This window comes from Panthera onca, chromosome A3 (genome assembly GCF_046562875.1).
Source record: "Panthera onca isolate mPanOnc1 chromosome A3, mPanOnc1 haplotype 2, whole genome shotgun sequence".
Lineage (NCBI taxonomy): Eukaryota > Metazoa > Chordata > Mammalia > Carnivora > Felidae > Panthera > Panthera onca.
The window spans coordinates 50,610,754-50,672,217 of NC_138341.1; the positions used below are offsets into that span (position 1 = coordinate 50,610,754).

At 50.4% G+C, this 61,464-nt stretch overlaps 3 protein-coding genes and 1 long non-coding RNA gene across 5 annotated transcripts; 2 read left to right on the forward strand and 2 right to left on the reverse strand.

The window, feature by feature from the left end:
* The first annotated feature begins 5,460 nt into the window (after window positions 1–5,460).
* On the forward strand, window positions 5,461–8,444 carry EGR4 (early growth response 4). 2 transcript variants are annotated; one of them, XM_060657665.3, is made up of 2 exons: window positions 5,461–5,983; window positions 6,385–8,443. In XM_060657665.3, the coding sequence occupies exons 1-2, from the start codon at window positions 5,542–5,544 to the stop codon at window positions 7,701–7,703; spliced, it is 1,761 nt and encodes a 586-aa protein (XP_060513648.1). In that variant the 5' UTR covers window positions 5,461–5,541; the 3' UTR covers window positions 7,704–8,443. The 2 variants fall into 2 exon arrangements, with proteins under 2 accessions (XP_060513648.1, XP_060513657.1); XM_060657674.3 differs by having other exon boundaries at window positions 5,784–5,983; window positions 6,388–8,444.
* Window positions 8,445–14,270: 5,826 nt separating this feature from the next.
* Window positions 14,271–38,402, forward strand: FBXO41 (F-box protein 41). The gene is made up of 13 exons (XM_060657685.3): window positions 14,271–14,776; window positions 28,075–29,105; window positions 30,576–30,801; window positions 31,298–31,371; window positions 31,642–32,000; window positions 32,831–33,072; window positions 33,288–33,403; window positions 33,526–33,678; window positions 33,859–33,954; window positions 35,295–35,413; window positions 35,592–35,750; window positions 37,193–37,308; window positions 37,441–38,402. The coding sequence occupies exons 2-13, from the start codon at window positions 28,213–28,215 to the stop codon at window positions 37,501–37,503; spliced, it is 2,616 nt and encodes an 871-aa protein (XP_060513668.1). The 5' UTR covers window positions 14,271–14,776; window positions 28,075–28,212; the 3' UTR covers window positions 37,504–38,402.
* Window positions 38,403–38,481: 79 nt separating this feature from the next.
* On the reverse strand, window positions 38,482–42,402 carry LOC132694434 (uncharacterized). The gene is made up of 2 exons (XR_009617308.3): window positions 41,661–42,402; window positions 38,482–39,374 (listed from the first exon to the last, which is right to left on the reverse strand). It is a non-coding gene; the product is annotated as an uncharacterized LOC132694434 (long non-coding RNA).
* Window positions 42,403–43,270: 868 nt separating this feature from the next.
* Window positions 43,271–60,728, reverse strand: CCT7 (chaperonin containing TCP1 subunit 7). Its single transcript, XM_060657697.3, has 12 exons — window positions 60,596–60,728; window positions 55,164–55,317; window positions 54,430–54,536; window positions 52,361–52,486; window positions 51,036–51,088; window positions 50,511–50,682; window positions 47,508–47,672; window positions 46,475–46,663; window positions 45,753–45,850; window positions 45,239–45,371; window positions 44,576–44,782; window positions 43,271–43,642 (listed from the first exon to the last, which is right to left on the reverse strand). Exons 1-12 carry the CDS (start codon window positions 60,599–60,601, stop codon window positions 43,421–43,423), a joined length of 1,632 nt encoding a protein of 543 aa, XP_060513680.1. The 5' UTR covers window positions 60,602–60,728; the 3' UTR covers window positions 43,271–43,420.
* Window positions 60,729–61,464: the final 736 nt, after the last annotated feature.

Genomic DNA, 61,464 nt, shown 5'->3' on the forward strand with positions numbered 1-61,464 from the left:
GAATTCTACTCCTTGGACTCTAGCCTATAGTTTTACTGTAGGTTCAGATGCTGGCACCATCGTTTACTAACCCCGTAAGCTTGGGCAAGCTTCTTAACCTCCCCATGCCTCGATTTCCCCTTCTATGAAATAGAGATAATAATAGTACTCAACACATTGTGAGAATTAAATGGTGAGTGTATGTAAAACTCTCAATACCTGGTGAATAGTGCCCATAGTAAGTGGTATACAAATGTTAACTAGCATACTTAGTATTATTACCTCCATCAGTGAACCAAGTACACAAAAAAGACTATGCACAGCCAGATTCATTATATAATACTGAAAAACAGAAAACAATTGAGTTAAAAACTTATGTACATCTGCATGATGGAATATGCTGGAGCAATTGTTAACAGCACTATCGATTAATCTGTATCACGATGGGGAAAAGAAAAACCATTTAAGGTACCATGTCTTGTAACTGACAAGAGTATGTATAGTGTGACACCATTGGTATAAATAATGATGATGATGGTAGTGTTACAGTTGGATAGAGGAATGTTGAATGAATATGCATGAAGAAAAGGCTATAGGAATCAACTTGAAACTATTTAAATGTATTTATCTGGGTATAGAATTGGGGAAGATATTTTCATTTTAACATGTTTATCTTGGGGTGACTGGGCGGCTCAGCTGGTTAAGAGTCTGACTCTTGGTTTTGGCTCAGGTCATGATCTCATGGTTTGTGAGTTCGAGTCCCACATCGGCTCCGTGCTGACAATGCAGAGCCTGCTTGGGATTCTCTCTCTCCTTCTCTCTTCCCCTCCCCCACTCACTCCCTCTGTGTCTTTCTTTAAAATAAATAAACTTAAACATAAAAAAATATTTTAAAAAACATGTTTATCATTTTCCAATGAGCATTAAAAATGGTAAAGACAGAAATTATAAACCAATGCCTGGCCATGGCCAGGGGAGGGGACAGAGAAGGACCCTGGCAGTGGGTCCCTTGCCTCGGGACAGATGATCAGACTGCATCCATCACAGTGGTCAGTGCAGCCTAAGGGGCGCTGCAGGGGTCTCCGGGATGGGACTTGTGTTCTGCAGAGGTGGCAGTTGGAGACATACTTCATCCCTGCTGTAGTCTCACTGGCCTTGTTCCTTGTTAGGCTGATGGCTGGATCCTGCCTCTGTCCCTGCTTTTAACTAAATCTTTTAAGAAGGGAAAAGAGAGGAAGTGGAGAGGGAAGGTGAGGAGAGAAGAAAGGAGAGGAAGGAGGGAGAGAGGAGGGGCAGAGAGGAAAGAGAAGGGTGAGAGATGCTGTGTCCCTGCATCTCCATGGCCCCAGGAAGTGGGCCGAGAAGCTGCTCCTCAGCTCTGTCAGGAGTCGCCATGGAGACTGAGTGCTGGCCTCTTCATGATTAATACTCTGAGGCAGCTGTCTTCTTGGAGTCTTTTTAAATATATACACTATTATTTGAACACAATGATATTTAGAGCAGAAAGATCAAGGTGGGGGGTGGAGGAGGGGGCAGTAGCATTACCAGAATGATGACAGGGGCTGGGCCCTTCTTAGAAGAGAGAAGAGGGAGGCTCACTCCTCCCCATTCTCCTCCTCCTCCCTCCTCCCACCCTGGATCCAGAGCTTCCAGTCTTATCCACCGCAGCATCAGTAACAGTGTCCCAGGAGCCTGCGCAGTGCCTGGCACAAGGCTGTACTCAATGAACATTTGATGAATGAATTTTTTCATTCATTAATTCATTCAGTAATTGTCTGTTCCATGCTTGTCCAGAAGGTAAACTCTGCTTCCCCAACCTTTTCCCATGGAAATCCCATGGAAATTTCCTCTCACCCTCCCCAAGGCCACACACACACACACACACACACACACACACACACTACCACCAATGACAACTTCCACACTGGTTCCCAAGGACCTTGCGTTGCTTCTCCTCAGCACATGCCTGATGTGACCCACAGTGCTCCTATCCATCCTATCCATGGCAGTCACTCCATGGAAACTTTGCAGGGATGGACACCAGCCAGATCAAGTTTGTACATCATACCCTACTTGAAAAGCTAGAGGGATGTCATCCATCTAGGCAATCCTAGAGTGAATCCTTTTGTAAAATGAATAATCTTTTCCTAAATTATCTTGTGGAGTAGGCTAGCTTGTCCATCCTATCACTGAATAGAAGTGTGGTCTTGAGCAAGTTATTTAACCTTATCTAGTCTGTTCCTTTTTTAAAAAAAAAATGTTTATTTATTTATTTTGAGAGAGAGAGAGAGAAAGAGAAAGCACACCCAGGAGAGAGTGGGGGAGGGGCAGAGAGAAAGAGAGAGAGAGAGAGAGAGAGAGAGAGAGAGAGAGAGAATCTCAAGCAGGTTCCGGACTGTCAGTGCAGAGCCCACACAGGGCTCGATCTCATGAACCATGAGATCATGACCTGAGCTGAAATCAAGAGTCAGATGCTTAACCAACTGAGCCACCCAGGCACGCCTAGTCTGTTTCTTCATCTGTGAAATAGGTCTCCAATTCCTTATTCCATAGAGCTTTGGGATGATTAAATGATATAAGATGCTCAAAGTGTGTGATTTCCCTTTTTCCCTTCCAGTTTGTGTTTTTATATTTAAAGTGGTGAATTAAAGTAGAACTCATAGGTCTAAGCTCCTCTTTCTTCTCCTCTCAAAGACCTTTATTCTATCTAGGCCCCGAATCTCTTTTAGAGCTGTTAAAATTTAGAGGTAAGAGGGGCTGAGCTGGGAAGGGCTATAAAATGCCCATTCTCTTTATAGTCCCCCCTTCTTCTCCTCAAGGAACCAAATGCAGATGCAATTACCCTCCAGAGGTAACCATCCCATATGTGAGAGTGTGTGTATGTGTGTCCACTGAAGGTGAGTGGGTCAGAGATGGGTGTGTGGGCCAGCCCACACCCAGAGTGCAAGCTGTGTTCCTCATTTCCTCTCCTATTCAGTCTTCCCTCTGCAGCCCTACTCCCAGGCCTGGCCTGTAACAAGAAGTTGGGGTGACTTGGACCCTTATCAACACAGACCTAGCCCAACAGCCCTTGGCAGAGAGCAGCAAAGGTCTGAAAACTTGCCAAAGGAGTAGGGGAATTATCCATGACTAAGAAGGAGGAGGAATGCTGTGGCAGAGGGAAGAACAACAGAAGGGACGGGGAACCTGGGGCTGGCCAATCTGGCCCGACGGGGCAGCCTGGGGAGCCCTGGACACCGGCCTAGCCAAACCCCTCCATTCCTCCTCCCTCCCAGGCAGTAAGATGCCAGAATGGATTTGAGACATGTGTGCCCTGTGTGTCTGGTGTGGGCTCACCTGGCCTTGGCAATGCATTTGGATTACAATCAATCCCCCAGTCTGAAATAGTGTATAATGGAAGTAGTGATCTGTGTGTTTCATCCTTACAGATATGTGCTGGGTTTCTGCATTTCCGACATGCAAACATGTGTGTAGCTAACACAGAATTATATCTGTGGCATTTGTTAGGACATGCTGCTCATACATGACTCTTGAAAACCTTTGTATGATTTCCAGACATGGGGAGAAGATGAGTGCAAGTGTGTCAGCATAGATTTTGCAAGTGATTATGTGATGACATATTCTGTGACCATACTTGTGGGGTCATAGTAGAGTGGGGTTGGGGCAGTTAGGGATGGAGAAGGGTCTCAGGGTCCTGGTGGACTCAAAACCAAAATCTACCTCTGGCCCTTAGTAAGCACTTAAGGAAGGAATACTGTGTGAATGAACATTGAGAAAAAATGAACGCATGAATGAATGTTTGGATGATGGACATAGGGTGAAAGGCCTGAGAATTTGGTGAGGTTGGGGCATTTTTGGCATTCTCTCAAAAATGAGAATACCAGTGGGTGCGAGAGGCTGGGAGATACACTGCAAATCATTCTGTAGCCCATCACCCCTGAATGGCTTTGTTCCTATTCCTAGGAAAGCAGAGAAAGAAGAGGGAACCCCAGCCCTGCCCTCCCCACTTCCAACTCCTAGAGTCCCAAGAACAGATGCTCTTTGTAAAGAAAAACATGCTATCCTGTGTATTGATTTAATCTCCTAATTTGGTTCCAGAAAGGAGTTAAGTGAACTATACAACAAAATAAAACCACAACTATTTAAAGAAAATAAGACAGAGGGAAAACCACAGCGGAAGACAGAAGAGATCAGGAGAGTAGGCAGGCTTCTTTGCTGGAACTGACTGACCTTCTGCAGCCAAGATTCACAGCTACCTTAAGATGAGGGTTTTTGGTTTTTTTGTTTGTTTGTTTGTTTGTTTTCCCCAGAAGAAAAAAATTCTTCTGGGGAAAAAAAAATTTTCCAATTAGTCCAGGTGCTGATTTCAGGGAAATATATCCTGTGGATTATCGGCGTATTGCTGGGAACAGCATCTTAGAGTAAAAGTCAAGGCAGAAAAAAAGTCTACAAAAGCATTTCATACCCCGTAGGTGAAGGAGGAGGGAGCAGGAATAGGCCCTACTTCTTTGGAGGACAATTTGCCAATTGTCTATCAAAATTCCACATACCCTTGACCCAGAATTACATTCATTGGAATTTATCCCACAGATATATTCGCATTTATATAGTCAAGAACGTTGGGTACAAGAAGGTTGGTAAAAACCAAAGGTTGTAAGCTTCTACGTGCTCATGGATAGGGGACAAACTGACCTCCCTCATAATGGAGTACTAAGCAGCCCTAAGAATGACGAAGCTCTTTATGTTCAGACATGGAGCAATCTCTCAACTATTATAAATGGAAAAAAATTATATTGCAAGACAGTGAGTATGCCAGCATATGCATATTTTTTTCTGAAAGAATACACAAGACACTTAGATGTTGCTACCTCAGGAGGTATATGGGGAGGGAAGAGACTTTTACTTTTCAATTTAGAATATACCCTTTTGTACTAATTGATTTTTCCTCTCATCGGTAGCAAGCGTTATGGTCCTTTTTAATTGAATTGTTATTTTTCCTAGAACAAACTAAAGGGAAAAAAAACTATTAAGAAAATGAAAAAACACACAGGTGGAAGCAAATAATGAATACTGGCAAGCATCTCTGTAGTTTACTGTGTGCCCATGCGTAGCATTTAATATGCTCTAACCTAATTACTGTTTACAGTAAATTTATGAAGTAGGTACACATAGCTCCATTTCACAGGTGAGGAAACTGACATTCAGGGAGATTAAGTGACACAGGTTGTACGTAGCAGAGAGTGCATTCAAATCCCCAACTGTGGAATCCAAAGCCCACGCAGCTTTTCCTCGCCGACCCCCGACCTCTGCCTGCAGGCGGGAAGTGCACTAACTGAACGCCGGGCCCCACGTGGCGCAGCGCCCCAGTCAGGCGTACCCGCGGCCCCGGCGCGCACGGGGCTCCACGCTCGGGGAGCGCGCGCGCACGCAGCGGCGCGGGCTCGGCGGCGGCGGCGGCGGCGACGTCACAGCCCGAGCTTTCCTTTTCGGGAGTCCCCGGCACACATCCTGTGTCCATGTTTGGGCATTTACGTCACGGCGGCAGGGCCGGGGCCTCCCGAAATGGCAGTGGCCCGGGGAGTCGGAAGCCCGGAGCCAGCGCGGCCGCTGCTATATAAGTGGGGGGGCCGCGGGTCGGGGGAGCCCGGCTGCGCTTTGGAGAGGCGAGGAGCCGCCGCCCGAGGCGGGTCCCGGCGAGCAAGGGAGCCTCGACCCCGGGACCTCTTTCCCAGAGGTGAGCGCCTGGAGCCAGGAGCCCGGCCGCCTGGGTCTGTGAGGCGCAGGGCACCCCAACTACTGGCCTCCCCGTCACCCGCGCGCCAAGCCCAGCGGGCGAGGCCCCCGGCGCCCCGCAGCCGCTGCCGCGCCATGCTCCACCTTAGCGAGTTTTCCGGCCCCGACGCGCTCCTGGTCAAGTCCACCGAGGGCTGTTGCGCGGAACCCAGTACCGACTTGTCCCGGTTGCCCGGCAGAGACGCGCCGGCGGCAGCCGGCTACCCCGGAGGTAAGGAGAACGGCCGAGGGTGCTCAGACGGCGGCGCAGCGCGGGGGCGCATGGTGCCTGAAAACGGGCAGGGACGGAAACGCTAGAGCTGTGGGGGTAGGGGTGCTAGGAGGCTCGGGGGTCCTGGGGTGCTCACCCCCATTCCCTGCCCCACTGTGCCTCCAGCGCCTCCGCAGGAACCTGTGGGTGTATCAAGGCGTCCTTTTGCCCGTGCACGTGTGTTTTGCGTGTGCATGTTTGTGTGTGCGTCTTGGGGCGTATGCGGGCTCAGGCTGGATCACAATGTGGAAAAGGCACCTTTTATGTGTCAGTGCGCCCCAAGGGCCTAGTGGGTGGGGGCTTGCAGACTCCGGAGGCGCACCCTTTGATGTGCCCGGAGCTGATTCCTGCTCCCTCCTCAGCAGGCGACTTCTTGAGCTGGGCTTTGAGCAGCTGCGGCGCCGGGGGGGACTTAGCCGATTCCTGCTTCCTGGAGGGGCCTGCACCCACGCCCCCTCCTGGCCTCAGCTACAGCGGTAGCTTCTTCATCCAAGCAGTACCCGAACACCCGCACGACCCGGAGGCACTCTTCAACCTCATGTCGGGCATCCTAGGTCTGGCACCTTTCCCCGGCCCTGAGGCGGCAGCATCTCGGTCTCCGCTGGACGCCTCTTTTCCCGCAGGCCCCGAGGCCTTGCTGCCGGGTCCAGCGGACCTTTACTCCCCGGATCTGGGCGCTGCCACCTTCCCAGAGGCGTTCTGGGAGGTCTCTCCCTCAGCAGGCGCCCCCTCACAGTGCCTGTATGAGCCTCAGCTCTCCCCACCCGACGTCAAGCCAGGCCTTCGGGCGCCTCCGGCCTCTCCAGCGCTGGACACTGCCTCGGCCTTCAAAGGCCCCTATGCTCCCTGGGAGCTACTTTCAGCTGGAGCCCCAGGGAGCTGTGGGTCACAAGGAGGTTACCAGGCGGCCCCCGACGCCCGCTTCCCCTCGATGGGGGCCAAGATTGAAGACCTGCTATCGATCAGCTGCCCGGCGGAGCTGCCAGCTGGCCCCGCCAACAGACTCTACCCCACGGGGGCTTACGACGCTTTCCCGCTGGCCCCGGGTGACTTAGGGGAGGTGGCCGAAGGCCTCCCAGGTCTCCTGACCCCTCCTAGCGGGGAGGGAGGGAGTAGCGGTGACAGTGGAGAGTTTCTGACCGCTACTCAGCCTCAGGTTTCCCCCCTAGGCCTCCGCAGCGCCGCGGCGGACTTCCCGAAACCTCTGGTGGCAGACATCCCCGGGAGCAGTGGGGTGCCTGAGCCTCCTGGGCCACCGCCGTCGGTCCCATTCCCCCCTACCAAGGCGCGGCGTAAGGGGCGCAGGGGCGGCAAGTGCAGCGCGCGCTGCTTCTGCCCGCGGCCGCATGCCAAGGCCTTTGCTTGCCCAGTGGAGAGCTGTGTGCGCAGCTTTGCGCGCTCCGACGAGCTCAACCGCCACCTGCGCATCCACACGGGCCACAAGCCCTTCCAGTGCCGCATCTGCCTACGCAACTTCAGCAGAAGCGACCACCTTACCACACACGTACGCACTCACACGGGTGAGAAGCCTTTCGCCTGCGACGTGTGCGGCCGCCGCTTCGCGCGCAGTGATGAGAAGAAACGGCACAGCAAGGTGCACCTCAAGCAGAAGGCGCGCGCCGAGGAACGGCTCAAGGGCCTTGGCTTTTACTCTTTGGGCCTCTCTTTCGCCGCCCTGTGAGGGAGAAATGGGTTTGTAGATTGGGGCGCCGCCTCCTGGCACGAAAGAGGCGACCTGGTCTGCCCCCCTCCCCTCTCCTCTTTCCGGCACGTCCCGGGGCCGGCCTCTGGTCCCCCTTCCAGTTCCCTTGAAGCGCCAGTCGTTCACGCCTCGTTCAGCACCAGCTCTGTGGACAGCTCCCGCGGTCCGGGCTCCAACTCCCGCGTTAGCCGCGCTATGAGGGAAGCCCTCTCGTGCACTGAGCGGGCACTTCCTTGGGACTTAAGACAGTGTTTTGTAACTGGCTTGGCGCACGCCCCACGCCCCCTATTAGACACCCCCCCACCAGAGGCAGGCTGGGGCAGCGCCGAGCCGGTCTCGCGCGGGATTTTGTACAGCAATGTCGTTTCCAGCAGCCATTGGATGTAACGTTTTGCTTTGGGGTTATTTCCTTTTGTTGTTGTTAATTTTTGTAAAGCAGACGCTACTCTCGAGCAGTTGACAAAACTGTTTATTTTTGCAATTAAAATTATTGTGCTAAAAGCTTACTGAATCTGCCATCCAAGCTTCTGACCCATTCCCCAACCACTCCCCCAGGAGAATATGTGCCAGAAGAGAAGGGAGATATGACGCCAATGGAATCATTATGCAGCTTCTGTCAGGCACTGTGGAACACAGTAGGCATTCAATAAATATGTACTGAATTAACAGATGGATTTAATTACAACTGACCTAAGGGCTCAAGGTGTTTCTGAAACTTGAGAGTGATTGAGAGGCTTAGGTGTTAAACATTGATCATATATTATCCTTAATCCTCACAATCCTGAAATTCCATTTCAAAGATGAGGCAGGAAAGTAGGTAACTTTCTGGGTAACCCAGCTAGGAACAAACAAGGTCAAACTCAGATCTATCTGGCTCCAGAGCCAGTGCTTTTTTACCAACCCCAGAATGGTGGCACCTCAGCTTAAGAGCACTGTTTGGGAAAGGCTTCCTGCCAAGGAGTGAAATAGGTTCCGCAACTAGAGGGAGCCCCAAGCAGTAGCGACAGCAAGAGAAGACTGCAATATGTCAGTGCTGTTTGTGAACACCCAGAGTCTTGGGTATCACAGAGGCTCCAGCCAGTGCCTGTGCCTCTGTATGAGAAGCACATGCTGTCATGGCCAAAAGGGATTCAGCGTTCAGCTAGACCATGGATGGGCAGAGCCAAGCCCAGCAAGGAGAGGGTGCTTTCCAGATTCTCACAGGCTAGTTGCTCACAAAGGATCTTTTCCAGGTGGCAGCAGCCCATTTACCATCCAGCCATGCACCTGCCACAGTCCCTTTTCCCTAGCTCTTCTTCCAGGTGAATCCTTCATGGCTTGAGGAGGGGGTTTGGAGCAAGAAGAGAGGAAAACATGATTTTGTGATGGAGAAGATGGGGAATGGATGCAACTTGCTCCCCCTTTACTCCTTGAGCTTACAACTCAAAAGCTTTTATACTCTTTCTGGCCACCTTGGGCACAACCTGGAACATTAAAAGCCTGCTCTGCCACCCTATCTCTCCTCCCCAGTAACTCCTCTCTGCTAAGGAAAGGATAGGGCCTGTCTTCAGGCTTTATTCTTTTCTCTTTTGCACTGAGCTATTCCTGAGTCAAGAATGCCTTACAGCCCTCTGATGCCAGATCAAGCCGGCTTCTGATCCTTTGGCTTCTTTGTCTCTTCACTGTCAGACGTGCTCACCCTCCACCCCACAGTCAAGTGGACCAGAGACAAAATGATCAAGTCCGAGAATTCCACCCATTTGTTTCCCCAGGTATTAAGTACTTCCACATGGTTGAATATCTTGTATCTAATAGACCAATTTGTGGTAAAGGACTCCACTCCACATTACCTCTTCTAGAAGAGTTAGCATTTTTAAAAGTAGCCTGCAGAGGGCAATGTTTAACCCTGTAGAGAGGCTCAAATGGTGGACCATCAGGTATTGTAATAGGTAAGTGGCAGATTCGCAAAGACGTAAGATGATGATTTTCATTAGCTTACTATTGAAGTGACCATACCTTTCACTTATAGGTATGGACCACCTGACTTCATTTCCCACGCAATGTAAGGAAGAGCACAGAGGCTCAGATTTCAAGTAACTGATTGCAAACCATACAACCTAAGCAAAGAGAGAAGGGCAGACAGACTGTGGGTGGGTAGTGTCTAACCACCCCACCCTTACCCCCTTCGTAGCATTCTGCCAGGTACTGTCAGCTCTATTGTGCCCCTCTCTTGTCCTCACGCACACCTAGGCCTAAATATCACGGATGAGAAAATTGAACCCCCACAGAAGTGACTTGGTAGTGGTGCTGGTATCAGAGCCCTGCCTGACTCTAGAACTCCCAGCTGAAAAGCCCCTCCTGTCACTCCCAAGAGAAATTGTTCCATTTACTGGACCTTCCTCTAGGGATTCTGAGGGAAGAGAATATTAGGCCAGGCCCACACAGAACTAGGGACTAACAGAGAGCTCTTTCCTTACTTGAGCCTCTTTTTCATCTGGCCCTCAAAATATGGGTGTTTTTCCAGACTTGGTTCCTAGCTCTCACCTTCCCTATTTCAACACTGTTTTTGGAAAGCACATTCACTTCAAGGCCTTTAGCTATCACTGCTGCATAAATGACTTCTAAGCCAGCCAGCCCTGGTCTCTACCCCAGCTGTAGCCACTTGGTTGGACTAATGAACACCTCCATATGGGTGTCCCACTGCCATTTCAAATACTGTCTGTCTAAAACCAAATCATTCTTCCATATACCCAATTTCTGCTAATGGTGACTATCATTTGTTTGGGTCCCTGGTCTCATCCAAATAACTTAACAGTTCTGTGGGATTCACCTTTGATCCCTCCTCCTGTATCCAGGCTGTCACTCGGACCTGTTGGACCTTCCTGGAGTTCTTCAGGGTCTTATCTACTCTCATTTATGGTACATATTTCCTTTTGTCTATTGTAATTTTTAGCTTGTGAGTTCATCTTCAGTGGGGATTTACCTGGGCAAAAATACTCCGTGGCCTGGCTTGAGGGTATGTTTTTCCTGAGCAGTTTTGTGTGTGCTTGTGCCATGCATCCTAAGAGTACCAACTGATGGACATCAGTCTTTATGTTAATTTTCAGCCCACGGTTCCTATATCACACAGGAGTTGTGAGTTCAAAGTCTAACCCATATTGTTATACATTCTCATAGGCAACTCCCCCAGTCAGAGCCCAGGTCAGAGCACATAAGCAATAAGCCTCCCTCCCCATATCTCCTGGGGTTAGTCATAGCATATCCCTTGCTTACATTTCTTGGTCTCATTTCTCTTCCCAGTTTTGGTCCATATAGATTTTCTTTCCTTTACTACAATCTTGGTTAAGCGTTTCAGAGGTCTGTTATGTCTTGTGAATCAGTCCACATATTCTGTAGCAGGAGGGTCTTTGGCTTATCCATTCGACAATATTGATTAACACTGAAGCCAGAACATATTGGTTCCTCTATTAAAATGTTTCCCATGTTTATCTTCTTTTTGCCTGTTGCCAGTACCTCAGTCCATGCCACTCCCTGCACATACACAAACACTGTGGCTATGACAAGCACATAGAAGCACATGATAATAACATGTAGTTGGACGGAACTTAGAAGAACAGAATTTCTGACCTCTCAATGTGTAGAGAAAGAAACTGAGGCCCAAGAGATTTAGCGATTTTCTTCAGGGCACACAGATGGTGGGAGACTGAAATGGGCCTTGAACCTGGGCCATCCAGTTCCAAGACCAGTGTATATCCCTGTATCTACTCGTTCCACAAGTATTATTGAGTGCCTACCATAGGCCAGGCCAGTGGCCCCTAACTTGTTTCCTTTCCAGTATACTTGAAGAACTCAACACAGACATTAGTAACAGTGGTCACTCTAATCCCCATTTTCACCGTGGAGAGACAGGGAAGAGTAATGAGAATCTTGATGAGGTGGGATATGGGGAAAGAGAGTGACAAAGCAACCTAGAATGCCTGCTATTTCTTCCCTCATCCCCCCACCCCCTGTGCCCTGTTTGAGACAAGCCTGCACTGTACCAAACTGCTCCCTGTGGTCTCTCTTCCTCCATTCCACATTGCACATCACTACTGATGTAATTTCCCTAAACCATTGTTCATGGTGTTTTATCCCAACTGACCACAACTTCCCCCTTCCTACAAAAAATACACTGCAGTTAAAGCCTTACATGTCTGATCCAAATTCATCTTCTACCCTCCTCTGTCATCCCTACTTTTGCTCTTTCCTCCCCCCACCCCCCACCGACCATGAATTATCCAAATCCTCCCACCCTGAGCTCCTTCAAGAGCAGAGACCATGTCTGATCCACATGTGTGGGCTCCATATCACCATGCCTACCGCCCAGCACATTCAAGGGCCTAATTATTGTGTGGATTGGTTGGCCAAAAAAAGGCCTAAAGTGCTAAAAGGGGAAAGGAAAAGAGAAGGGGGAAAAAGCAAGGAAGGAAGGTGGTTGGAGAGCATGAAGCTGAGAAAAGATCAGGAGGGAGAGTTGGGCAGAAGCAGGACTGAGGTCCTGATCCAAGTCATGGGGGTCTTATGAGTGGGACCACACTTTTGGCTGCTCTGTGCCTGTCCAGGTCTTGCTAAGCCCATGATTCTCTACCTTAGCTCTGGGCCCCCAGATATGTCTGTCACTCAGCTCTTTCTCTTTTGGTTTTTCTGGCCCACATGGAGTGGGATTCAGTTTAACATTTTTAGAACTGTGGTTCCCATAACAACCAAGCAGGAATTGTTGTCTGTGAAATGTAGCACGAGCACACATGCGCACATGCACACATGCATACACACATATGCGCATGTGCACATACACGTGCACAGCCCCCCCATATATTCAAATGCATGCACACTCACATACATCCACATGAGCATTCACTAATAGATACATTCACAACATGCAATGTACACCCACATGTATGCACATGCACACACCTGTGCATGCACACACATGCACACATGTGCATATGCACAGATATATACCTGCATGCATACATATATGCACAAAAGTGCATGCATACATACACAAGCATGTCCTGTATTATTTTTGCATATTCATACGAAACATAGAATGAGGACGAACAAACATTATGAGAACAAAGATAGAACCAGACAATATATGGACATTTTTGGTTCTCTGCAAAAGCAGGTGGATTTAGGGAATCTGTATTTTAGAAGAGGAGGGTTCAGTAAGCCTAATACAGCAAAAGGGTTGCAGGAGGGCACTGTGTTTAAGCACAGACATTGGAGTTTATTGACTTGAGTTCAAATCCTGACTGTGCCATTCGTTGGGCTCTGAATTTTAGCTCCCCTGTCTGTAAAGTAGGAATAATAATATGCACTTGATAGATTTGTTAGGACAATTGAATGATATGCATAAAAATGCTTAGTATGATGCTTGGCACTTGGCCAAGAGGAGCTGTTATCATTTAGGTCTTAGAGGAAGTGATTTCCCACTCACACTAAGAAGACTTTCTGAAGGAGGAAAAAAATTCAGCTAGGGGAAGGAAAAGTGGGGTGGGGGGGGTGGTAGTTTGACCTGATTGGCCACTATTCAGCCTGTCTTTCTTAAATTTGCCTATCCCCAAAAGCCACCAGACAAGTTTACAAATTATCTTTCCTGATACTAAATGCCCAATGCCTTTGCCAGAGCAGGAGTAGGAGGGGGTCAAGGAAAGTCCCCATCAGCCTCTATTGGAGAATCCTGGGGCTATGCTGGATTCCTGCTGGCTGTTGCAGCCAGACTGCCCCTCTTAGCCCTGGTGCTCGACCCTGCCCAAGCTCGGCTCTGTGCCTTTGCCCAAGTACTGCCCCTAGCCTGAAATTCCATCTGTCCTTCTCCTCTTCTAAAGCCCAGCTCGCCCTGGGCTTGATAGCCCCAACACCATGTCTGATTTCTCAGGCCCCACTGCAGCCCTGTGGACTTCCTCCAAGCCTGGAACAGCCAGATTGTTTCTACTTCGGCTGGATAGGCCTTAAGCCAAGGGCCAGGCCCTCCAGATGCTCCAGGCCTAGGGAGTCGGGCTTCTCTCCTAACCAAGTTCGAAGCGGGGGTGGGAGGTGGGGGGTTAGGGGGATGGGGTGGAGTGGGTGGGAAGGAACCAGGGCTACAGACCACCGCCTCTTTTTTCCTCCTCTAGGTCCGGGATGGGATTTGTGATGGGGACAGGTGCTCCTCGATGGCATCCTCAAGGGCAAAATTGGGTCCTGGGAAAGCAGCCACTCGAAGCTTTCCTGGTTCCCTAGGGATGCCCAGAGGAGATTGGCTCAAGCAATCGCCGCCGAGACCACGCATCTGGCCGGAGGTCGCCGGGTGCACAACCTAGGGCGCGGCCCACGAGGCTGCTTAGTGACCGTGGCGCATATCCTAGGAGCATTGCAGCGTACCCGCCCTCTTCCTGACCCACAGAACCGCCCCCCTACGCCCGGGATCTGCCCCGGGTGGGAGCAGGCCCAAGCCGGAGTGGTAGGGCTAGGGCGGAGCGGTTTGAATTAAAGGTGGGCAGAAGAGGTGCCTGGGGCAGGGAGAGTGCACTGGGCGGTGCCGGGAGCCTGGAAGACCGGGACCAAGGAAGGGCTCGGCCAAGCGATCCCTGCACCCCCAGGGCGGCGCCGCGGACCCCTCCCCCATCGAAGCCACCTTCAGCGGAAAACGTGGGGTCCCGGCGCAGCCGCTTCTGGCTGCATCTGCCGCTCCCCATCTCGCAGGAGAGCCCGCCCCGAAGGAGGGGCCGACTCCGCCCCACCTCCTCGCTGCCTCCCTCCCCCTTCTGTTCCTTTCCTCCGGCCGCGAGCCCCCTCCTCCTCCCACCTCCTCCTCCATCCTTCCCCCACCCGGTTTGTGTGCCCCTCCCGCTGCGACTGGCTGGGAGGCTCGGCCGCCCCCGCCCCGGGAGGGAGGCGGGGGCGCAAGCCGCGGCGGCCACCCGAGGCTGCGGAGGGGAACGAGATCCGAGGCCCCAGGGCGGCCCTGCATCTGGACACGGCACGCGGGGGCTGCCTGTGCACCCCCAGCCGAGGGCCGCGGGGCCTGGCCTCGCCGCGGGGTGGAGGAGGTAAGGGCGAGTCATGGGCGCGCTGCGGGACCGCTCCTGGAGAGAGAAGGCAGGGAGGACCCCAGCCGCTGCCTCCTCCTCCTCTTCCTTCTCCCCCACAGCCCTCGGGAGGGCCCCGAGGCTGCCGGACAGGGAGGGATTCTGGGCAGGCCAGGCCAGAGGCAAGGAAGGGGTTAATTTAAGGAATTAAAATCAGAACGTTTTGAGACCAGGCTTCCCATCCCCCCGGCTTCTCGCCAGTTGCTCCCCGCGCCAGGTTGGGGGGCGGGGGCGGGCTCCAGACCCCTCTGGGACTCTGGACCTTGGAGAGCAGGGCCAGAGGGAGGGAGGAAGGGGAGCGCCCTCAAACCCAGCCCTCTTCACCTGCTTCTGAAAAAGGGTGGGGGAGGGGCTTGGTGTTGAGGCCTGGCTGGGCACCTGTGCGGGTGTCTGAGGGTGGGAGGCTTTGGGTGTCTGTGTGCGTGCCGGCGTGCACGTGTGATAGTCAGGATGATCTGGAGGTGTGCATGTGTGTGCACGCATGTTTCTGTCTCCTCATATCCCAGTGCCTCCGCTGGTGACTACCCACAGTGATCTGGATGTGCGCGCCCCACTGCATTGCTTTGCATGTGAGTGTGTGGCACGGCGCCTGTATGCACTTGCCATGGTGTGCCTGGGAGCGGGAGTGGGGCCTGCTCTCCTTAGGTCGAGTGTGCTGTGAGGGGCCCCGATGGTTTTCCGGGTGTGGGATCCAGGTGCTGGAGCCATGTGTGTGTGACCTTGGGAGGTGTGTGCATGTTTGCAGGAGCACAAGAGGGAAGGGGAGCTTAGAACAGAAAAGGCAGTGTCAGGGCTGCCGGGAAGCAGGGGACTGGATGCATTGACCCCTGTGGGTCTTCACTAGACTATAGTGATTGCCCTGGGAGGTACACAAGTGGGGACCACAGCCCCAGGTGTGGAGAGCCACAACCCCCTCCTTCTTGGGGATTTGGAGGGATTTGGAGGGGGGGGGGGCATTCCTTTATTCTCCATTCACAGGGACACTTCCAGCTGCCTCCCCATCCTTAGAACACCTCCTCCACCTGCTGGCAGATGTCTCCTGAAAGCACTGAACTTAAGGCTTCATTTCTTTGGCCTGTAAAGCCATCTATTAACATCCAAATCCTCTTCCCCTCCTCTGCATGTGGATTTTAGAGGGAAAGAGGGAGAAAGAGCTCTTGGGCCTAGAGGGCCAAGTGAGAGGGTAGAGGAGGTGCCAGAGACATGTTGGGGGAGTCGAGGGCAGGGTGGGTGACCATCAAAAATCAAACTCTGCTAACTTCTCAATTTTGCCTGATCTGAATTTAACAGAAAAAGAGACAGAGAGGAAGTTTGGTGATGTCCACACAAATGTTTCTAGATTTAGGGATGCCTAGTATATTTTTGTTTTTGGAATATTTGTAGCTGGCAGGGGGTGGTAGTTGTTGAAAGGTAATTGCCATCCTGCCTTTGAATTCCCTGGGCTTTCCTGCCTCTATGGAAGTGCCCCCACTCCCTTCATTCAATTAACAAATATTTACTGTGAATATTGTAGAGTTGGTACAACATTCCCCTCCCAATTAGAAGTAACATATGTTGCTATACTCTTAGTACGGGTTTTGAAATCAGGTAGTACTTGATCAGGTAGACTTACAAGTCAGATCCTGACTTGTAACTGTTTCAATTATTCAGTGGTGCAACAAACCACCTCAAAATGTAGGGGCTTAAAACAATAATGCTTTATTATTTTTCATGGTCTGTGTGTTGGCCATGACTATGGCCGTGGCTGTGGGTTCACTTGGCACCTCTCAGCAGCATTCAGTTGAGGGACTGGCTGGAAAGGAACATCAAGGTGGTCTTTCATCCTTCAGGGTCTCTCTACATACGATATCTAATCATTCAGTAATTCAGCCAGAGTTTTTTTTTGTTTGTTTGTTTGTTTGTTTTTTATGGCAGCTGTATCCCTAAAGGAAATACTGTAAGAGGTTATAAGCTCTAAGGTACAATTACTTATCAAACCTCTGCTACTACATGGCCAACTTTTGAGTCAGTGTGGGAGGGCACAACATAAGGGCAAGAATCCTGGAAGCATGGTTCCAGGGAGGCCATCAGAGCAAAGTCTATTACAGTCACTTCCCGGCCTTGGGCAAGTGATTTGGCCACTCTGAGCCTCATTTTCCTCCTAAAATAGAGACAATACCACCTATGTGGCAGCACTGTCATGAAGACTAAATGAGAAGCATGGTATCTGATCAGAATAGTTAGTAGGTAAATGTTCACTGTTTAGATTATTAGACTGTAAGCATCTTGAGGGCTTGACTGTCTTATTCATCCCTGTGTCTCCCAGTGGCTGGCATGGCCCTTGTGTTTGATATCTTTTTGTCGGGTGGATAAAACAGAATGAAGCACAGAAGCCCTAAGCCTTGGAGCTCTGTTAGAGTGACAGAGGCAAGAAGACACAGCAAGTTCTTACTTCCCAGTGGGTGGGACGTAAGCCGAACCAGGGAAGCACTTGTAATTCCAGGTGATTCTTAGATGGACTTAATTATAACCAGATTCATCCAGTTCCATGATAATGAGTGATAGAAATCACTTTGGCTACATGAAATCAATCAGTTCATCCATTATTCAGTGTGATTCCTCCAAGAATGATATACTGATGTCTGCTGTGGGTGAGAAAGGTGTGAGAGTGAATCATTTGCATTGTCCTTGCCTTCCAGTGTACGAATAGGGTGGGATCTGATGTGCAAACAAGTCCAAGACCATCCAGCATGTGACACCTGTTACCGTATGTGAAGAGCTGTGGTAAGGAGTGATTCACGCTGTGATGTGATTTGAGCTGAAGGAGGGGGTCAAGGAAGGCTTCATGGAAGGGGTAGCATTTGACGTGGCCCTGCAGAATTCACCATTTGGTGCAGGGAGTCCCAGGAAGAGGGACCAGTATGAGCCAAGATTTGAGGGTGTGACAGCACATGGCACTTCTCAGTGAAACTGAGCCCTGCAGGGCTCATTAAGGATGCACATGGGAAGCAGGACACAAAAGCTAGGCTGGCAAGGCTGTCTGGTGGTCTGGTCCTGGCCAGGCTTGAGGGCAGTCAAAGCAGGGTGGACTTTACCTCCCAGAAAATGGCCTGCCCTCAGAGATTTATTTTGGAAGAGTGACACGACTGGATTGGTATTTTCAGAAAAAGCAGGAGGAGTTAGAGACTTCAGTTAGAAACAGTATCAACAGACCAGATAGAAGCGGATAATTATGGTCTGGGGGAGGGACTAGAGGAAATAAGAATCAAATATCTAGAAGGCAGTAGGACAAAAACCGGTGACTGATGAGGTCTGAAGAGGACTTTGAGAATGCAGAGGTGCCTTGGGGGTTGCATCCAGGGTGCTGAGTAAATAATGAAGATGTTGGTCAAGATGGGAAACAGGAGAAAGATGCGGGCTTGAAGGAATCATGTATTGTGAGTACACTATTAGCCACATTAAGCTCTGAGCCACCTACATTAAAATACCACCCTTTCATCGTCTCCCTCTCTACAGGCTGCTTCTAAGGAGCACTTAAAAAAAAAAAAAGATTGCTATAAATGTCAGGTCTAAGGCATGGGTTATGTATGCCTCATGCTAGTGGAAGTGATAGTAGAGATTAGAATTAGGTTATCTCTAAGAAGCATTTAAATATGTTCTGGTGTCTCTCATCTTAAAAATTTCTTCTGGAATCTCCCATGCTGCCTCTTCCCCTTCATAGTTGAGCTTCCTGTATGTACTCACTGTCTCCACCTCACTCTCCCCTCAGCCCGCATCAGCTGGGCTCATCAAAGAGGTCTTCCCTGAAGTCCCCAGTGGACCCTTGCCACCTCTGCTCTGACTTGTGTCATCAACTCCTGTTGTTTACACTGTCATTTACACTACTGCCCACTTCTTCCCTCCTTGACATCCTCTCTTCCAAAAGGTTTCCTACCAGAATTCCTATTGCTGCTTCTGGTTCTTAGAAACTTCTTGGTTCTTCTCCCTCCCCTGCTTTTCTGAGGGTCCACCTTTATTACCCTGCTCTCCTCTCTCTGCACCCTCTCCCTGGTCCTACACTCATCCACTTTTATGCTTAAGTTGCCAGACCTATATTTTTGGCTCCATATCGCAAACTGTGTATCAACGACTATCTCTATTTCCAAGGCCTTCTGGAACCTCAAACTCATGGAATTTACAACCAGGCTCGTCTCTCACCCAAACCTGCTTTCCTTCACTTTCCCTCCTACCTTAACCACAGCCCCATTTATCTACATGCTCAAAACCCAAACCTGAGCTTGATCTTTGACTCTTCCCTTTAGTATGAGCCACAATCATTCTGTCACCAAGCCTTCTTGACTCTCCTTCTATGTTGCTCCTGTATCCATCCTTGTCCTCATTGCACTCCTGCTACCTTGGCTAACAATTTCTGCCTCCAACAGCCTTCTGCTTGACCTTGGCCCTCAGTAGTCCATTTTCTAAACTGTATATCTGATTAAGTCCTTGCCCTTCCTTCATTCCACAAACACTTACCCAAGCACCTGCCCCATGCCAGGCAGTGTTGGAAGTGCTGGGGAAGTAGCAGTGATTGAGACAGAGCTTAGGGTTTAGTTCCCAGAGAGAGATGTTCTTTTTTGCCTTTGCACATCCTGTTTCCACTGCTCAGAATGCCTTCCTTCTCCTCCCCCAATCTCATAATTACACTTCCTCACCTGACTCGACTCTTCCAGTCATTTCGATGCTACTGCCTCTGGGGGTTCCCCAATTCCTCAAGCTAAGTTGAGTGTAGAATCCCATGCTAGCCTCTTGCACAGCATTTATTTTATTGCTGTATCATCTAATACCTTACTTAGTCTGTCCCAGGGAACCCCAAGCTGTTTGAAGGCAAGATCTCAAGATGTCCTCAGCATACCTAGCACAGCACCTGATAAAATTCATGGCCCAGAGCAGGTATTCAGTAAACATACACTGAATGAATTCATGTTTTAATAGAGCTCAGGAGAGAATGCCAGGCTAGAAATACAGATTTGCGAGATTATTAGGACTTTTGATTACAAGTGACAGAAATCCCACTCAAATTATTTTTTTGCAAAAAGGGATATGTACCAACTCATGTAACTGGAAAGAAGGGGGATGGGTGTGTTTGGGGTATGACTGTACCTGGGTTCTCAAAAATGTGGTGAGGACTCTTTCTAGCTTTTAGTTCAGCTGCGCTCTGAGTGTGGCCATATTTTTCCCCCGCCATGCATGGGCTTTCTCCATGTAGTAGGTGGGGGTTACACAAGGCCATAGATAGCTTTAGCATCCTAATATGTAATTCCAGAGGAATAAGAGACTCCTCAGTCTTTCATTTATATTCCCAGTGAATGGCTCTGTTGGCTCAGCTTGAGGAATGTGTCCATTCCTGGGTCGTTCATTGTGGCCAAGGAGATGGGGGCACCATGGTTGACATGATTGGCTAGGCCTGGGTCATGCAGCCCTGTCAGAACCACATGGAATGGGGAGGGCCAGCTTACCAAAGAAAGAATGAGATGTATTACCGGAAGGTGAAGAAGACTTGCTGAGCAGATAAAAATACTAATATCCACTGCAAGAATTCTCAATGATTACATGGTAGTGGAAGCCATGAAAATGCAAGATAATCTGTGTTTCTGTCAGAGTCAGTGAGAATGTAACAGTAGACAGGAGCCAGAGAAGACACACATCTTGAAATGGTTGGTCTTGTTTGAGGAGATGAGATTCACACACCTGAAAGCCTAAAAAAAAAAAAAGATCCTGTGGTTCATCCTGTAGAATCCTTCTACCTAATGCAAACCTTCAGCTGGATTTGAAAGAAAGTAGACTTGAGATAGGCATTTCAGAAAGATGGCAGGAGCATAACAGGTCCTGGGGATGGGGGCAAGGGGCAGGGCCAGGCTGAAAAAGGAGGCAGGTCTTAGGAACGCAGAGGTTGCTGATTTGAGGAGACTAGAATGCAAAGGAAAATCTCCAACTGTTCTGTCATGATACTCCTAATATAGGGCTGTGATACAATTTGAACAGGCAACACTTCTATTTTTCTTTTTCTTCCTCTTCTACCTCCCCCTGCCTCCATCACCTTCTTGCCTGCATCCAGGCAAAGCTTATGCTCATGCTGAGGGAGTACATACATCTAGGCAAAAATATTCCTAAGAATGATTCATAGTCCTTCCTCAGCTCCAGCATATGGAGGGAAACTGTGGGGCAGGCTGGCCTCAGGGGAAGAGCCACCTGGACCCAAGAAGTCCCTTCCTACTTCTACCTTGCACGTCCACACATAGGCCTGCACCCCCAGACTTTCCCCTTTGTCAGAGCCTGGCTAGCAGGGTGCTGTGTAGGAAAAGGATGCTTCAAAAGTATATGGGGAGGGGACGGAACAGGTTGGCCAGTTCTGATCTCTGAAAGTGCCCCCACTGGAGGGCTCAGCACTTAGTTGGGATGGGCAGGTACCCACGGGTGCCCTGATACCAAGCTGACCATACATCACAGAACAACCCTGTTCCTGAACAGTTGTGTGTGTGTGTGTGTGAACTGAATTCTATTTATAACATCTCTGGTCACTTTGCCAACTTCTTCAATTTTATCTATAGTTATTAATCCATTCAGGTTTTCTACTTCTTCTTGAGTCAATTTTGATAATTTATATTTTCCTAGAAAAATATTCAGTTCATCCAGATTTTCAACAATTTGGGCCAAGAATTGTACCTGGTGGCATTTTAGTAATTGAAAAAAAATCTCTGTGTCAGTGGTTATATCCCTTTTCTCATTCACAGTGTTATGTATTTGTTTTCTTTCTTTCTTTTTTGCACTTTGAATAGATTTGCCACAAGACTATTTATTTTGTTGGTCTGTTCAGAGAACTCTCTTCTGGATTTCCCTCTCAAGGCTACTTTTTTGGTGTTAATATACCTAATGATAACGGTGATGGATGATAATGATTTTGATGTTAATATACCTAAACGATGGTGATGTTAGAACAGAGACTAAGTATTTAAAAAAAATTTTTTTAATGTTTATTTATTTTTAAGAAAGAGAGAGAGAGAGAGAGAGAGCGCGCGCGCGTGAGTGGGGGAGGGGCAGAGAGAGAGAGGGAGACACAGAATCTGAAGCAGGCTCCAGGCTTTGAGCCGTCAGCACAGAGCCTGATGCAGGGCTCGAACCCGTGAACCATAAGATCATGACCTGAGCTGAAGTAGGATGCTTAACTAACTGAGCCACCCAGGCACCTGCTAAGTTGTTTTTTTTTTTTTTTTTTTTTTTTAATTTAAGTCCTTGGCTTATAGATAACTAAGTTGTTTTTGGGTAAAATAAAATTTGGATTTGCTCAAAATTATCTAGTGGTGGGGGTGGGGGAAGTACAAAGCAGGGGAGCAGGTATACAGATAAAACAGAAGCGTCATGAGTTGGTAACTGTTGAAGTTGGTTGATGGGTATATAACATAGTTTATCTTCATATTGTGTTTTTGAATATATGTGAAGATGTCCATAACAAAAAGTTGTGTCTTTTTAAAATTTTTTAATGTTTTATTTATTTTTTGAGAGAAAGACAGAGTACAAGCTGGGGAGGGGCAGAGAGAGAGGGAGTGTTTTGTTTTGTTTTGTTTTAATCCTTGTCTCACCATGCATACCGAAAATTTTTAGATGGATTTAAAACTCCATTGTATAAAAGGAAACCATACAGCCTGAAGTATGTGTATGCTACCAAGTCGTTGTCAGTTTATGGATGACTATTTGTTTAAGGCCCTTAATTAAAAACAATTTTTTTTAACATTTTTTATTTATTTTTGAGAGAGACAGAGACAGAGTGTGAGCGGGGGAGGGGCAGAGAGTGAGGGAGTCACAGAATCTGAAGCAGGCTCCAGGTTCCAAGCTGTCAGCACAGAGCCCGATGTGGGGCTTGAACTCACGAGCCGTGAGATCGTGACCTGAGCTGAAGTCAGACGCTTAACCGACAGAGCCACCCAGGCGCCCCTAAGGCCCTTAATTTTAAAAAATTGTTCTAGACTTTAAAAAAAAAGGTAATTACACAAAGTATGAAAGGAAAACATATATAACTGTTTATAAAATCTTCAGTAAGGCTGGACTTCCTAAGCATGATAACAAAATCAGAAATGCTAAGGATTTTTACTGAAGCCAACTATAAGCTTTATTATATCAGTAAAGACTGTAAACGAGCCAATTGACAGACTTGAGTAAAACATTCGTAGTATATAAATGACAAGGGATCAACATTATAAAAAGCCTTTGCAAATCAGTAAGAAAATATGAACGTTCAGTATAAAAATGAGCAAAGAATAGTACATAAGCAAGTCACCAAAGAAATATAAATGACTGCTCAATATGTGGGAAAAAAAATATCCAGCCATAATAATCAGAGAAATGCAAGCAAAACAGCCAGGCCACTTTTCGCTCTCAAATTGGCAAGAGTAAAGTGAGGCCAGGGGGCGCCTGGGTGGCTCAGTAGGTTAAACCTCTGACTCTTGATTTCTGCTCAGGTCACGATCTCGTGGTTCGTGAGTTCGAACCCCATATCGGGCTCCGCAGTGCGGAGCCTGCTTTGGATTCTCTCTCTCCCTCTCTCTCCCTCAAAATGAATAAATAAACTTAAAAAAGAGAGAGTACAGCGAGGCCAAAGGTGAAGCTGAGTTTGGCTGCAGTTGGTAGATGCTGGGAGCCATTGAAGGAGCATGAGTTCTCGGTAGACAGAGGAATCTGGTGCCTAATATGGGACGAGATAGAGCTCTGAGCTGAAGCCTGGGCCAGCAGTCTGGGTGTGAGGAAGAGCACAGGGCAGAAGAGAACTGTTGGAGAAAATGAGCAGGTCTTGATGGTTAGCAGAGAGCAAAGTCAAGATGGCCAGTGGTGTGGTATGACTGGGAGGACAGTGGCACTGTTGAAGAGAACAGGGATGGACGCTGGGGAGTGGGTGAGGGGAAGTCCAAGGTTTGCTTTTTACACTGTGGGTCACTGTGTTAATCTAGAGTTTCATTACTAGAGACTGGCCACTGACTCAGATGATTTAGGCTACAAAAAAATTTGTTGCCTCACACAATTGACAAGTCCCGGATTAAAGTTTTAGGCAGATCTGGATCTGGATGCTCAAGGGAGGTCATCAGGAGCCTTGTTGTTCTTCTTGCCCAAGGAGGATAGAAGTGGCCACAAGCAGGGGCACCTGGGTGGTTCAGTCAGTTAAGCATCCAAGTTCGGCTCAGGTCATGATCTCACAGTGTGTGGGTTTGAGCCTCGTGTCAGGCCCTGTGCTGACAGCTCAGCACAGCTTTGAATTCTGTGTGTGTCTCTCTCTCTGCCCCTTCCCCCGCTCACACTCTGTCTCTCTCTAAAAATAAATAAACATTAAAAAATTAAAAAAAAAAAAAAAAAAAAGAAGTGGCCACTAGCAGCTCCAGGCTCACATTCTACCAGCTGAGCACAGGTCCTGGAGTGGCTATATTGGCCTGAAGTTGGGCACTGTGCCCAGGATGAATAATCGCTGTGACTGATGAACAGGCTAAGGTCATATGTGCTCCCCCTGAGCCCCACCCAAAGTGGGGGCAATGGTTCTCAAGGGAAAACTGGGGGTCCATCCACAAAGCAGGGCTGGAGCTGAACCGCAAAAACAATAAATGTCCTCTACATTCCACGTCTGAACAAGATCTACACAGACCCCCCCTACTTGTACAATTTTTTAAAATGTTTCTGTTTATGATAATGCAACTATCCCTCACAAAACGTCAAACACACTTGTCCCATCTCCAGAAGGAGATGTTCCAAGTTCTCATCCACTTACCACATCTAGACCCAATTCAAGATCTTGGTGATGGGCTGTTTGGCAAGGTACTGAGCTAGCCACTCATGGTCTTTCAATTTATGGCCAGACTATGATGGAGGAAAGATCGGATAGCTGAAAGAACAAAACCCTCCCAGCTCAAGAGGGGAGATGAGGAAAAATGCTCAGTGGTCACAGACCCATAGCATGGTCCACATGCTTGACCAGTTGGCAAGGATGAGGTTCCCTGACTCATCTATTTGGCTGCTATGGTTCTGCCATCTCGAGGAGCCTTCATTGTTCTTCATGCTCTGTGCCACACACAAAAAGGGGCATTGCGGCGGGGTGGGGTGGGGGGGAGTCACCTCCCACTGACGGCAAGTTTAAGGGGTGAGGAACATTAGTAGCTGAGTAATCCCTGGCCTTTGTTTTCCAGGTTTGTGGGTTTTTCTGGCAATACAATCCCCTTAATCATTAGGAAGCTTTCAGTCAGTTTGCATTCAGTTGTCCCCAGAGCCATTAACCAAACTAGAGACCTCATTGGAAGTTGTAATTCTTGAATCAAGTCCCTGGTGATAGTGTTGGGGGAGGAGCAGGAGTTGTCTCTTAGCAACAGTTCTTGGTGCTCTGCCCATCCCAGGAGCCATGGCTCTGTTGCCTCTAGCTAGGCCTCTGCAAAGGGCAATGCAAACCCCTAGTCTAGAGTTCATTTGTCCTCTCTCACTCAAGCTGTATCCCAGTGGAAGGCTCTTTTGATGAAAGCAACGATAACCTCTGTTGAGCTGGGAGGGCACAGCAGGAGGGGCTCTTGGAGAGCCTGAGGAGTCAAGAGCCTGTGAGGGCCCAGGTTTGTCTCTGTCTGTGTGTCCAGCCTCCCTGTCTTTGCTTGAGTTGACTTTAGCTGGAAGCAGAGAACTGGCTCTTAATTATCTGACTCTCAGCCATATTGGATTACTGGCCTCAGGCAGAAAGGGCCTCTCTAGGCAAAGCGGCATTTTCTTCCTGTCTGCTTTCAGATGTGCCCCTTTCAGCCAGAGTGTGTCTCTTTCTTGTCGGACCTTACTGAGGCCATGGGAAAGGCCACACCCCATATGGTGACATTTTTCTACAGGTCCCCTAAAGTTCCAGGTAGGAACATCAGCTGAGCTTGGGAGATAGTGCAAGAGTTTAATTAGCTGCTTTGCTGCTATGTAGCAGGGTTCACCAACTTCTGAGGAGGGATCTGGTACTATCTTACTTCCCCACTTAATTCAGCTAATTCTTCCTTAGGGCCTATTCCTTTAAAACATTCAATTTCTCACTCTAATTTCTGGCTTCGGACTTCTTTCTAGTGCAAGTGCCACAGACCCAACTCCAAATGGTCAAGAAAAAAGGGGAACTGATTGGCTCACCCAACTGAACAGACCAGAATCTCAAACAGTATCTGTGAGAAACCTGTCCATCTCAGCTCTGCTTCTCTGTATTGGCTTCATTCCCAGGAGGTTCCTCCCCAAAGAGACAAAGATAGCCCTTGCAGCTCTAGCCTTCCCCATCAGCTTAGAAACCTGAATGCAAAGAGGATGCTTTTCCCCAGTAGTTCCAGAAAAGTCCTGGAGGAATGACTCATTGACTCAACTTGGGCGATCTCTGCCCATCCCAGGACTCTGTTTGGCCAGGTCTATATTACTTTCTTACCCCTGGAGTCGGGGGTGGACCATCAACCCCCACTCAGACCACAGGGACTGAGAAAGTGGGGAAGGAAGGATGGTTCCCCAAGGGCAAAGCAGAATGATTTTACCAGGAGGACTGGGTTCTGGGCTGGTAAAGGGAATAGATGTTCACTCATATATCCATGTGGAAATGCCTGAAGGCAAAGGGAAGTCAAGAGCAAGTCAGGATAGAGAGGCAGAGCTGAGAGTTAGTGGCTTAAAGCTGGGAGTGAATGGGAGCAAACCAGACTGCTGGGGAGAGGGTAGATATGAAGGTGGACCTCCCATCATGAGACAGGAAGATTCAGAAGGCAGTAGGAAGAGGAGGTCAGAGAACCTTCATGGCAGCCTGTAAAGACAGACTGGTCATTAGTATGAGCGGTGGGACTAGTGGGGGAAGATCCTTGATGACAACTGGATTGATAAGCAGTGGTCTGTGACCCAGAGGAGCACAGGGCCAGCAGAGGGTGGTTGAAGGCAGTTAGGAAGAGGAGAGCAGTGACGAATAGGGTAGAGATTCCACAAGGCAGGAGTGGTGTGACCAGAAGCCAGAGATGAGGGAGGATGGGCAGCAGGAGTTGAGAGTGAGCAGGGTTAGAATGCCAGGAAGGGTGGTGTCTTGTGCTAGAAGCCTGAAGAGGACAAATACGGTGGCCCTTGGAGTAAAGGGCAGGGCAGGGGCGCTTACTGGAGACCAACCTAGCAAAGAAATTTGAAAAAGGAGCTACGTGCCTAGCATGGCAGGGATGGGAGTATGTGGTACAGAAACAGGACAGGAACAAACAGGGACACACACACACAGGTATCATCAGGTGAGGTGACAATTTGGTCACTGCAACATGGTACCAATAGTTTGTCTTGATGGGTATTTCCATCAAGGTGGAAATAACACCTTCTTTTAAGGATTTCTTAAAGTATATTTATTTATTTGGAGAGACAGAGAGCGAGAGAGCAGTGTGTGTGCGTGAGCAGGGGAGGAACAGAGAGAGAGAGGGAAGGGAGAGAGAGAATCCCAAGCAAGCTGTGTGCTGTCAGCACTGAGCCCGATGTGGGGTTTGATCTCAAGAACCAGGAGATCATGACCTGAGCCGAAATCAAGAGTTGGGATGCTCAACCAACTGAGCCACCCAGATGCCCCAAAGATTTGTTTTCAGAGGTAACATACATACAGCCACAAATACATATAGTACACTAACCTTACGTATACAGCTTGATTGTTTACGTACACACGTACTCACATGTAAAACCACCACTCATATCAAGATCTAGAGCATTTTCAGCATCACATGTGGTTCCCTCCTGCCCTTTCTCAGTTTATCGTCCCCAGGAGTAACTTCTATTCTGACTTCTGTCATGATCAATTTAGTCTGTTCTTGAATTCCATATGTATGGAATCCTCCAGTATGCACGCCCTCTGGCTCCTTTCATGCAACATAATATTGAATGGATTCATCCATGTTGTTGAATGTACCAGTGCTTCCTTTTCTTATTGCTGGATAAAATTCCATTATGCATATATTACAATTTATCCATTCTACCGGTGTTGGGCATTTGGGTTGTTTAAGTTGGAATACAGCTTGGAAGTGTTATACATAATATTAATGCCTTTCTCCCCCCGCCCCCCCCCCCCCCTTAAAGAATCCTCATTCTTCTTCACTCTCATACATGTACAGGCCCTCCCACCAGTACCAGAGCAGGCCAGCCTCCTCCGGGAGGTCAAGCCATTGGTATCCCCTCGCCCCTCCATTATGGTCATGGGTTTCCTGGGGAAGTACGTTTCCTTACGGGTGGGGATACCACCCTCCTAAGTCTTACTCCCTCTCTTCTAGCCTCCTCTCCCCTGGCCGTGAGCGCCCTGGGCCTTCCTGACCCCGCAGAGGGGCTCGCCCGCAGCCCCCCATGAGCGCGCCCGGCTGACCGGCGGGCCGGCCGCGGTGGAGCCCAGGCGCCGCGGGGGCGGCGGGGCCATGGCCTCGCTGGACCTGCCGTACCGCTGCCCCCGCTGCGGGGAGCACAAGCGCTTCCGGAGCCTGTCGTCGCTGCGCGCGCACCTGGAGTACAGCCACACGTACGAGACGCTCTACATCCTCTCCAAGACCAACAGCATCTGCGACGGCGCCGCGGCCGCTGCAGCCGCCGCTGCCGCCGCCTCGGGCTTCCCGCTGACGCCCGAGCCCGCCGCCCTGCTGGCGGTGCCCGGCGCCCGACGCGAGGTCTTCGAGAGCACGTCCTTCCAGGGCAAGGAGCAGGCGGCCGGGCCGTCGCCCGCTACGCCGCACCTGCTGCACCACCATCACCACCACGCGCCCCTCGCCCACTTCGCCGGTGACCTGGTTCCCGCCAGCCTGCCCTGCGAGGAGCTGGCTGAGCCCGGCCTCGTGCCCGCAGCCGCCGCGCGCTACGCACTGCGCGAGATCGAAATCCCGCTGGGGGAGCTGTTCGCCCGCAAGTCCGTGGCCTCCTCGGCTTGCTCGACGCCGCCGCCCGGGCCGGGACCCGGGCCCGCCTCCGCCTCCCCCGCGTCCCCCTCCCCCGCTGATGTGGCTTACGAGGAGGGCCTGGCGCGCCTCAAGATCCGTGCGCTGGAGAAGCTGGAGGTCGACCGGCGGCTGGAGCGGCTGAGCGAAGAGGTGGAGCAGAAGATCGCAGGCCAGGTGGGTCGGCTGCAAGCCGAGCTGGAACGCAAGGCGGCAGAGCTGGAGACGGCGCGACAGGAGAGTGCGCGGCTGGGGCGCGAGAAGGAGGAGCTGGAGGAGCGTGCTTCCGAGCTCTCGCGCCAGGTGGACGTGAGTGTGGAGCTGCTCGCCTCACTCAAGCAGGACCTGGTGCACAAGGAACAGGAGCTGAGCCGCAAGCAGCAGTGAGTGGCCCGCGGGGCCCTGTGGGCGGGTGTGCCCGTGTGTGTCACTGCCGCTGCCACCACCGTGACTGGGCCTGAGTGTGTCTGTGTTTGTGTCTGTGTGGCCATGGCTTTGTAATATGGCATCTATGGCCACAAGCCTGTAATGATGGTGTGGGTGGGGCCAAGAGTGTCATGAAGGTATGTGTTTGGGACTGTGAGTACATGCAAGTGTGACCACGGGCATCACATAGCTAGGCACACAGCAGTGAAAATTGTTTCTCTCCCTTTCTCTCTCTCTAGCAAAGGCCAGCTCCTACATTGTGGCACCAGACCCTCTTCCTACTTTTGCCTACTCAAAGACATAGTGCAGTTCTGCTCTCCCCCTTTGCCATCACCAGACTTTCCTCGTCAACTGTATCATTCCTAAAAGCATCCAGACATAAGATCATTACTCCCATCTGCCCTAACCCCACTGCCCCCCGTAGGCTACAGCCACTTTTCTCTCCTTCCAGAACAACTCCTTGAAAGTATTGTTTATATTCCTTGTCTCCAGTTTCCTTCCCCACTTTCCGTCTTCAATGCACTCTGATCAGATGTCCACCTCCACCACTGTCCTCTGTGTCACCAACGACCTTCACGTTGCCAAGGCCACTAGTCATCATCTCAGCGTCTCAGCCGCGTTGACACAGTGATAACCTTGAAACCCCTTTTTCACTTGGCATCCAGGACACTCTCCTGGAATGTCCTTCTTTTTTCCTGTCTGCTCCTCCTCGGTTTTCTTTGCTGGCTTCTCCTTATTTCCCTGGTCTTTAAATGTAGAATTTCGAAGTAGATGGATGTTATTTATCTGTCCCCATTGTGACGTAAGCTCCACAGGGGCAGGGATTTTTCTCAGGCTTGTCCACTGCTGTGTCCCTAATACAGTGCCAGACACCTAGAAGGTGCCCAGTAAATGTTGAGTGGATGCATGACCAACTGTGAATCCTGAAGTCACTCTGAAGCATGCTGTGTGTACATGCACTTCCCGGAGGCTTCTGCGTCTGAGAATGGTTCTGAAAATGTGTGTGCGTGTGTGTTGGAATGTGTCGTTGGGACTGTGCCTGCCTCAGACTGTGTGTGTGCCTGCAAGTGAACTTGACACGAGCGGATGTACATGAGTGTGTGTGGCTGTGTGCCCGTGAGCATTGCTGGAGGGAGGGGGTGGCTCTGAGTGTCACTGAGTGTGACTGACTGTCTCAGTGGGGAGGAGGGGTGTCTGGCAGGAGTGTTGGGGCTGGGTCAGCGGGGTGTGAGTGTGTGACTCGGGGTGGATGTTCGCATTTCTGTGTGTGCTGTCCTATGGGGCATTGTGCCTGGGCCTGTTCCGCGTGCACCCGCGTGACCACAGGCAGCTGTGCCCGTGTCTCTCCCCACTGCTCAGGGTCCCCTCCGGAGGGTGGGTGGGCAGCCAGGCCAAGGCACGGGGGTAAGAGACTGCTCCGGGCCCAGGGAGGTGGTACAGATCGACCAGTTCCTGAAGGAGACGGCGGCGCGGGAGGCCAGCGCCAAGCTGCGGCTGCAGCAGTTCATCGAGGAGCTGCTCGAGCGGGCTGACCGGGCCGAGCGGCAGCTGCAGGTCATCAGCAGCAGCTGTGGCAGCACGCCCAGCGCCAGCCTGGGCCGCGGAGCGGGGGGAAGCGGTGCCGGGCCCGGGCCCCGGGGTCCAGGCAGAATGGTGAGTGCCTGCCTGCCTTCCCCCCTCCGCTTGCGCCCCTGCCCCGTGCAGCCTCACCTCACACACTGCCTGGCATCACCCCCCACCCCCCGCCCCCGTCATGCCCCATGCTTCCCTTCTTTGGCTCTTCCCCACGAGCAGACTCGAGGCCTGAAGTAGGGGCCCCTCTGATTGGGCAGACGTGCCGGCCCCTGAGGCTGCGATCCAGTGAGGTGTGATCCAGCCGCTCCGGTTCTCAGGGGCCCGTCTCCACTCAAATGAGAGCCCGGGAGCCACAAGTCGGGGTCTGGGGTGCTGGGTGGGTGTGGGGAGGGGGCCGGGGAGCCTGCCTCTCTGGGCTGTCTGTCTGTCTATTTGTCCATCTTTCCCAACTTTTTTCCTTCTCTCTCCTCTCCCTCCTCTCTTCTCTCCATCTTGTGCCCTGTTTCTCCCGTTCCTTCTCACCCTTTTGCCTCCTCTGCCCCCTGCCTCTCCCTCCCGCTCTGGGGGCCCACAGCGAGAACACCACGCGGGCCCGGCCATGCCTAGCACATACGCCGTGTCAAGGCATGGCTCCTCTCCCAGCACAGGGTAAGCCTCGGGCCTGGCCCGCCCCACAGCCCACCCTCACCCTGGAAAGATCCACTGGCCCACTGGATGGCTGGCCCATCTGAGGCCTTGGCTCCTTGTCCTTTCCCCATATTCCTTGGGTCACCTATGTCTGCCTTTGCACACTGTTGGAAGGGGGCTCTTGGAAAGTAGGGGGAGTGGGTTGCCCTTGGCCGGTGGTAGGGGTGGCATGGGGAGTTCGGGCAGTCCTGGTGCCCCTCGCTCCTCACCGTCTGGTCCACCCCACCCCAGGGCCTCCAGCCGTGTCCCTGCTGCATCCCAGAGCTCAGGCTGCTATGACAGTGACAGTCTGGAGCTACCCCGGCCAGAAGAGGGGGCCCCCGAGGACAGTGGCCCTGGGGGCTTGAGCACACGGGCCCAGGCTGCCAACGGCGGCTCGGAGCGTACCCAGCCCCCTCGCAGCTCAGGCCTGCGGCGCCAGGCCATCCAGAACTGGCAGCGCAGACCCCGCCGACACAGCACGGAGGGGGAGGAGGGTGATGTCTCGGACGTGGGCTCCCGAACCACGGAGTCAGAGGCTGAGGGCCCCTCAGATGCCCCCCGCTCTGGGCCTGCTATGGCCGGGCCACTGAGCAGCTGCCGGCTCTCAGGTGAGTCCTGGGGAGGGTAGGCCAGAGAGGCCAGTCTTTCCTTGGTGCTGGGCCCTCTCAGGGGACATAGGGCTGAGGCGGTAAATCCCTTGGGCTCCCACACCTGTTTTCCCCCCTGTCCCAGACTCCCCACAGTGAGAATGACAAACTGCCCTACAAGTGCCCTGTGAGCTTGGGCAAGGAACTCACGTGACAGAGCAGGGCTGCAGCACAGGGGCGCTCAGGTTGGGTATTGCACAAGGATGCCACATCTCAGGGGTCCATTCACATGGTGGGCTCGTTGACATTTACAGGAGAGTAGTTGAGTGTTAACTGCAGGCTGAAGTCCTGGAGCAGCAGGGAGAGCCCCCTTCTGTATACGGACAAGGCCATGTGCATATGTGGGTGGGTCAGGGTCAGGAGGTTAGAGGGCTGAGATCAGGTGCGTGACTGCTGTGTAGAGGGAGTGCTCTGGGCAGCCTCACCCTGGCCTTCTGTTCACAGAGGCTGGGTTTCTAACCATCTGTACCCTCACCCTCCAAACCCTTCCCCACTCTTGACTCAGTTGATTCATCTAAGGGGTGAGTTTGGACTCTGTGATGATATATGATCTTAAAATAGACAGTTTGCTTGAGGAAGGGTCACCTTTTTCTAATTTGTACAGAGATAGGGTGTGGCAGAGGAGGGGGAAGCAGAGGCCCCTTGTCCTTCCTCCCAAGTCACTGGCCCTCCAGCATGAGTCTTTCGTGACTATTCCTTCGGCAGCTCCTAGCCCCCCCATCTCCCCACCCGCACCTCCACACTGGCCTTTGACCCTCCACACTGACTTTTGACCCTCTGGTACTGTGCAGCCCGCCCCGAGGGAGGCAGTGGGCGGGGTCGGCGAGCTGAGAGGGGCAGCCCCTCACGCTCCAACGAGGTCATCAGCCCAGAGATCCTCAAGATGCGAGCCGCCCTGTTCTGCATCTTCACCTATCTGGACACACGCACGCTGCTGCACGCTGCCGAGGTCTGCCGGGACTGGCGCTTTGTGGCTCGTCACCCCGCGGTCTGGACACGGGTGCTGCTGGAGAATGCCCGCGTCTGTTCCAAGGTGCCTGTCCCTGTCCACTGCCCCTGCCGTGAACCCACCTTTCTCCCAGCAGAATCTGGCCCCTCAAGGTCAGGTCCTTGCAACGCTTACAATACCCCAGCTTCAGCCTGACTCCCCACAATGCTCTCATGGGGCCTCCTGTCTTGGGGCTGGTCTGCCTCTAGGCAGGCAAGCACAGACCCCTTCATCCCCAGGTAACCCTTGTCTCCCTGCAGTTCCTGGCGATGCTGGCTCAGTGGTGCACCCAGGCCCACTCGCTGACGCTGCAGAACCTGAAGCCCCGGCAGCGGGGCAAGAAGGAGAGCAAGGAAGAATACGCCCGGAGCACCCGGTGAGGCCATGGCGGGTGGGCGGGTGGGTGTTGCAGGCTGCAGACCCAGAATTCCATTGGGGGTTGCTTCCCAGAGGGGGAGGTGGCCACAGGCAGTGCCCTGACCTCTTGGCCATCCCCAGAGGCTGCCTGGAAGCAGGGCTGGAGTCCCTGTTGAAGGCCGCTGGGGGAAACCTGTTGATCCTGCGCATCTCCCACTGTCCCAACATCCTCACTGACCGCTCACTCTGGCTGGCCAGCTGCTACTGCCGTGCCCTGCAGGCCGTCACCTACAGGTAGGTGCACACCACTAGACTCAAGGTCCACACCCTCTTGGCCTCGGGCCAAAGGGATCCCTGGGGTCTGCATACTCTTTCCCCAAGGGTCTTAGGCAAAGGGACTCAAGAGTTCTATGGTCCAAGGGAAGGGAGCAAAGGCCACTAGGGTGGGTGGTCTCACCTTTGTCTTTTAAACAGGAGTGCCACAGACCCCGTGGGCCACGAGGTCATTTGGGCTCTGGGTGCAGGCTGCAGAGAGATTGTCTCCCTCCAGGTGGCGCCACTTCACCCTTGGTGAGCCCTGGCAGGGGTCGGGTGGGGACAGGGTGGGGCTGGGGCTGGGGCTGAGGACTGAGCAGATCTGAGCCATTCCAAAAGCTGACTGGGGAGACAGATTCACATTCATTAGTCGGTGTAAGTAAGTGTTGGGAGCAGGGCTTCCAAATCAGACATGGGGTGATGCCCTGGCTTACTGGCAGTGAGACTTTGGGCAATCCAGTCATGTCTTAGTTTCTCAAGTGCAGAGTGAAGACGGTATTAGAGATCTTTCAGTTTTGGGAGGACTGTAGCTGGCTCCAGTGAGATGTCTACATAAGGCCTGCAGGGGCCACAGTAGGTGTTCAGGCAACGCTAGCTAGAAATAGCCACATTTGTTTGAGCTGGTTTTTAGAGAATCCAGATCATTCACCGCTCTACTTGGAGTTCCTCAGACCAGGCGTTTTTGTCCCTGCGCTTTGTCCCCCAAGCCCTCTCTCCACAGAACTCCTCCCAGGGCATCCAGTGTCCTTCGTGAACACCTGGCAGAACTTGGCACTGCTCCCCCGCCTCCAGTCCTACTGCACCCTGTCCCAACCCCTGCTGTCATTTGCTTTGCAATAATTTCTCTATGTTTCAGTCCACGCTATACTCGCAGTTCTGAGTAGGGGCTCTGAATGCCCATTTCCATATCTCTGGTTCCAAGTGCAAGCAGACGCCAGAGAACCTGCTGCCAGGGCGAATATTGAGGGATGAAGTGTTCAGGGAAATAGAGAGTTTGATGTGGGTGGTGGGCAGAGGGGAGCAATGAGTGTAGAAAGGAAGGTTGGGGCAAGGTTAGGCAGGTCTGGCCTAAGGGGTTTAGATTTTTGCATTTCATCTAGAAAGTGCTTGGGAAGCCATTGGGGTATCTTAGATCTTAAAAACAGGATTATATCAGATTGGTTACCTTCTGTGTCCCTCCCTCCCCCAACTCCTTGAGGGAAGGGACCATGTTTATATTGTCACTGATGTATCCCCAGGGGCTAGTTCAGTTGTTGGCTGTAGTGGACACTTGAGGCCCATTTGTTGAATGACTGAGAGAATGTAGGAATGAATGACTCACTGTCAGCAGTGTGTAGGATTCTTCTAGATGAATCCAGATGAATATGGATGGTGGCCTGAATTGAGAGGTCAAAGAGTTATCCAGGAATCAAAATCTGTAGGTCTTGGCAGGAGATGAGGGAGGAAGAGTCAGGGATGATTCCAGGTTTCTAACTGGAGCAGCTGGGTGGTTGGCGGGGGCCCCAGCCTAAGGCGGGGCATGAAAGAGGAGCCGGCTTGGGGTGTCATGCAACCAGAAACTTCCTTGACAGCCTTCTCTCCGCCCCATTCTCCAGCCAGCAGCCCACGCGCTTCAGTAACCGCTGCCTGCAGATGATCGGCCGCTGTTGGCCCCACCTTCGGGCCCTGGGGGTTGGGGGCGCTGGCTGTGGGGTACAGGGCCTGGCATCACTCGGTGAGTCCTTCCTCGGGACTGGGGTGGAGGGTGGTGGGAAGCAGGTGTGGGTACAACACTGAAATCCCAGGGGGTTTGGGGCTGCAGCCGGGGTGGTGGCAGGAACACCAAGGCACGGGGCGGGAGGCAGCCTGGGGAGTTTGTCAGCAGGACCTCCCCTCTTCCTCCCCCTTCCTAGCAAGAAACTGCATGCGGCTGCAGGTCCTGGAGCTGGACCACGTGTCAGAGATCACCCAGGAGGTGGCAGCTGAGGTCTGCCGGGAAGGCCTGAAGGGACTGGAGATGTTGGTGCTCACGGCCACCCCCGTCACCCCCAAGGCCCTGCTGCATTTCAACAGTGAGCGATGGGGATGCAGGAGGGGGGCTACCACTGTCACCACTTACTGTGCCACGTCAGCAAGTAGCATAGCCAGCTCCCTGTCTGTCGCTCCTAGTCAGCAAGCCAGCACTGGGGGCAGACCAACCAGGACGCTAATCCTGGCTTTGCCACAAGTGTCTTCTGCGGGCAGTGTGGTGTTCAAGTCTTGCCAGCATCTGGTCCAAATGGTTCGGTTCAACATTTATTACCCTATGCTCTACGTACGTTGGAGACACGAGCTGTACAATGCCATCTGCCCCACATGAGCCTCTGGCCAAGGGCAGAGGCAGAACAGACAGGTTAGGAGCACAGGTTCTGGAGCTGAACTGACCTAGGTCTCAATTTTGGCTCTACTGCTTATTAGCTGTGTGACTGGGCAAGTTACTGTACTTCTCTGGATTCTGTATCCCCTTCTTCTAAGCTGACCCTCTGGAGTGGGTGGGAGGGTGAGGACCATTCTCAGGGTGAAGACTCCTTTCTCCATGGTGTAGACTCCATGCCTCCTCTGAGCCCACCTCCCTCTAGCCACCTACTTCACTCCTGGCCACTCCTCCACCTTCACTGAGGACATGGGTGTCCAGCTCAGGCTGCTCACACTCCTTCAGGGCAATGTCTTGGACAGGAGCTGCCCTCCGACCCCCACTCCCCCCCACAACTGGAGCAGCCTTCTGGGCACAGCCAGCACAATTGAGTCACCACCGGCACCCAGTGTCATCGCCCCGAGGATCTGCAGTAACCACCGAGTGGCTCCTCAGCTCCTCAGGCTGCTGGGGCAGGCCTCCCCTTCCTGAGGCCCTGGTCACACCTACATCGTCAGCACTGAAGGCTCCCTGACTTTCTTATTATTTCTAGGATCCTCTTCTTCCTTCCCCATCAGCCTCATGGCCTGGCCCTGGACTGACCACCAGAACTGCTCAACCTCTAAAATCATGACCTCCAGAACCTTCTCAGCCACCTGATTTTCTTCTTCCTCCTCCACTGACTTCATGGCAACATCTAGTCCCTTAAGCCCTCTGCTCCCAACTTGTTTGCTGCCTGTCTCCTCCTCCATGCTCCAGAGAAGAGCCACCAGCCTCACCTCAGCCACTCTGTCCTTTTAATTCATTTCCAGATGCCCAGGCCATGGCACAGCTGTCCCCTCTGCCAGGGAAGTTCCTAGAGCCCCTGCACAATTGGCTGCTTCCCACTCATCATCCCAGAGTTCACTGCAGCCTCTGCTCTGTGACCTTGCCCTCCTCCTCCCCTGCATTCCGTGTGGTTGATCCCCTGGGTGCCACCAGTGTGCTCTCCTCTAGGTGGTTCCCAATGCCTGGCACGTGACCATCTCCGTAGGGTTCTGATTTCATGAATTAGCGATAGAAGAGCAGCCCCATTGTCCAAGCCAAACATGAGCCAGCACCTTATTACCCACCTTTTCCCAGGCATTTGCCGGAACCTCAAGTCCATCGTGGTCCAGATTGGGATTGCTGATTATTTCAAAGAGCCCAGCAGTCCTGAGGCCCAGAAGCTGTTTGAGGACATGGTGACAAAACTCCAGGTAAGGAGTTGGCTCTTAGGCCAACCAAAACCCCAGGTGGCATCCCTGGGCTGGGGTTGGTGACCTGGGTGTGTGATGGGAGGGCCCCACTTGCCTCAACCTGAGGGGAACTAACCAGGGTTCGGTCTACAGGCCCTACGACGGAGGCCCGGCTTCTCTAAGATCCTGCACATCAAGGTGGACGGCGGCTGCTAACCCGGGGTGGGGGGCGGCAGGGCCCCTGCCGGCCCCACACCAGGGCACTCTCTTTGGACCTCCAGAGGGACCCTGATTTGGACTAGGCCTTCGGAGGCCTTGTGTTTTCCCTAGCTTCCAGGGAGGGGTTGACAGTTTCCTGTCCTCCTCTTGGGACAGCGGAGCAACGGGCCTGACGTCAGGCACTGGCTCTTCAGGGCAGGGGCTTGGACAGAAGCTGCCCTCCGACCCCCACTCCACCCCCAACTGGAGCAGCCTTCTGGGCACAGCCAGGAAGGAGCTGAGTCACCACCAGCACCCGGTGTCATCGCCTCGAGGACGTGCCATAATCACTGAGTGGCTCCTCGGCTGCTTGGGTTGCTGGGGCAGGCCTCCCCTTCTCAGGGGCCTCTGCTAGTCCCCAGGCCAGACGGGGCTCCCCAAAGCAGCTCAGACTTGTCAAGAAGGGCTCTTTTCCTCCCCCTGCCCTGTTCCAGCCTTCTGTGGGGCATCCCCATCAGACAGCCTGCCAAGGCTCTGGGTCCACATTCTCCAGGGATAACAGACAGGCCTTGGGCGTCTGGGAATGTGGTCAGCCAAAAGTGGGGGGCAGGGGGCAGTGAGGTAGCGGAATGGGCTTGGAATGGCAAAACATTCATCTAGAACTTTTCCCCAGGATACTGAAACTACCACTCCCAAAGTGGGGAAATTGCCAAGTAGAGAAAACTTAGTTTTTATTGCTGTAGAAACAAGACCCCTCCTCCCAACAACCACATACCCCCATGGCACACCAGAGCTAAATTCAGAGCTAAAAGGTGCATGTTTCTATACCTTCCACCAATCCTGAGCCTCTGGCGAGGCAAGGAACCAGCTCTGGAAATTTTATCAGCAGTGAGAAGCAGTTCCTGTCCTCAAGAAACAACTTCTATTCCAGGTGCTTGGGCAGCAATGTAATGGCCTCTGGGTCTCCAGTGCTGTGGTGGGAGGGAGTCACTGGGCTGCCTTCTGTGCTGGGGTCTGGAGGAGGCCAGGAGGGTGGTTTGGGCTGCTTCCTTGTCTGGCTAGCTTGCTTGAAGATGTAGCCTTGGTAGGGAACCAGACGCATGAGGCCAAGAATGAGGAAGAGCACCCTCATCAGACTTGCCTCCCTCCCCAGTCTCCACTGGCCCTATGGACTGTGGGCTATGCTGGAGTTCTTTAGCCTAGGGGCAGTGCTGGGGCCTGAGCCACAGCCGTTTGGCTTAGAAGTCACAGAACGCAAGTAGGTTTTCACAGACTTGCACGGTTCCAGCAAGACCAGGTTCTGGCACTAAGGCTCCAAAGACTCAGGTCTCCCCAGTTCCTACTCTCAGAACCCTCACGGTGGTGTAGAGGCTATGGGTCCTGCCAACATTCATTTGGAAAGTTCTTTCAAACATTAACCTCAATCCATCTTAGGGTTTCCTTCTCTCCTATACAGGATCAGCTTTGCCCTAACCATTAGGTTGCTGGTCCTGGCTGGGGCTGGACTCTAGTTTCTCAGCCCTTTGCAGTGACCCAACTTTCTGCCACAGCCTGGCTTAGACATCAAGACCCAGCCTGGGTTACCCTGTAATGAGTCCTCCAGAGCAGGGACCCCACAGGCTCAGCGTCCAGCTCCCCTGGCTCCACACCCAGCTCTGTCCCGGCTCTTGTTGATGACTTTTCCTCCCGTGGCTTATTCTGGCCTTGCCCTTTGAAGACCCCAAATACCAAGGGTGTCATGTTGGCAATTCCCTGTCCAGTCGTGCACAAAGCCTTGGCTGTGTGGCATCCCCCACTCCAGAGCGGCTGGCTCCACTGGCTCCCACCTCCCCGGCCTTGTCCCCCGGAGTCACAGGAAGAAGCACAACTTTTCTCTGTCCTCCAGGGACCTGGAAAAGATATGAGGGTACCCTGGGTGCATCTGTCCTGCCTTGCCAACTGCACCCTTTACAGCTCCCGCTTGAGACCTTAGGACCGGAGGTGCTGCCCACCCCTGCCCCCGTCCCCCCACTCCCCCCATCTCCTGGACAAAGCACAAAGGGATGCCCTGCTTGGCCTGAGCCTGCCTTACTGAGGGATTTTTCTGCCCCAGGAAGCTTCCATCTCTGAATAGAAGGCTTTGGGTAATTTCTCCCTGGGTGGGCACCCACTGGGATGTCAGGAAAGGAGGTCAGGGTGCATGGGCAGTGAGCTAGAGTGGGAGAAAGTGCTGAAAGAACTGATTCCTGGAGTAGGTTCATTCACCCACTCCACCCACCCATCCACACATCCTTGCAACAGCCCTGACCACCACCAGCACTGGGGGCAGAAGAGTGAACAGGGCTTCCCCTCTCCTGGCTGGCAGGAAGTTTGGCCAGCAAGTCCCCACCTTGTATTTGCCAGCTTAGTGTGTGTGTAAAGGATGTGTGGGAGTACATATTGCACAGGCCCCTGCCGACGGGAACGATGGGTCACAGCGTGTTCTACCGCACAGCTGCCCCTGGGGCTGACAGACTCCTGCACCCTGGACTTCACGTGTGCTGAGAACTGGGAAGTTGCAGGCCCCCTGTCCCCCAACTCAAAGCTATTTTTTGACTCTCGGCGGGATGAGCCCTGCTGCTGTGCGGGGAGCTCGTCTGCAGGCCCGTTCCATTTGTTCACTTTGGCAACCACACAGCAGGCTGAGGATGGAAAACAGGGACGGAGGGCCTGGCCATCCCTGAGGCACCTTATCCCTCACTCAAAGGAGAATCCTCCTCCTCCATCTCACACCTAATAAGATGCAAGGGAGAGGAGTACCTGAGAGACCCAGTCAAGGCAGGCCCTGCTCGGGGGTCCTGGGCACATGCAGAGGTCCCATGGGCCCCAGCACTTGGTGTCCCTACCACCTCTCCCTGTTATATAGCCTGCAATGGTAGGCTGATTCATCAGGCTTTGCTTGGGCTTCCTCCCCATGGCACCAGCAGGGAACAAAGGAGATGCTGTGTATGTCTGACCCCCCGGGGAGAGGAAATGTGCTGCCCAGAACCATGGCTTTTCACTGGCTGAGAAACCACCTAAGGAGCAAGGCAGTCCAGGATTTCCTGGTCCTGTGAGTGGTTTGAGCCGGCCTCTTATGGGAAGTCCTTCAACAACGAAAAAGCCACCTCCTTCCCAATGCCTGCTGCTCCAAGGTTTGGCTCCATCCTTTCCCTTTGGGTTCTACTTGTTCCCCTGGTCCTTTGGGCCATGGGTGGGAAGCTGCCCAGTCCCTAAGTCCCTCTAAGGCACTAAGCTGAAGACCTCTCCAGAGTGACTATTGGTGCCAAAGACCCAATTCCTGGTGGACTTGGGTTGAAGACGGGAGATGGTGAGCGGGTGCAGGGCCCACGTGCCCAGAGGAGTTAACTCAAACTGATGGGATCTGTCTAGCCCATCAGTCCTTGAGGAGTAGAATTCCCTCCCCCAGGGGCCTGGCAGCACTTCTCCTTAACCCTGGTGGTCATGCTTTCTCACCCAGCCTTGTTCCAGGCCCGCATTTCTGTATATACTGCTGTGTATCGTGTGTATGTATTTATTCCTGGACAAGTGTATTCATCTGCAGCCTTTGCCTGAGGATAAGGTTTAGGACTGGGTGAAGACCAGAATACCAGGGCCGACTAAGGCAACCAGCTCCTATTTCTTCCCCAACCCCCCGGGACCCTGGCCAGTCCCAAGACTGCCCTGACAATCAGGCAGGCTTCCCCACCATGAGCCCAAGCCTTGTCTGCCATTGCTGGCATGGCTCCAGGAGGCTTGGCCTCGGGCTTCCTGGCCTCAGCCCTGCCCTAGCAGGGGTCCTGCATTTAGGCGCAGAGGCCTGAGGTGACCTAGGCTTGCCTCATGACTGGCACCGGTAGGCCTGGCTCTAGTGGGCACCGCTAGCGGGGACCTCCACAAGTGGCCCCCGGGCCTGCCTTCCCCGCACAGCCAGGCTGCAATGCGCCTGAGCCGTGAGAGGGTAGCTCCCCCCACCCCCAGCAAATGAGGTGGAGGGGTGGAGAGCATTTTTTGGTTTTGTTTCTGAAGTGGTGCCTGTACCTCCAGCCCCCAGGGGGCCTTCCCTGGCCCCACTTCTCTGCCCCACCCAGGCATCACCATCCCAGCACTTTGCTCCACATTATCCACAGATGCCCTGTGCCGAATGTACCTGAGTGTATGTATTTAAAAGGACTCACATGGGCATCAGAGAATTTATGACTTTGTATCCAATAAAAAGGTGGTGAAACTGGAATATCTGCCAGGGAAGTAAATGGTAGGTGGCCGTATTTGTCCATCTGCGTCACCAAGCCTTTCTGCAGCTAAACTGCACTGAGGCAGGAAGTGGTTGGATGACCTGAATGGCATCAACAGAGTGAATAAAGCATTAGGAAGACCTGTCAGGACTGCAGACGTCGCTGAAAGCCATGCAGGTCACTATCCATCCCTGTCCCAGTTCACTCTTTCAGCGTCTGCATGCAGACAAAAAACCTTGGGGTGTCGTTTCTGATTCAGCTGGGAGACGCCATCTTTAAGGACAACCCCTGCACAAGGACGAAAGGAGCAGTGGGCACTGTCCAGTCCCTCAATGGCTTGGCCACCTCTGCCGGAAGTTATAGCCAGCCAATAAGGCTTTTAGCCTGGGAGAGACCAAACTGTCCGTCACTGGCCTCGACTACCCCAGTTTGCAAAATGAAGTCGCGCCACTGATTATTACTCAGGTCTTGAAAGATTTAAAGCCAGTAAAAAGACCAGGTGCTTAGGCTTAAATTGTGAGTGGCTCTAGCATCAAACAGGTAGATGAGCATAACTCTGAGCCAGCTACTTTTATGTTCATAACAAAGGTAGAGCAGCTGAGGCTCAGAAAAATTAGTTTACCCAGAGACTATCAAGTTAGAAGGGATGGGGGGGGGAGGGTTCAAAAAAAGAAAAAAAAAAAAAAAAGAAGGGAGGTCAGACTCCACAGTCGGGACCTGATCACCACCCCATCCCTGCTTTTGAGTCCATCTAACCAAGAGGGGATCAGACTCAAGAGACTTTCTTTCTAATCACCTCCCAGTTGCAGGCAGCAAAAGCTTCCATGGCTCAAAGTGACATAGTTACTCACCTCTACCTTCAACAGTTACTAACTACAGCTAGCTGCAGGCCAGCTCTGAGGACTAGTATAAATGAGAACGCAGTCAAACCCTGCTGGTTTCTAGTTGATCTGTGGTGGCCACTGCAAACCTCCATTGGTCAGAAGAAAGCAAAAGGAACCCCCAAGACCACTGGTGGTCAAACAGAGAAGACCACGTGGGTGCTCCTTCAGCCACCTCTCCTCAATGGACTTTTAAGATAATCACTACAGAATTTAAAGGGAATGTGGCCTCTTTACACATTCCTCCGAGAGATCTTGAGTAAGAGAGACCAGGACACTGAGCCAAAAAGAATATACAAGTGGAAGGAGCAAGCAAGGTAATAGAATGCATTGACTCAAACCCACAGAAGTCCTTGGAGCACTGCCTGGCAAGGCCAGGGCTAAACAAGATCACGTCAGAAGAAAAGGAAGGGACTCCACATCTCCTAACTACTTCTGGGACTAAGAGAGCGCTCCGAGTGAAACTTCTGGACGGAGGCCCCTCAGGTGGAGTTCTCTGCTGGCAGAGTGGACCCTCTGCCTTAAAAACCAGACGCTGTTGAGGACTCAGTCCGATAGGAGAGAAGAAAACTTTTCCGTCTGTCAGGTGAGTACATACGAAAGTAAAATCCTGAGCTGGAGTCAAGACATTTATCAGTAAAAGTCCGGTGCCCAAATAATTTGCAAAGTGAATTCTAAGTCTTAGCTTTATTTAAATAACCTCAGTGAGAACAGAGTGGGCCAATTACGACCCCTTCCTTGTAATACCAACTAACCAAGACGGGGCGAGTAAGCATACCCTGCAGCCAGCCCGCCGGCCACTCATGAGGGACAGGGAGCCTCTCAGTGGGGGCGGCCCCGGCCCCGGCCCCGGCCCGCAGCTGGGGGAGCGTCCACCGTTGAGCGAGGGTTTTTGATGGTTTCATCTACCGACACGATAAGGCAGGCAGCCTCAGAGGCTGCGGTCAGGGCATTGATGCGCACCATAGCTGGCTCCCACACGAAGGCCTCAAAGTTGTCAGCAATGTCCTCGTTGTTGATGTCCACTCCATACCACATGCCCCCCTGAAAGAGCAGGAGAGGAGGGGAGGTTAATAAGGAACTGCTCTCAAGTTTCTTCTTGCAAATCCTCCCAAAGACAAGGTCGTTAGTAAACCTCATACTCTGAACTTGCCAGCATTTCCCTAAGAAAGATGGCATCTGTCTGGCATCACACAAAGAACCTGAAAGTGCAGGTCTTCTCTTCCCACTCGTGCCCCCAACGACCACCCCCTTCAAACCCTAGACATGCTGCTCACACAAGAGCTCTGGGCCCTCCTCTAGGCAACGTGCCGTGTTTTGGGGAGGTCCAGTCCTCAGGTCACCCGAGGACTGTGTATATCACACCACAGTTCTCAAGAGGAACACTTTCCAATCCCTTATCTCGCTGCTTCCACCAGTCCCCACTTCGGATGAGGGAATGGAGATGCAAAGAAGTGAAGGGACTCTCTTAAAATCCTAACAAAGGCAGAAGCAAGGTCACGGAGCGCTGCTGTCACAGTACTGAGCACTTAACAAATATCTCTAAACAAATGTTTGCTAAATACCAAACGAACACATTTAAGTTCTCACAGAGATCACAACTTAAGAGATGGTAGCACCATGGCTGGACTGCCCAGCAGCAGGGCTCTGGCATGTCTCGCCACCACTGGGAAACCCAGTAACATGCTCAGCGTGTGCTTCCAGGGAGGAGGCTGCAGGGTGCCCCTGGTTCCTTTGATGGCACCACAAGGAGCTATGATTATACTCTTGGTAGAAGCACTGAAAAAACTCTGGAGGCTCCAGTCCTGGCACTGTGGCTTTCCCTCTGCCCTCAGAGGAGACACAGTTGAGTCGGTACTGGGTTTAGTTCCAGCCCTGTCATGGGCCTGAACACTCTATGGAGCTTGAGTAAGCATAGCACACACTCAAAATTTAGCCCCATGCACCCAATCCCTGGACTCAAGGAGACGGACCCACCTGGGCATGCCGAGCTCGCAGCTTGTTGAGGATGTTTGTGGCATCAAAGCCAGCATTGTCACACAGCTGGCGTGGGATAATTTCCAAGGCCTTGGCATATGCCCCAATTAACAGCTGCTGTTTTCCTGGAACGGTCCTTGAGTAATCCCGCAGGTACTTGGAGAGCTCCATCTCAATGGCCCCGCCACCAGCCACCACTGAATCGTTCTGCAGAGACCAGACCCACCTCTTAATGCTAACAGGCCCCTGGCTCAAGGTCCAGCCACAGCAGAGTTGGACCAGCTAGTCAAAAGGTCCTCCCAGTACAGAAAGGGAGTAGTTCCTCATTCCTCCCTCATCCCAAACCCCAGGAAGCCTAGATGTGGCTCTTGTCTAGCACATTCCAACCTCCATCTGGTGGACCTTATGGTTTCTGACCATCTCCAAGGTCACTTTGGACCTCGAGGGCATTGGTGCAATCACTGGGATGGCTAAGGACAGTAGCTCCACTGTTTGTTTACGAGAACAAGTCTTAGCCTTTAAGGCAGCATGACCTATTTTGAGAGACTGAAGCTGTTTGTCTATGATTTGTGAGGCAATCAGGGCTAACAGGCCACCCAGGGAAGGATAAGTTATATATGGTAGAAATCACCACAAAGATCCAGGAAACCCCCAGTCTAGTACCTTGATGGCCCTCCTGACAATCATGATGGCGTCGTGCAGGGACCGCTCTGTCTCCTCCATGAACTGCTCAGCACCACCACGGAGGATGATAGTACAAGTCTTGGCCTTGGGGCAGCCAGTGAAGAAATTATACCTACACCCAGGATCAAATCATACATGTAAACTTCTTTCTGCTGCCAACCTGTTGTGTATGACCTCACCACGTTCGCCCAACACTCAACAGCTGCTCTTTTGTTCCTCGCTAGGGTTTCCAATCCTACTCTTGAAGAGTTTTGGGGAAGGTCTGGGGCTGTAACCCTAGGGGAGAAGATACTGTAGAGTCAGACTTTAGATCCAACTTGATCTTCTGCTCTCCTGAAATACTTTATATCTGAGTTCTTTATGTCCCAAAAGGTGAGACCTCAAAAAAGAGCGGCACATGTTGTATACCACACCCAAAAGATGGCAGAAGGCCAGACCCAGGCAGGTCTGATGAGCTCTGCCAGCAGGCAGCCCAGGCCTATGGCTTGCTTACCTCTCGCCCCCAATCTGGGTCTCTTCAAAGACCTGGCAGCGGCCCAGCACATCTGCTGACAGAGCATTCACACTGGTCTGGATGGAGCCTCCACAGGCCTGAGAAGCACAAGAGATCAGATCACCTTCACATGAAGCCAGAAGAGAGCTTCCTGCCACCTAGTCTCAAAAGCCAATTCCCATGCTAGACCCTGCCACAGTGCCCAGGACTCCCTGCACTGGACAACCTCCCATTTACCTCCCTAAAAGAGGAGAAAACAAAACAGAACAAAGACCTACGAAGGACAAGCAGGCCTGGTCAAAAGGAGATGGAGACCTTTTACTTCACCCAACACCCACGCCTCCAAACTAGTGTGCCTTGGGCCCAACAACTAAAGTTAGGATCAGTGCTTTAGACCTAACATATCTTGTGGAGATGCTCAAAAAGAAAAAGGAGAAATGTGGCTGAAAACATCAGTACTTGAACTGATCTAGCTGATCAGAGCATCACTGCTAGGTTCCCTCACCAATCAGATTTCCTGACTTGCTCTGGTTACACCGAGCACATGCACATGGGATTGGAGTGCTTCACGGCAAAAAAAAAAAAAAAAAAAAAGAAAAGAACAAGGTTTAGACAGGCCTAGTCACAGGCCAACCTGACAGTGCACTCCAGTATACCCGTAGTAAATTAAAACCCCTCCAGGGCCACAAAAGCCAAGAAGCAGTCTGTGAATGTTTAGTTACCATCATTGTCCTCTTCAGATCCTCCTCTGGCACACGGCCAGCACAGAACATGTCCCTGTCGGCAAAGTACTGGGTGGCCACATCCCCGATGGGGAGTTTGGACAAGACGACTTTGGCTCCGGAGTGATGGATCCTCTCTAACTTGTCATAGAGAATGTTCCACTCAGCATCAACAATTGCCTGATAATCCTGAAGAGAGACCCAGAAAAGGATAAGGATGCTTGGGGAGGGGAGGGGCATGAAGGGCAGGGGGGAGATTAGCATATATGGTAGGCTAAAATATACTCCCCAAAATAAAACGTGCTGATGTATTTGGGAATTAAAAAGGGTAAACAAAATAGCCTCTCCTCAGTCCAAGTAACAAGAACCCTACATGAGAAATCAGGAATCACCTAAAACTTTCAGACACCAAAGTAGAAAGAAACCCCAGGACTGGGAGTTACTCCACAGCTGGTATGCCAAGGTGTGAGAAATAGTTTAGCTTGGCAGAGTTGTAGATTCCTCTAAGATGCTGTACCCATGGAGTTCCCAATAACAAGATCCCTTCCCTCCAGAGGCCACTGTGTTTTGGCGACACATTACCCAACAGCACCTACTTATAGCTGGATGACACTGCTACTCGAGATAGCCTTGGTATTATCAGTGATGGGAGCACACCTGTCCCTACAGTGTGGGACCCAGTATAGGAGGTGAGGGGCCCTCAACTGCCCAGGTAAGAGGAATCAAAACACTGGGCTCAGTGTATGGGTGGAGGGCAGCTGCCAGCCCCTTCCCTGGGGCCAGAGAATATTTCAGCAGGTCTCCCCTATCCAAGTCTCCTCAGGTCCCTATCCAAGTCTCTTCACTCACAGAGAGAAGAGTGAGGAAAGAAGTGGGCCTAGTATTTGGACATCAACATATTCAGGGGGACAAGAGGAGAATGGGGCTCATAAGGAGCCTGAGAAACAGCTGGACCCAAGAGAGCCACAAAGACCCAAGACTTTGGCCCAGAACGCTGACAACTCCATGCCTCTAGCCAGCTGGTAGGGCCTACCTCAACTGTGTGGACTCTGATTTCAGCATTATCTTTCTCAGCTTTCAGCTCAAGCTCAACATTTAAAAGGGCAATCATTGGATTATTGTACTTTTTGGGTTGCATTTCAAACCCAGCGTAAGAGAAAGTCTTCTTGAACGCAACGCCGGCTACTAGCTGGGACTCCTGTTTAAAAAAACAAACAGTTAACAGTTCAGTCACTACTGGCATGAAATGAAATCAAGCTAGTGCTGTGCTAGACTAACATGTGTCCATTTCTGCAAACATGAAAGAGTTAACCACGTCTTTATTTCACTGTTACAACAAAGCCTTTCCACTTTCATAAAAGCTAGGAAAAATACAAAACATATTTTGGTTATCCCTTCAGTATAAAGAAAATCAATCATTCAGCTTACAGGGACTAAGCATGGGAAAGGCCTGTTTGGGCTATTTTCTAAGACTGGCCTTCAAAGCAGGAGCCAAGGGCTAACACTGAATGTATTTACCGACAGTGCCAGGCAAGGAACCAGGCATTTATGAATAAGGCACAGGCCTCTTCAATCCCAACTCACCCCCCAGTCTTCTACTGGACACACCTACACACGCTCCTACTGCACGCGCACACACATACTCCTGTGTACAGCATCCTAGGTCCTTCCTCTTCCCAGGAGATGAAGCCAAAAGATCTTAAGAGTCAGAAATTCCCTGTACAATTCCCAAGCCACCATTGTGGCTTCCCATGGGTTGGATTTAACAGCAGGGCATACATAGTAAGAAAGCATGTTGCACTTGGGACTGACTTTAGGACTATCTAAAGACCTGGGTTCAAATCTCAGATCTCTTTCTTGCTAAATGACCAAGTCATTTCCCACACGATAAAAAAGGGTATTTCCGTTCAATACCTCTATGTTCTCTGGCCTTCTCACTAGATAAATTAGTTTTATTTATTTTATGAGAGAAAGGGAGAGGGAAGGGGGTGGGAGAGACAGCACACGCGAGCCCATGTGTGAATGAAAGGGGCAGAGTCCAAGAGAATGTTAAAAAGCCTCCATGCTCAGTGCAGAGCCTGACACGGGATTTGATCCGATGACCCTGGGATCATGACCTGACTGAAATCAAGAGTCAGATGTTCTACTGACTGAGCCACCCAGATGCCCCAAATTATTGTTACTTAAAAAAAAATTTTTTTTAATTCATTTTTGAGAAACAGAGAGCGCAAGTGGGAGAGGGGCAGAGAGAGAGAGACAGAGACAGAGACAGAGAGACAGAATCTGAAGCCAGGCTCCAGGCTCTGAGCTGTCAGCACAGAGCCCGATGCAGGGCTTGAACTCATGAACCTCAAGATTATGACCTGAGCCGAAGTCAGATGCTTAACCAACTCAGCCACCCAGGCGCCCCCACCAAATTATTATTTTTGATCCCTAGTTGAGTGAATTGGCCAATCTAATCTCAAGAGTCCAGGGAAATAGGAAGGCCCAGGAGAAGATGGATGACTGCTACCAAAGTAGTGGGTAAAGACAAAGTCAGTAAGCCATGATGGGCCAAGAAAGCACTGGTACCTGGGGCCAAAGACAGGGAAGTAACTCAGATGACCTCCAAATTCCTCACAAGTTTTATTACAGAAAGAGAACCTGAGTCCACTGACATGTGCCATGACAGGAGGAAGGACAACAGAGTGGGAGTGCAACTCAGAAGGGTAAAAGTCAAAGAACAGAAAAGTGAAGGGCCACGCCAGGCTATAATATTTGAAGCAGGTCTCGCCCCATCCAAATCCCTTCAAGCTGGGTCACCAAGATAGAGAAAATTAAGAAGTAGGGCAGGCCAGAGTGGAGAAAGGCCAAAGCAGCATAGAGATACCAACAGGATGCTTCCAGACAGATACTACTGTGTTAAAAAAAGAACAAGTTACAGTTAGGTTGTGCAATGCACTAGCCATGAACCACATGTTGCTATTTAAATTTAAATAAATAAAAATTAAATTAAAAATTTAGTTCTTCAGTTGTATTAACTGCATTTCAAGTGCTTGGTAGCCACACATGGCCAGTGGCTGCCATAAAATGGACAGCACAGACATGTAACAGTTCTACCGTGACAGGAAGTTCCATTGGACAGCAATGAATTAAAAGCCCCACATGCTGATATGGATCAAATTCTAAAATAAGTTGTTAGTGGCGCCTGGGTGGCTCTGTCAGCTGAGTGTCCAATATTGGCTAAGGTCATGATCTCATGGTTCACGAGTTTGAGCCCCATGTGGGCTCTGTGCTGTCAGCTCAGAGCCTGGAGCCTGTTTCAGATTTTGTGTGTGTCTCTCTCTGGCCCTCCACTGCTTATCCTCTGTCTTAAATAAACATTAAAAAAATTAAGTTGTTAAACGGACAAAAGTGAGTTGTAGAACACTATGTATTATAAATAAGCACTTGTGTTTAGGAAAGCAGTATTTACATATGTATTTACAGATGCATAAAACAATTCTGGAGGCACCTGCTCTCACTCACACACACTCACACACACACACACACACACACACACACACACACACTCACTTATTAGTGGTTGTATCTGGGGCAGGAGTGGTGAATGGGACGTTTACTTTTTTCCTTTAGGATTCTTTTTACGTTTAGAACTATGTATCATCTATCCAAAATAAATGAATAAAAGAAGGGAGAGCTTGGGCATGTCACTTGGAGAATGGACTGAGAAGTACTTCTCAGGCTTATTAACTGAGAGGGTCATAGGTAATTTATTAGATGGAGCTAGTCCCATCCCCTCCCACATTACACTAAGATTCTAACAATCAACTAGTTCGATCTGCTGTTCTGCTGACAAGTAAATGTAGGTCCACAGAAATTACAAAATATATCTACAGTCACAGCCTGCAGTGACAGTATGGGGAATACAACTCCAGTCTGACTTCTAGCTCAACACGCATTCTATTCCTGTAACATGTGTTCATCTCCTGTACCAACCTATGTGAAGGGTCAATATGAAAGCAGAAGCCTCCCAGGGAGGCTGTAGCAGGCTTACCTCTAGGGCACCACCCTGCACCTTTTTGATTCCAATCATTTTAAGCTGCAACAGATCATCGAGCATCATCACCGCATCCACCACCATCTTAGCGAAGAAGGCTTTCTGCTGGGAAATCAGCTTGGAGCTCAGAGCGGTCATGGCACACTTCTCCAGCAGCTTCCTCTGCTCCCTGGGACACAAGGATAGGTGGGGCTTGTGTCAGGTCTGGAAAGCCCCTTGTCTGAGTCTATTGCAATGTGTAGGGGGCTTCTGTTCTAGCCTCTAAACTCAGCCCACATCAACTTCATCTTGTACAATCTTTAGGGCAAATTATCATTGACAGATGGTGACTGCGGTCAAAGACCTCGTATGTGACAGCTTTAAAATTACAGTCTACAGCCTCTTTTGTGCTGTGAGCTGGGGCACAGCCAAGGGTCTAGCAAGAGCCAAATAGCCCCAGGCCCATATAGGGTGGCAACACGCTTCTACATCCAATTTGGCCACAAAAAGTCAAGACTCTGACAAAGCCCACTGCAAACTTACACTTTGTCTTCCTTCTTCACCGTCACAGCAATCTCTTTGATCTTGTTAACTGCCTGCCAAGAACAGAAGCCGAGTGAGTCCCTGGTGCCAAAGGCAAACTGGAGAGGTGGGTCCCAGTCTCTCTTGTCACTCTCCAATCTGTTTACTCCCAAATTGTAAGCATTTCCACTCTGCAGCTGAAACACACTTCTGAGTCTTGGTGCTGCCCGGAAACACACAGCTCTATGGTTTAGAAAACTCCCAGTGACAAATATACAGTAGGTATAGTTCTGAAGAATCATCAGGGTATTTCCAAGACTTAATTCTGAATATGCAAGGAACACTAAAACAGATGAGTGGAAACAAGCTAGGACACTTGATTGGGCCAAACCTTCTGGCTTAAGAAAAACACTCATCGGGGCGCCTGGGTGGCTCGGTCGGTTAAGTATCCGACTTTGGCTCAGGTCATGATCTCGCGGTCCGTGAGTTCGAGCCCCGTGTCGGGCTCTGTGCTGACAGCTCAGAGCCTGGAGCCTGTTTCAGATTCTGTGTCTCCCTCTCTCTGACCCTCCCCCGTTCATGCTCTGTCTCTCTCTGTCTCAAAAATAAAATTAAAAAACCTTAAAAAAAAAAATTAAAAAAAAAAAAAAAAAAACACTCATGACAACTGCTAGCACTTTATATATTACTAGACACGTTATGTATGGCATACATATCTGTATGTTAAACTTAGTATCTTTTCTTTTTTTTAACGTTTTATTTATTTTTGAGACAGGGAGAGACAGAGCATGAACAGGGGACGGTCAGAGAGAGGGAGACAGAATCTGAAACAGGCTCCAGGCTCTGAGCTGTCAGCACAGAGCCCGACGCGGGGCTCGAACTCACAGACCGCGAGATCATGACCTGAGCCGAAGTCGGCCGCCCAACCGACTGAGCCACCCAGATGCCCCAAACTTAGTATCTTTTCAAAAGCACTTCTCATATGTGATCTCATGTTACCACCCTGAACCAGAGATATTTAAGGGAGAAAGTAAAGAAAGCCTAGAGGGACCGACTTGCCTAAGATCACACAATGAAGGTCAAAGGTCAATAAAAGCAGGGTCTCAAGATACGTGTCATGAGGAACTTTAGATAAAACAAAAAACCTCTCACTTACTGAGTCAGTCAGGAAACCTGAGGCTTAAAGAGATTAAGGAAATATCTAGTCAAATAGCTACTGGATGGCAGAACAGAGATTCATAGGGAGAATTGAGAAAATGTCCAGGGAACCCTGTTACCTCTCTCTATACTCCGCTAAAGGTATTATCCTGAGAAACACAAGGCTAAGGTAGCCAGTATTCCCATACCAACTGGGTGGCAGTGCGGAAAGCTCGGATGATGATCTGTGGGTGCAAACCTTCCTCCACATAGGGTTTCACCTGCTTCAGAAACTCTGCAGCCAGCAGGGTCACTGAGGTGGTGCCGTCACCGACCTGGAAGAGGATGACAGGAAATTCACATTTCTCACAGTGAGGAATAAGGCCTGAGACTCCATTTTTAGGCAACCTACCCATTTAAACTAGGGACTGTTTAAATGGGTGTGAAATGTTTTTTCTGGAAGCGTAGGTGATTGCAATGAGTACAAGGAAGGTGACGATAGTTAGGTATCCATCCCATCAAATGGCTCTGGGCTACAAAATGAATTCCTCAGCCAGGCCCATTCTCCAAAGAGGGCTGATTTTGCAAAGTTCTTCAGGATATGAAATCATATACACAGACTAACCAACAATTTATTTATTACATACAGGCACTATGATGATTAAGACAATCCCAGTCATGCTTATAATACAATACTTATGTGTCTGGTAACAAGAGGCATGAGACAAATATTCTTCAAGGAGCACAAAGTACTATAGGAGTTTACATAAAGATAATTTACAGCCAAATCCTACTAAAACAAACCTTCCAGGACCAGCCAAAGTCCTTTATATTTTAAATACTGTTTGGAATTGACAGATCACTAGTCTGCTAACCTTTCTAATGTAGTAATATTCCACAATGGGATCTAAACCCTTTATTTATTTATTTAAGCATTTTATTTATTTCTGAGAAAGGGAGACAGAATGCGAACTGGGGAGAGGCAGAGAGAGAGAGAGGCACAGAATCCAAAGGAGGCTTCAGGCTCCGAGCTGTTAGCATAGAGCCGGATGCGGGGCTCGAACTCACAAACCGTGAGATCAGGACCTGAGCCAGAGTCCGACACTTAACCGACTAAACCAATCAGGCGCCCCTCTAAACCCTATTTTTAATGAGGGAGAAGAAGAACTAAAACTAGTTTACCTCTGATTTGGCAGAAATTTATGTTCAGCTCACTTATGTCCATTGTGTAATGTGAGGGACTCTCAAAGGGGGTTAAAAGTGTTACTGCGGTAAAGGGTATAAGCTGCCAAATTCCTGGCCAGAAAGGTTTTAGTCAGTAACAGGTCAAATTCAGACTCTTCCCACTTTAATTTCATATAAGCCATACTGTTTTGTAGGCTACTGGGTCCTAATACACCTTTTTATATAACTTCAGAACCTATCTATAATACTATAAAATGCAAATCTGTTTCTGTCAACATTTAGTATCAAGACTCCAGTGTTAGAAATGTTTTAAAAGATAGACTGGTCAATGCCACAGTATTGTACACTTAAAAATGGCTAAAGTGAGGGACGCCTGGGTGGCTCAGAAGATTAAGCAGCCGACTCTTGATCTCAGCTCAGGTCTCGGTATCAGGGTTGTGAGTTCAAGCCCTGCATTGGGTTCCACGCTGGATGTGAAGCCTACTAAAAAAAAAACAAAACAAAAAAACCTGAAGTGGTAAATTTTGTTATCTATATTTTACCAATATTAAAAAAAAAAAAAAAAAAGATAAACTGGAAACCTTAAAGTTTCCAGCCCCATCTTAAATGGTGACTAACACATGAGAGCTTAAACTATTTACCAGGTAACTGAAAGGAGCCTGGTTCTAAGATCTCAGCTACATGTAGTAAAAGAGTATGAATTAAAAAAAATTTTTTTTTAACATTTATTTATTTTTGAGAGACAGAGTATGAGCAGGGGAGGGGCAGAGAGAGAGGGAGACACAGAACTCAAAGCAGGCTGCAGACCCTGAGCTGTCAGCACAGAGCCCAACGTGGGGCCCAAACTCACAAACCGCGAGATCGTGATCTGAGCCAAAGTCGGATGCTTAACCAACTGAGCCACCCAGGCGCCCCAAGAGTATGAATTTAGAAGATTAACTTCATCTAAATACTTTACAATTTATAAGCACGTACTACTTATGACATCATAACTTTAGATATATAATCAAAAAACTTTTAAGACAGAAGAGCAAAGGAGCAAGCAGGCATGTGTTTCAACCTTCACTTAAACACATATGCTTGATCTTCCCACCTCAGCATCTTGGGACTTGGCAATGTCCACTAACGTCTTTGCTGCAGGATGGACAACATCAAGGAGTTTCAGAATCGTGGCCCCATCATTAGAAATCGTTGCTTTGCCTTAAAAGGAACAAACACAAAGTAAAAATTTAAAGACCTTTTCTCCAGTTGGACTTGGAGCCCAAGCACACTTTACTGGGATGGGACAGAGGCGATCATGGCATAAATAAACTGATCTTTTTATAGATTTAGCTCTGTGCACAAAGGGCCACCTAAAATCACAAACTTCTGAAGACCATGAGCTCCCGATTTTCTCTGAACAGCATTTAGCATACATTGGACTGGATGTAGAAAATACTAAATGGGAATGAGAAACCATTTAGATATTCTTAACATAGCTGATGCCTACTATTGTCTCACGTCAGTTAATATACTAAAACACGAGGGGGAATTCTGTCTTGGTAATATGATACAATGGGAATGACCAAAGTTAACTTAGATAGTTCTCTTTCATGTTTCCAGGCTGCATCTCTCTATGAGGCAACATGTTCCTGAGCTCAACTTCTTCCATATATCCCTGTAGGGTTCAGCATTCAGGACAATGTATGAAATGGAACCATCTCCTAGCAAGCAATCCTTCAGAGACCTTAAAAGCAGTAGAATTTCTGATACCAACTTCTGCTAGCCCCAGCACTCCCCAGGAGTCTCCTCTTCTGCACACTGGCCTGAGGAACCCTGCAGACTTACCTCGGCCGTCTACGATCAGCTTGTCCATGCCACGAGGGCCCAGGGTGGTTCTTACAGCTTCTGCAATCACCTGGCAGGCACTGATGTTACTTACAAGCTGGGGGATGCCTTGGGAGCTATCAGTCCCCTCTTTCAACAGGATAACTGGTGTGGGCTACAGAAGAAAGCAATTGACTGCTTTTAATAATCATCTACTACAACGAAATTCAAGGAGGGAAGGGAAAAGAAAAATGTTTTCATCTCTCTCATAACAGAAATACCTGGAGGCCTTTTGTTATTTTTTTATTTGACAGAGAAAGCACATGCACGCACAAGTGCAGGAGCAGGCTCCACGCTCAGCGCAGAGCTTGACTCAGGATTTGATCCCACAGCCTTGGGACCATGACCTGAGCCGAAATCGAGAGTCGGACGCTCAACCAACTGAGCCACCCAGGCACCCCTCTGGAGGCCTTTAAAACCATATTCCCACTGTCCACCACATAGATTTCTTAACCAGCCTCTACATCCAGAGATACTGCCAGGACTACAACATACCCTACAGGCGTGCTAGAAAATGGTCATGGCAAGCACGATTTGGTCTAAAAGAACAAATCAAATACTGTGTTCTCCAGCGCTCGGCTGGACGAGCACAGCCTTTTCAACTTCTGACACTATTCCCTGTGTTGAAGAATTAGGTCAGAGCACAGGAGGAAGAAGCCCAGTGTTCACCCTCTGGCAAAGCAACCACTTATCTGCATTACAGCTTAATCCTAGGGAAGTTGATGGGGCACTGATGCAAAACACGAGGCGCCAGCAGCTTCAGGTGGTGTCCTGGAGATGCCCAGGCAGGCAGCTTTACCACGACGCTCAGCTGGAGAGCAGGGAAGCAGCATGTTGTCCCGCCTCACAAAACAAGTCTAATTCATACAGCAGTGTTTCCATTCTCATGCTGGTACCACAGAGCTTCCTTGTGACCAATCTCCAACCAAATGTCCCACAGAAGTTTTTCTCTATTCTGCATGCCAGTCTTTTTTTGTTTTGTTTATTTATTTTTGAGACAGAGAGAGACAGAACATGAACGGGGGGAGGGTTAGAGAGAGGGAGGGAGACACAGAATCTGAAACAGGCTCCAGGCTCTGAGCTGTCAGCACAGAGCCCGACGCGGGGCTTGAACTCACGAACTGCAAGATCATGACCTGCGCCGAAGTCGGACGCCTAACCGACTGAGCCACCCAGGCGCCCCTGCATGCCAGTCTTGAGAACAATCACTACCCCCAAAGGGGCTTAATTGGCAGACCTGCAGAAACTCTGGGAAGACAGGGATACCCGCGTAAAGGCCTGCTTAGCTACCTCTGCTCCAGTGACCATTAGCACTGACAGTAATTCCTCAGCTTAGCAAACTAGAGTCTGTATCAAAACCTGTGCCTTCAGAGATGAGCTCATAAACCAGACTCAGTCTTCCCTGTGTTTGTGACTAATTTTGTATGCGTGAAACAAAACAGTAAAGATAAAAACTGTTTTAAAACTTGTTATGCTATGTGTGTGCTATTAGGCTGCAAGTTAAAATTTACTTCTTACCACAAATTGCCATAACAAGTTTGAAAGCCACTGCCCAGGCCCACCCCTGTGGGTGCTTCAGGTATCTGAGCAGGAAAGGATAGCACAAGGTTGTGTCAACTCAACAATAAGAAGTCAGGGATTCACACACCAGAAAGTCTAGTGACCCATGAGGCTGACTCCATATTCACTGGCCAATTCCTGAAAAAGTTCAACTCCTCTGGCTAGTGTAGCAGGAGGGCAGTGGGTAGACAGAAGACTGGAAAAGGGCTGAAGAGGCAGGTGAGAACCAGATGGCATACTCAATTGTAGATCATGGTAAGGAGTGTAGATTTTATTCCTACAAAAGGAAGGCCTGGAAAACCTTTTAGCAGAGGAATGGCATGTTCTTTTTTTAATGTTAATTTTGAGACAGAAAAGAAAGCGGAAGCACATGCGCCTGAGTGAGCAGGGTAGGGGCAGAGAAAGAGAGAGAGAGATTCCCAAGCAGGCTCAGCTCTGTTAGCGAAGAGCCCCTGTGCTGATGCGGGGATTCACCTCACATACAGAGAGATCATGACCTGAGCCAAAACCAAGAATAGGACACTTAACCAACCAAGCCACCCAAGGCGCCCCACGAATGGCATGTTCTGATTTACATTTATCTACATAAAACACAAAGAGAGAGAAAGCAGGAGGCAAGATGTAATATGTAAGTGCATAAAAGGGGGCTGGAAAGATGTGCATCGAATGCTAATGAGTAAGAGTGGAGGTAAAGAGGGTTCTGACACTTTGTATTATATGTTTTGTTTTAATTTTTTTCTAATGAACAAACTTTTTTTTTTTTTTAAGAAACGCCTGAGACAGGATGCCTAGGTGGCTTGGTTGGTTAAGTGTCCAACTCTAGATTTTGGCTCACTCAGGTCATGATCTCACAGTTTGTGAGATAAAGCCCCACATCAGGCTCCACTCTGACAGCACAGAGCCTGCCTGCTTGGGATTCTCTCTCTCTGCCCCTCCCCTGCTAACAGGGACGTTCTCTCTCTCAAAATACTAAACTTAAAAAAAAAACCAAACCAAAACAAACAAACAAACAAAAACAATAAACAACTTTAGTAAGAATGCCTGTCAGATAACCCCTAAATCTGGGGTCAGGCATGGGCTGGAGGTAAAATTCCTTCCCTTTCACCAGTGTCCCAGGTCTGGAGGCAAGAAATGGCTTTTTGGCCAAACTTCTTTCAAGCCTCTTCCACCTTTTGTAAGGAAAAAGGTGTCCCCACCTTCTCCTAGTCCTGCTAAATTATGCCTCATGGCAGCCCCCAAGCTTCCTTGCTTCATCCTTGCCCCAGATAGTCTTACATTTCAAAACAAAAACTAACTTGGATCTCAAGTTCATCTTATTGCCTTCAACAAATTTTCACCTCTCCAACAGGCTAACATCAATGCATGTAAAGATTTTTTTCTCAACACCCCCCCAAACTGTACCCCTATTTACAAGAGCTACCCTGGCACCTTCTGCCAAAACCACTTTCTTGGGGCACCTGGCTGGCTTGGTTGGTAGAGCATGTGACTCTTGATCTCGAGGTCATGAGTTTGAGCCCCATGTTGGCTGTAGAGTTTACTTACTTAAAAAAAAAAAAAAAATATATATATATATACACACACACACACACACACACACACACACACGTATGTATACACGTATATATACATATGTGTGTGTACATACATATGCGTGTGTATGTATATGTACACACATATATATATATAAAGACATTAAAAAAAAAAAAGTTTCTCATCAACAGGCAAGTGATTCACCAGAGCCCCAATTCTTCTAACATATTTTCTCAACAGCAGCCAATAGGGGCACCCCGAACAGAGGATCCCATAATTCCCTCTTTGCTTCCTCTTGGCGTAATTTTTATATCACCATCAATCTTAAAGCATGACCTTCCCAAAGGTAAGGACTATAGGAATCTCAATTTGTGGAGCGCCTAGATTTGGCCACATAGAAAGCAATATACAGCAGCTTATGGTGTTAAAAATTCAACTTTACATATACTTGCACATGTTTCATTCAAACCATGAACTAAGATAGCACCAGCTTCTAATTTTTGGAAAAGCACTGGCAGTGTGGTGACACCAAATCCACAGAGAGTTCTTAAATACAAAGCAAGGAGCAGCTGCCCACAGTCCCTTTGTTCCCTATGCTTTGTAGGCCCTACAGAAGTCTCACATTCCAAAAGGAGAAATATAAACAGCTAATACCACAAGGAAAAAGAGCAGGGGTCAGTTCAGGAAAAACCCAAGTGTGGTGGAGCATCCCAGTAAAGGGTTTTATCACCAGACTGAAGAACCTTGGTTCTGATCCTCAGTTCTTTCAATGCCAACCAAAACTCTTATGGTAGCCTTGTCAGCAGGATAGATTACAGGGAGGAAAGGAAGCAAACCACTACCTAGCAGAATAGCTAACATTTGCCAATTGCTTATTGATGCTGGGCACTTCATATGTATTAGCTCAATGAATCCCTTCTAACACACTGAAGGCCACAAATTTAACATGCTCAAAGTCACACACATGGTAGGTGGCCCAGCTTAAGTTACAAAACTAGGCATTCAGTGCGGCTCCAGAGCCCTTACTCTCAAGGGCTCTGCTGACTCTGCACAGAAGATGAAGCCGACTTCAAAAAAGGTAATGCTGAAGAGGGACTGAAAAAGGGCAGTACTGGAGGTATAAAAGGGAGAAAGTACAGATAAATCCTAGGTTCCTTCTCTCTGTGGGTACAACTGGATTCACAGGGCATTCCCTAACAGAACACTTCATATGTATCAGCTTGACATCTACCAGGACAGGAAAAAGCAGCAGAAGCCCAGAAAAGAACAGAGAACTTCCTCTGACTGATAGAAATGAGTTAATTGCCAAGTGCACTACAGGGAGCAGTAAGTATCCTAGTCATCGTTTTGCCTCAAACACCTTCTTAAACGCTGGCCGTGTTCAACAGCAACTCAAGAGATAGCAGGAGGCTTGGGAATCCATGGAAGTTATCTACAACTGAGAGGGCACAAAAAAATGATGCAGAAGTGGGGCGGGGGGGGGGGGGGGGCGGCCCTGCAGGATTCATCAAGACCCCCAACTCAAGAAAACGAAACCCAGAGTTAGATGGCCAACTAAGAAAAGCCTGGCCCGATGCCAAATCCGGAAGGGCAAGAGAGGGTTGGAGTCAGAGCCCGGGTCCTTCCACCTCTGATGTGCTGTCCCCATCTGCCCTCTCCATTCTCCCGGCTGAGGAGCTGCACCCGCAACAACCAGCTGGGTACGGTATATTCAGCAGGCGCTCAATAGGCGTTTACTTAAGCAATGAACGAGTGTTAAAGTACAAACCAAGTCTGTTTCCATTTATGTGGCAGCAGGCAGGCTGACCGACCGGCAAGCAACCCTAGTTGAGCCCTTCCGCTCAGCCCAACACAAGGTCCCCACGCTGCCTCTGCCCTGTTCTAGGAAGCACACGTTTTTACATCCTACATTTCCCCAGGTACCAGTGCTTCCCAGTCGGCCCGCCGACCGCGTATGCACGCTCAAGTCGGGACTCATTTAACACAGGTTACAATTGCGGGGGGCTCCAAAAACCGGGTCCCCTCAGCCGGCTTGCGGCCCCGAAGCAGCTTGGGACTTGTAGTCCCCAGTCGGCCACACCAGAACCTTCCCTCCAGCCCCACGAAGTCCTCGCCCAGGGCCCATGCTCCGTGCTCCGGCCGAAACAGGCCGCGGAGAGCCGGGGTCGCCCACAGACAAGGGGTGGGGGCAAAGACAGAGTTAGTAGGCAGCGGAGGGCTCTATGGAACTGACCCCGGCCGGGCGGTGCCACCCAGGGGCCAGATGGCAGCGGATGGCGACAGATAGGCGAAACGCCACTCACCATCATTTTGGAAGCTCGTTTAGTGGCCCGCTACACCTTCTCTCTTCTCCGCGTCGGGGCCGCCCAGCAACCCCACAATCCCCCGCGCCAGAGAAATCCCCAGAAGCTTCGCCGAGCCGTTGGCTCGGGAGAGGAAGGGGACGGGCCACTTCCGCTACTCTATGGTTTGCTACCACAGAGTCAGTACGGCTAGAAAGGCCAGAGGCTGGGCCTCGGGGGGAGAGGCGTTGGTTACAGAAGGGTCGCAGGATTGTGGTTATGCATTTCTCTTTGAGTATGTAGACTCCTTGCTCGGCTCGCATTACCCACTAAACCCTCATTCCTTCCCCCACCTCCGAAAGCCAGACCAAGGAACACAGTAAGCACATTTATTGAACGCTATGGGCCAGGCTTATGGTAAATAAGCAAATAAGCACCTGGTGAGAGATCTCATAAGCCCTTCCAATCCTATGATGTTGGTACTGTTATGTCTATTTTTTAGATGAAGGAACTGAAGCTGAGAAGTTATGAAAGGTGTCCACGGTTACAGTTGTACACTAAATGGTAGAGAAGCAGGCGTGGGCACCAGGCACCTGGCCCCAAATCCCGTTTTCTGGCTCTTCACTGACCAGAGCCTCCTCGAGGGTGGGGATCATCAAGCCGCGACCCCAGCGCGCAAGCGCTGGTGGAACTTGTCAGAGGACGAGCGGAGGGGAGGTCGCGGGAGACCACCTGGGCGCTAGACGAATGCCTTCCCAAGGAGGGAGGTGAGGAGGAGGAAAGCACAGCTGGGAGACGCAAATCGTCATCTTGCGAGGCGGCCGCAGGGAGGATCCAGCCAAGACCGCAAAGCTGACGGCTACGACTTTCCTGGGCTGAAGTGAGTCCAG

What these genes read in the sequence shown, in the direction of transcription:
- EGR4 (XM_060657665.3), top strand. Translation starts at nt 5,542, where the DNA reads ATGGCAGTGGCCCGGGGAGTCGGAAGCCCGGAGCCAGCGCGGCCGCTG. An exon ending in GGCAGCCGGCTACCCCGGAG is followed by an intron (nt 5,984 to 6,384) that starts GTAAGGAGAACG and finishes CTCCCTCCTCAG; the next exon opens with CAGGCGACTTCTTGAGCTGG.
- FBXO41 (XM_060657685.3), top strand. Translation starts at nt 28,213, where the DNA reads ATGGCCTCGCTGGACCTGCCGTACCGCTGCCCCCGCTGCGGGGAGCAC. An exon ending in GAGCAGCTGCCGGCTCTCAG is followed by an intron (nt 32,001 to 32,830) that starts GTGAGTCCTGGG and finishes GGTACTGTGCAG; the next exon opens with CCCGCCCCGAGGGAGGCAGT. An exon ending in ACAGGGCCTGGCATCACTCG is followed by an intron (nt 35,414 to 35,591) that starts GTGAGTCCTTCC and finishes CCCCCTTCCTAG; the next exon opens with CAAGAAACTGCATGCGGCTG.
- CCT7 (XM_060657697.3), bottom strand. An exon ending in GCTGATCGTAGACGGCCGAG is followed by an intron (nt 54,537 to 55,163) that starts GTAAGTCTGCAG and finishes GTTCCTTTTAAG; the next exon opens with GCAAAGCAACGATTTCTAAT. An exon ending in TCCGCACTGCCACCCAGTTG is followed by an intron (nt 51,089 to 52,360) that starts GTATGGGAATAC and finishes TGTTCTTGGCAG; the next exon opens with GCAGTTAACAAGATCAAAGA.